The 72,089-nt window shown below is 36.7% G+C and overlaps 4 non-coding genes across 4 annotated transcripts; 3 read left to right on the plus strand and 1 right to left on the minus strand.

The window, feature by feature from the left end:
• Window positions 1–5,765: 5,765 nt before the first annotated feature.
• LOC148578102 (small nucleolar RNA R71) lies at window positions 5,766–5,873 on the plus strand. The gene has a single exon (XR_015904597.1). It is a non-coding gene; the product is annotated as a small nucleolar RNA R71 (small nucleolar RNA).
• Window positions 5,874–27,094: 21,221 nt separating this feature from the next.
• Window positions 27,095–27,202, plus strand: LOC148578103 (small nucleolar RNA R71). Its single transcript, XR_015904687.1, has one exon. It is a non-coding gene; the product is annotated as a small nucleolar RNA R71 (small nucleolar RNA).
• An 18,557-nt stretch (window positions 27,203–45,759) lies between these two features.
• LOC148578104 (small nucleolar RNA R71) lies at window positions 45,760–45,867 on the plus strand. The gene has a single exon (XR_015904193.1). It is a non-coding gene; the product is annotated as a small nucleolar RNA R71 (small nucleolar RNA).
• A 4,456-nt stretch (window positions 45,868–50,323) lies between these two features.
• LOC148578105 (small nucleolar RNA R71) lies at window positions 50,324–50,427 on the minus strand. Its single transcript, XR_015904213.1, has one exon. It is a non-coding gene; the product is annotated as a small nucleolar RNA R71 (small nucleolar RNA).
• Between the last annotated feature and the right edge of the window lie 21,662 nt (window positions 50,428–72,089).

A 72,089-nucleotide genomic window follows, 5' to 3' on the forward strand; every position in this document is an offset into this window, starting at 1 on the left:
TCATTTTACGTCTGTCACACGCCCCACAATCACGAGTTTGAAGCTCGTCACAGTCATCCCTTCCCAGATCCTACTCGGAATACCACAGACAAGGTTTAGACTTTCCGAATCTTAGGAATGGCCGCCAATAATTCTAGCCTATACCACGAAGGTTCCAATCTTAGATTAGAAACCCAAGAGATACACATTCAAGCCATTGCTAGTAGAACAGAGGTGGTTGTCAGGCACATGTTCATAGGTGAGAATGATGATGAGTGTCAAGGATCATCACATTCATCAAGTTGAAGAACGAATGAATATCTTGGAGAAGAAATGGACTTGAGTTGAATAGAAAAACAATAGTACTTGTATTAATTCATGAAGAACAGCAGAGCTCCACACCTTAATCTATGGTGTGTAGAAACTCCACCGTTAAAAATACATAAGAACAAAGTTTAGGCATGGCCGTGAGGCCAGCCCCAAACGTGAAAAGGTCTGTGTATATGATCTGTGTATGATCTGTGTGTCAAAATACAATAGCAAAAGGTCCTATTTATAGAAAACTAGTAGCCTAGGGTTACAGAAATCAGTAATTAATGCAGGAATCTTCCTCCGGGCCCACTTGGTGTGTGCTTGGTCTGAGCATTGAAGCTTCCATGTGTAGAGACTTTTCTTGGAGTTAAACGCCAGCTTTTGTGCCAGTTTGGGCGTTTAACTCCAGCTTTTGTGCCAGTTTTGGAGTTAAACGCCAGAATTCTTGAGCTGACATGGAACGCCTGTTTGGGCCATCAAATCTCAGGCAAAGTATGGACTATTATATATTTCTGGAAAGCCCAGGATGTCTACGTTCCAACGCAATTGAGAGCGCACCAATTGGGCTTCTGTAGCTCCAGAAAATCCACTTTGAGTGCAGGGAGGTCAGAATCCAACAACATCTGCAGTCCTTTTTCAGCCTCTGAATCAGATTTTTGCTCAGGTCCCTCAATTTCAGCCAGAAAATACCTGAAATTACAAAAAAAACACACAAACTCATAGTAAAGTCTAGAAAAGTGAATTTTAAATAAAAACTAATAAAAATATAATAAAAACTAATTAAAATATACTGAAAATATACTAAAAACAATGCCAAAAAGCGTATAAATTATCCGCTCATCACAACACCAAACTTAAATTGTTGCTTGTCCCCAAGCAACTGAAGATCAAATAGGATAAAAAGAAGAGAATATACAATGAATTCCAAAAATATCTATGAAGATTAGTATTAATTAGATGAGCGGGGCTTTTAGCTTTTTGCTTCTGAACAGTTTTGGCATCTCACTTTATCCCTTGAAGTTCAGAATGATTGGCATCTATAGGAACTCAGAATCCAGATAGTGTTATTAATTCTCCTAGTTAAGTATGTTGATTCTTGAATACAGCTACTTTATGAGTCTTGGCCATGGCCCTAAGCACTTTGTTTTCCAATATTACCACCGGATACATAAATGCCACAGACACATAACTGGGTGAACCTTTTCAGATTGTGACTCAGCTTTGCTAGAGTCCCCAATTAGAGGTGTCCAGGGTTCTTAAGCACACTCTTCTTTTTGCTTTGGACCTCGACTTTAACCGCTCAGTCTCAAGTTTTCACTTGACACCTTCACGCCACAAGCACATGGTTAGGGACAGCTTGGTTTAGCCGCTTAGGCCAAGATTTTATTCCTGTGGGCCCTCCTATCCACTGATGCTCAAAGCCTTGGATCCTTTTTATCACCCTTGCCTTTTGGTTTAAAGGGGTATTGGCTTTTTCTGCTTGCTTTTCTTTTTCTTTCTTTTTTCTTTTCTCTCTCTTTTTTTTTCTTTTTCGCATATATCCTTTTTTTCTGCAAGCTTTTCACTGCTTTTTCTTGCTTCAAGAATCAATTTTATGATTTTTCAGATCATCAGATAACATTTCTCCTTTTCCCATCATTCTTTCAAGAGCCAACAATTTTAACATTCATAAACAATCAAATTCAAAAATATGCACTGTTCAAGCATTCATTCAGAAAGACAATAGTATTGCCGCCACATCAAAATAATTAAACTGTTTTAAAATTTGAAATTCATGCACTTCTTTTTCTTTTTCAATTGAAAACATTTTTCATTTAAGAAAGGTGATGGATTCATTTTCATAGCTTTAAGGCATAGACACTAATGATCATGTAATAAATACACAAACATAGATAAACATAAAGCATAATTTTCAAAAAACAGGAAAATAAAGAACAAGGAAGTTAAAGAACGGGTCCACCTTAGTGATGGCGGCTTGTTCTTCCTCTTGAAGATCTTATGGAGTGCTTGAGCTCCTCAATGTCTCTTTCTTGCCTTTGTTGCTCCTCTCTCATGGTTCTTTGATCTTTTCTAATTTTATGGAGGAGGATGGAATGCTATTGGTGCTCCACCCTTAGTTGTCCCATGTTGGAACTTAATTCTCCCAGGGAGGTGTTGATTTGCTCCCAATAGTTTTGTGGAGGAAGATGCATCCCTTGAGGCATCTTAGGAATTTCATGATGAGGAATTTTCTCATGCTCTTGATGAGGTTCTCTTGTTTTCTCCATCCTTTTCTTAGTGATGGGTTTGTCCTCATCAATGAGAATGTCTCCCTCTATGTCAATTCTAACCAAATTGCAAAGGTGGCAAATGAGATGAGGGAAGGCTAACCTTGCCAAAGGAGAGGACTTGTCCGCCACCTTGTAGAGTTCTTGCGATATAACCTCATGAACTTCCACTTCCTCTCCAATCATGATGCTATGTATCATGATAGCCCGGTCTATAGTAGCTTCAGACCGGTTGCTAGTGGGAATGATTGAGCGTTGGATGAACTCCAACCATCCCCTAGCCACGGGCTTGAGGTCATGCCTTCTTAGTTGAACCGGCTTCCCTCTTAAATCTCTCTTCCATTGAGCGCCCTCTTCACAGATGTCCATGAGGACTTGGTCCAACCTTTGATCAAAGTTGACCCTTCTAGTGTATGGGTGTGCATCTCCTTGCATCATGGGCAAGTTGAATGCCAACCTTACATTTTTCGGACTAAAATCTAAGTATTTCCCTCGGACCACTGTAAGCCAATTCTTAGGGTCCGGGTTCACACTTTGATCATGGTTCTTGGTGATCCATGCATTGGCATAGAATTCTTGAACCATTAAGATTCTGACTTGTTGAATGGGGTTGGTGAGAACTTCCCAACCTCTTCTTCGGATCTCATGTTGGATCTCTGGATATTCGCCCTTTTTGAGCTTAAAAGGGACCTCGGGGATCACCTTCTTCTTGGCCACAACTTCATAGAAGTGGTCTTGATGCACCCTTGAGAGGAATCTCTCCATCTCCCATGACTCGGAGGTGGAAGCTTTTGCCTTCCCTTTCCTCTTTCTAGAGGTTTCTCTGGCCTTTGGTGCCATAAATGGTTATGGAAAAACAAAAAGCTTTAGCTTTTACCACACCAAACTTAGAAGGTTGCTCGTCCTCGAGCAAAAGGATGGTAGTGAGTGGTGAAGAGAATGGTGGGATTTGATAGGGGAGGGGTTTTTGGGGAAGAGGTATTGAGGTGATTGGTGAATGGGTGAAGAAGAGAGAAAGTGGTGGGGTAGGTGGGGATTCTGTGGGGTCCACAGATCCTGAGGTGTCAAGGATATCTCATCCCTGCACCAAGTGGCGTGCAAAACGCCCCTTTCTGCCAATCCTGGCATTAAACGCCAGGCTGCTGCCTATTTCTGGCGTTTAACGCCAGCTTCTTGCCCACTCCTGGCGTTAAACGCCAGTCTGGTGCCCTTTTCTGGCGTTAAACGCCCAGAATGGTGCCAGACTGGGCGTTTAATGCCCATTCTTCTACCTTTACTGGCGTTTAAACGCCAGTAACTATCTCCTCCAGGGTGTTCTGTTTTTCATTCTGTTTTTCACTTTCTTTTTGCTTTTTCAATTATTTTTGTGACTTCACATGATCATCAACCTACAGAAAACATAAAATAACAATAGAAAATAGAAATTTAACATAGATAAGTAAAAATTGGGTTGCCTCCCAACAAGCACTTCTTTAATGTCAATAGCTTGACAGTGGCTCTCATGGAGCCTCACAGATGTTCAGAGCAATGTTGGAACCTCCCAACACCAAACTTAGAGTTTGAATGTGGGGGTTCAACACCAAACTTAAAGTTTGGTTGTGGCCTCCCAATACCAAACTTAGAGTTTGACTGTGGGGCTCTGTTTGACTCTGTATTGAGATAAGCTCTTTGTGCTTCCTCTCCATGGTGACAGAGGGATATCCTTGAGCTTTAAACACAAAGGAGTCTCCATTCACTTGAATGATCAATTCTCCTCTGTCAACATCAATCACAGCTTTTGCTGTGGCTAGGAAGGGTCTGCCAAGGATGATGGATTCATCCATACATTTCCCAGTCTCTAGGACTATGAAATCAGCAGGGATGTAATGATCTTCAACCTTTACCAAGACATCCTCTACAAGTCCACAAGCTTGTTTCTTTGAATTGTCTGCCATCTCTAGTAAGATTCTTGCAGCTTGTACCTCAATGATCCCTAGCTTCTCCATTACAGAGAGAGGCATAAGGTTTATGCTTGACCCTAGGTCACACAGAGCCTTCTCAAAGGTCATGGTGCCTATGGTACAAGGGATTGAGAACTTTTCAGGGTCCTGTCTCTTTTGAGGTAATCTCTGCCTAGTCAAGTCATCCAGTTCTTTGATCAGCAATGGAGGTTCATTCTCCCAAGTCTCATTACCAAATAACTTGTCATTTAGCTTTATGATTGCTCCAAGGTACTTAGCAACTTGCTCTTCAGTGACATCTTCATCCTCTTCAGAGGAAGAATACTCATCAGAGCTTATGAAAGGCAGAAGTAAATTCAATGGAATCTCTATGGTCTCAGAATGAACCTCAGATTCTCATGGTTCCTCATTAGGGAACTCCATGAAGGTCAGTGGGCGTCCATTGAGGTCTTCCTCAGTGGGAATCACTGCCTCTTCCTCCTCTCCATGTTTGGCCATGTGAGATGTAGTTATGGCCTTGCACTCCCTTTTTGGATTCTCTTCTGTATTGCTTGGGAGAGTGCTAGGAGGGAGTTCAGTAATTTTCTTACTCAGCTGACCCAATTGTGCCTCCAAATTTCTAATGGAGGACTTTGTTTCAGTCATGAAACTTTGAGTGGTTTTGATTAGATCAGAGACAATGGTTGCTAAGTTAGAGTGGTCTTGCTTAGAATTCCCTGGCTGTTGCTGAGAAGGTGATGGAAAAGGCTTGCCATTGTTAAACTTGTTTCTTCCACCATTGTTGTTGTTGAAACCTTGTTGAGGTCTCTGTTGATCCTTCCATGAGAGACTTGGGTGATTTCTCCATGAAGGATTATAGGTTGTTTCCATAGGGTTCTCCCATGTAATTCACCTCTTCCATTGCAGGGTTCTCAGGATCATAAGCTTCTTCTTCAGAGGAAGCTTCCTTAATACTGCCTGTTGCTGCTTGCATTCCAGACAGACTCTGAGAAATCATATTGACTTGTTGGGTCAATATTTTATTCTGAGCCAATATGGCATTCAGAGTATCAATCTCAAAAACTCCCTTCTTCTGAGTTGTCCCATTATTCACAGGATTCCTTTCAGAAGTGTACATGAATTGGTTATTTGCAACCATTTCAATGAGTTCCTGAGCTTCTGCAGGCGTCTTTTTCAGATGAAGAGATCCTCCAGCAGAGCTATCCAATGACATCTTGGATAGTTCAGACAGACCATCATAGAAGATTCCTATGATGCTCCATTCTGAAAGCATGTCAGAAGGGCACCTTCTGATCAATTGCTTGTATCTCTCCCAAGCTTCATAGAGGGACTCACCATCCTTCTGTCTAAAGGTTTGGACTTCCACTCTAAGCTTACTCAATTTTTGAGGTGGAAAGAACTTTGCCAAGAAGGCATTGACTAGCTTTTCCCAAGAGTTCAGGCTTTCCTTAGGTTGTGAATCTAACCATGTTCTAGCTCTGTCTCTTACAGCAAAAGGAAAGAGCATAAGTCTGTAGACTTCAGGGTCAACCCCATTGGTCTTGACAGTGTCACAGATTTGCATGAACTCAGCTAAGAACTGATGAGGATCTTCCAATGAAAGTCCATGAAACTTGCAATTCTGTTGCATTAGAGAAACTAATTGAGGCTTAAGCTCAAAGTTGTTTGCTCCAATGGTAGGGATTGAGATGCTTCTCCCATAGAAGTCGGGAGTAGGTGCAGTAAAGTCACCAAGCACCTTCCTTCCATTGTTGGCATTGTTGTTGTTTTCGGCTGCCATGGTTTCTTCTTCTTTGAAGAGCTCTGTTAGGCCCTCTAGAGAGAGTTGTGTTTTGGTTTCTCTTAGCTTTCTCTTCAAGGTCCTTTCAGGTTCAGGATCAATTTCAACAAGAATGCTTTTATCTTTGCTCCTGCTCATATGAAAGAGAAGAGAACAAGAAAGTATGGAATCCTCTATGTCACAGTATAGAGATTCCTTGGAGTGTCAGAAGAAAAGAAGAATAGAAGGAGGAGGTGGAGAAGAGGGAATTCGAACTTATCAAGAGGGACAGAGTTCGAATTGCACCTTGATGAGGAGTCTTAATCCCTTAAATAGAAGGATGTGAAAAGAGGGGAAGAATTTTCGAAAATAAATTAAAAGGATTTTGAAATAATTAAAAAGAACTTTGAAAATTTGATTGAGATTTTCGAAAACTAAGATTGGGAAAGAAATCAAGTGATTTTTTTTTTGAAAAAGATTTTGAAATTAGAAATTAAAAAGATATGATTGAAAATTAATTTTGAAAAAGGGTGTGATTGAAAAGATATGATTGAGAAGATATGATTGAAAATCAAATTAAAAAGAGAAAGTTTTAAAACTAAAGTTGATTACTTGACTAACAAGAAATTAGAAGATATGATTCTAAAATTTAAAATTTGATCCTTTCTTAATAGGCAAGTAACAACTTGAAAATTTTTGAAGTAAACCTTGAATTGAAGCAATGATTTTTGAAAATACTAAAAATAAATATAAAATGGAAAGAAATTGATTTTGAAAGAGATATGATTGAAAAGATATGATTTGAAAAAGATTTGATTTTGAAAAATTATGAAAACTTGAAAAAAATGTGAATTAAAAACAAAATCTTCCCTCTAGTGTCATCCTACCGTTAAACGCCAAGAATGGTGCCCATTCTGGCGTTTAACGCCCAAATCTCTACCTTTTTGGGCGTTAAACGCCCAGCCAGGTACCCTGGCTGGCGTTTAAACGCCAGTTTTCCTTCTTCACTGGGCATTTTGAACGCCCAACTTTTTCTGTTTGATTCCTCTGCTGAATGTTCTGAATCTTCAATTCTCTGTATTATTGACTTGAAAAGACATAGTTTTAAAAAAATATTTTTGAATTTTTGATGATGGGAATCAATAAAAAATGCAACTAAGATCAAATAAACAATGCATGCAAGACACCAAACTTAAAAGTTTGTATACTAAGGACTATAACAATGTAAAAATGCATGTAAGAAATAACAAAGCATACAAAACAAGAGAATTTGAAGATCAAAGCAATGAAATCATCAAGAACAACTTGAAGATCAATGAAGAAAAATATGTATAAATTTTCGAAAATTAGAAGGATAAAGACATGCAATTGACACCAAACTTAAAATTAGACAATAGACTCAAACAAGAAACATAAAATATTTTTGGTTTTATGATTTTAAATTTTTTTTTTGTATTTTTTTCGAAAATTATATAGAAAAGAAAATAAAGAGAATCAAAACTTTTAATAAGAATTCCAGGAATCATGCAATGTTAGTCTAAAGCTTCAGTCTAAAAAGATTAGACATGTTTGGCCAAGCTTCAGCAGGACATTACATTCAATAGCTAAATTGATGAGAATCAATCAGCTTTTGTGATGATAAGAACATCACCTTGAAACTCTAGAATTCATTCTTAAAAATTCTGAAAAAAAAATACCTAATCTAAGCAACAAGATGAGCCGTCAGTTGTCCAAACTCGAACAATCCCCGGCAATGGTGCCAAAAACTTGGTGCACGAAATTGTGATCATCAACAATGGCGCCAAAGACTTGGAGCTCTCAAATGTGAATCACACTTTGTCACAATTCCGCACAACTAACCAGCAAGTGCACTGGGTCGTCCAAGTAATAAACCTTACGTGAGTAAGGGTCGATCCCACGGAGATTGTCGGCTTGAAGCAAGCTATGGTCATCTTGTAAATCTCAGTCAGGCGGATTCAAATGGTTATGGAGTTTAAGGTGATGAAAATAAACATAAAATAAAGATAGAGATAGAGATACTTATGTAATTCATTGGTGGATTTCAGATAAGCATATGAAGATGCTTTGTTCCCCTTGAACCTCTGCTTTCCTATTGCCTTCTTCCAATCATTCATACTCCTTTCCATGGCAAGCTTTATGTTGGGCATCACCGTTGTCAATGGCTACATCCCGTCCTCTCAGTGAAAATGGTCCTGATGCTCTGTCACAACATCGGCTAATCAGCTGTCGGTTCTCGATCATGTCGGAATAGGATCCATTGATCCTTTTGCGTCCGTCACACGCCCCACAATCACGAGTTTGAAGCTCGTCACAGTCATCCCTTCCCAGATCTTACTCGAAATATCACAGACAAGGTTTAGACTTTCCGGATCTCAGGAATGGCCGCCAATAATTCTAGCCTATACCACGAAGGTTCCAATCTTAGATTAGAAACCTAAGAGATACACATTCAAGCCATTGCTAGTAGAACAGAGGTGGTTGTCAGGCACATGTTCATAGGTGAGAATGATGATGAGTGTCAAGGATCATCACATTCATCAAGTTGAAGAATGAATGAATATCTTGGAGAAGAAATGGACTTGAGTTGAATAGAAAAATAATAGTACTTGTATTAATTCATGAAGAACAGCAGAGCTCCACACCTTAATCTATGGTGTGTAGAAACTCCACCGTTAAAAATACATAAGAACAAAGTTTAGGCATGGCCGTGAGGCCAGCCCCAAATGTGAAAAGGTCTGTGTATATGATCTGTGTATGATCTGTGTGTCAAAATACAATAGCAAAAGGTCCTATTTATAGAAAACTAGTAGCCTAGGGTTACAGAAATCAGTAATTAATGCAGGAATCTTCTTCCGGGCCCACTTGGTGTGTGCTTGGGCTGAGCATTGAAGCTTCCATGTGTAGAGACTTTTCTTGGAGTTAAACGCCAGCTTTTGTGCCAGTTTGGGCGTTTAACGCCAGCTTTTGTACCAGTTTTGGAGTTAAACGCCAGAATTCTTGACCTGACTTAGAACGCCTATTTGGGCCATCAAATCTCGAACAAAGTATGGACTATTATATATTGATGGAAAGCCCAGGATGTCTACTTTCCAACGCAATTAAGACCGCGCCAATTGGGCATCTGTAGCTCCAGAAAATCCACTTTGAGTGCAGGGAGGTCAGAATCCAACAGCATCTGCTGTCCTTTTTCAGCCTCTGAATCAGATTTTTGCTCAGGTCCCTCAATTTCAGCCAGAAAATACCTGAAATTACAAAAACCCACACAAACTCATAGTAAAGTCCAGAAAAGTAAATTTTAAATAAAAACTAATAAAAATATAATAAAAACTAATTAAAATATACTGAAAGCATACTAAAAACAATGCCAAAAAGTGTATAAATTATCCGCTCATCAACTGCCCAACACGAAACTTAGAGTTAGTGTCTGAGGGCTTTGTAAAGCTCTGCACTAAGAGAGAAAGATGAAACACAATGTGTTGCACCATGGTACCTCCTTTTATCAAAGGGAGATTGAGGGTTGGGTATCTTGAACAAGATATACTCCTCATGTATGTAGTCTCAAGACTAGCTCTCCTCTTTCAACATCAATAATGGCCTTAGTAGTGGCTAGGAAAGGCCTTCCAAGGATGATAGATTCATTTCTGTCCTCCCCAGTGTCTAGAATCACAAAGTCTACAGGGATGTAAAGGTCCTCAACCTTTACTAGGACATCCTCCACCATCCCATACGCCCTTTTTAGGGTCTTGTCAGCCATCTCCAATGAGATTATGGCACGCTGCACCTCTAGAATTCCTAGCCTCTTCATTACGGATAAAGGCATCAGATTGATGGTTGAGCCAAGGTCACATAGTGCCTTCTCAAACGTGATGGTCCCTATAGTACAGGGAATCAGGAAGCTTCCAGGATCCGACAGCTTCTGAGGAAGCTTCTTCTGAACCATGTCACTGTACTCCTTGTCCAGTATCATAGGCTCAACTTTCTCTTCTAACGCTTCTGCATGAGAAGAGTTAGCCTTCAGTTTCCTGAGGATAGCTAGGTACCGAGCAATTTGCTCTTCCTTAGACTCTTCATCCTCTTCTAAAGAAGTGTATTCCTTAAGTTCCCCTATCAGGAAAGGGGCGTGTAAGGTGACATTATCAGTCTCCTCATGAGCTCTAATTTCTTTGAGCTCCTCAATAGCAGGCTCCTCTTTGGGTTCGGTCACAACCTCCATAGTGAGGTCCTTGTACTCTTCTTTTGGATTCACTTATGTGTTGCTTGGAAGAGTGTTGGAGGGAATCTCTGGGATCCTCTTGCTCAGTTGACCAACCTGTATCTCCAAATTTTAAATGGAGGACCTAGTTTCAGCCATGAAACTATGGGTGGTCTTGGAGAGGTTAGACACTATAGCAGCCAAGTTAGAGGGGCTCTACCTGGGTGTCTCCATTTGTTGCTGAGAGAGTTCGAATGGTCTGTTATTGAACCGATTCTGGTTCATTCCACCCTGGTTATTATTGAAGCCTTATGGAGGCTTTTGTTGATCTTTTCACCCAAAATTAGGATGGTTCCTCCATCCCTGATTGAAAGTATGCGAATAGGGATTATTGTTGGAGGTTCTAGAGGCGTTTTCCATGTAGTTCACCTCCTCCATGGTGGTCCAGGCATTATCACCTGTGTCCACCTCATAGGCTGTCTCTAGACAGTAAGCCTCTGAGCTCTATGTCCCACTTAGGTGCTGAGTGATCATGTTGATCTGCTAGGACATGAGCTTGTTTTGAGCCAAGATGACGTCTAAGGTGCCTACTTCTAGGATGCCTCTCTTCTGAGTGGCCTCATTGTTCACAGGGTTCCTCTCAGAAGTGTACATGTACTAGTTGTTGGCAACCATGTCTATAAGCTCCTACGCCTCTTCAGGCGTCTTCTTCAAGTGGAGGGATCCACCTGCAGAGTGGTCCAATGCCATCTTGGACATCTCAGATAGGCTATCATAGAAAATATCCAACATGGTCCAATCTGAGATCATGTCAGGAGGATATCACCTGATTAGTTGCTTGTATCTTTCCCAAGCTTCATAGAGGGATTCACCCTCTTTCTGTCTGAAGGTTTGTACTTCCACTCTCAGCTTGCTTTGCTTCTGAGGTGGAAAGAACTTGGTCAAGAATCTATTGACCACCTTCTCCCATGTATCTAGGATTTCTTTAGGCTGAGAGTCCAGTCATAGCCTTACTCTGTCTCTTACTGCAAAGGAAAAGAGCATGAGTTTGTAGACTTCTGGATTTACTCTATTAGTCTTGACAGTGTCACATATCTGCAGAAAGTCAGATATGAACTTATTTGGATCTTCCTGTGAAAGTCCATGAAACTGGCAGTTCTGTTGTACCAGAGTGACCAATTGAGGTTTCAACTCAAAGTTGTTTGTCCCGATGGCAGGAATGGAGATGATGCGCCCATAGAAGTCAGAAATAGGTGCAGTGTAAGATCCTAGGACCTTTTTGCGTCTAGCTTCTGGATGAGCTGCCATTGTTGTATCTCCAGCTTCTTGTTCTAGAGCTCCTGTGAGATTCCTTATGACTCTGCTAGCTCGAACTTGTTGCAAACGCCTTTTTAGAGTCCTTCCAGGTTCAGTGTCTGGATCAAAGAGAAGTTTTTTATCCCTACTCCTGTTCATAAACAAGAAGAAAGAAACCAAGAAGAGAAGAGAAAGGAGTCTCTATGTCAGAGTATAGAAGTCCTTGTGAGAGAGTTAGAAGAAGAATAGAAAAGAAAAGAAAGATGTCTTTTAATTTAATTGAATTTTTGAAAATAGAGAGAGAAAGAAGAAGAAAGTTTTCGAAAAATAGAAGAGAGAGAGAAGAATGAGAAAGAATCAAACTTTAAAAATTAAAATAAAACAAACAAGTAACTAACTAAGAAAGATTTGAAAATAAAATAAAATAAAAAATTTGAAAAAGATTTGATTTTTTAAAATATTTAAAATTTAAAAAAAAGTGAGAAGTTGGAAAAGAATCTTTAAAATTTAAAGATTAAAAAGAGAAAGTTAAAAGAAAGAAACAAGATAAGATAAGATTTCAAAATTTAAGACAAAAGATTTGATTTTAAAAAGTTTTAAAATTAAAAGAAAGTCAAAGAAGGATTTTTTAAAAATTTCAAGATTTTAAAATTCAAAATTAAAAAAAATAAAAACAAACAAAATACTAAACTTTTAAAATTGAATTTAAAAGAAAGATAAGATAACAAAATTTTGAAAATCAAAGAAAGAAAAGATAAGATAAAGATTTGAAATAGAAGATAAACAAGAAATTTAAACAAAAACAAAAAGACAACTAACAAGACACCAAACTTAAAAATTTTGAAATTGAAAGACACAAGTTTTGAAAATTCAAAAGGAAAAACACTAAAAGACACCAAACTTGAAGATTTGAAAAATCAAAGACACTCATTTTCAAAAACCTTGAAAGAAAAATACCAAAGGACACTAAACATGAAAATTTTGAAATCAAACAAGAAAAATTGCAAGAACAGTTCGAACACTAAGGAAGAAAACAAGTACAATTTTCAAAAATTGATAAAAGAAATGAGAAGCAAATTTAAAAACTGACACAAGACTCAAACAAAAGAAAGAGATGACTAAAGATAAAATTTTTTTTGAAAGATATTCGAAAGAAAATAAGAAAAATTGAAAATTTTAATCAAGAAGCAAGAACAAAAGAAAAATGAGTAAAAATTACCTGATCTAAGGAGCAAGACAACCATTAGTTTGTCAATCACAAACAATCCCCGGCAACGGCGCCAAAAATTTGGTGCGCGAATTTGTGACTCGCACAACTGAACCGGCCAGTGCACCGGATCGTCCAAGTAATACCTCAGGTGAGTGAGAGTCAAATCCCACAAGGATCGCCGGATTGAGCAAGCTGTAGTTATCCTGTAGATCTTAGTCAGGCGACTGAAAAGATAGTTGTTGTTTGTTGTAGGCGCATAAACAAGCAATAACAAAGGCAATAAAGAGTTGATGTAAAGACAATAATGATAGATTAGTTAAGGCTTCGGAGATGCTTCTTCTTCTGGATTAATACGTCATGCTCACTACTCCAATGATGAACGATTCCTTCAATGGCAAGGCTGTAAGTGATTAAGCAATTGGTCGTGGTCATTAATCTCCTCAGGTCCAAACCAAACATCCAAACGGACTAGATCAATATGGGAGAGGATAAAGCGCACACAATTCAGTCTCTTGATGATCATACTCAAAATGCCACAGATAAGGTCGGATCTTCTGGATTAGAGAATGATGCTCTTATGATTCTAGCCCTTAGAGCCACAGGAACCTCAATTACCCCTGACTAACGAGGTTTTATGTCACATACCACAATTAGCCCAGATAACTTGTTGGAACCCGTGATGCATTCTCAAGCTGTAGCTCAATACTATCCGAGTCAGGACTCGTAAGGAACTCATGTAGAATCGAGATTCATAAGGATGAAGAACGACAATGCATCATAGAATAGAATCAAACATATATTGAAGTAGAAAAGTATTTGCATTAATCCATAGGAATTAGCAGAGCTCCTAACCTTAACCTAGGAGGTTTAGTTACTCATACTGTACAGAAAATAAAGTGTAATTTGAATGTGGTGGAGAAGATGAAGATCCTAAACAAGGGTGATCTTTCTTCTATATATACTAATTTAATAATTAGAAATTACAAAAGTGAAATAAACTAAGCAGAAAGGTGCAAAAATCCACTTCTGGGCCCACTTGGTGAGTATTTGGGCTGAGCTTGGCTTCTAACTTGAAGGAGTGGGCATTGGACACCTACTAGGGAGTGTCCATGCTGCTTCCTTGCTCCCCTTATGGCGTTGAACGCTGGATTTGGGCGTTCAACGCTGGCTTGACTACTCTTGGGGCGTTGAACACTAGAAAGGATGTAGTTTGGGCAGTGTAATCCAAAAAAGGTATAAACTATTATATATTGCTAGAAATTCCTGGAGGTTAGCTTTCCAAATCCATTGAGAACATGTCATTTGGACCTCTGTAGCTCTAGAAATGCTCGATTGAATGCACAGAGGTCAGAATTTGACAGCATCTGCTATGCTTTCCTTGCCTCAGAATCAGACTTTGCCTAAACTTGCCAAATTCATCCAAAATTCACCTAAAATCATAGGAAAAACACAAAAGCTCAATGTAGTATCCAAAAAGTGAATTTTGCAATAAAATCTACAAAACATAATAAAATTTAATAAAATATACTGAAAACACTTCGAAAATAACATCAAAAAGCATATAAAATATCCGCTCATCAATCTCCTTGGCTCATAATTAATTTATTAGTTATTTATTTAGAGTAAAGTATCGTTTTTGTCCCCAACGTTTGGGGTAAATCTCAAAGTTGTCCCTAACGTTTGAATCGTCCTATTTAAGCCCCTAATGTTTCAAAATTGACTCAATGTTGTCCTGTCGTTAGGAATCTGTTAATGGAATTGACAGCAGGACAAAATTGAGACGATTTTGAAACGTTAGGGACTTAAATAGGATGAACATGTTGGGGGACAAAAACGATACATAGAAATAAATTTTAATTTTATCCTTCAATACTATCATTTTTTACGGTACATAGTTATTCAATTATTTTTTAATCACATCTAAGTAAATTATACTTAATCACCTTAATTTTATTCTAAATAAATTTATTTTTTATAATTTTACTCTTAAAAATTTTTACTCATCATAAAATGTTTGTAGAATGACTAGTACATAAACTTGTAGGAAAAAAATGATACATATACAATAAAATAATGTGATTCTAGTCATTTGACAAACATTTCATGATGAGTAAAAAATCTTTAAGAGAAAATTTAAAAAAAAAATTATTTAGAATCAAAGCAATGTGATTAAGTGTAATTTACTTAAATGTGATTAAAAAATAATTGAATAACTATGTACAGTAAAAGATTGATATTAGTGAAGGATAAAATAAAAATTTATTTCTATGTATCATTTTTGTCCCCAATGTTTTCGTCCTATTTAAGTCCCTAACGTTTCAAAATCATCTCAATTTTGTCCCGCCGTCAATTCCGTTAACAAATTCTTAACGGCAGGACAATATTGAGTCAATTTTAAAATGTTGGGGACTTAAAGAGGACGATTTAAACATTAGGAATAACTTTGAGACTTACCCCAAACGTTCGGGACAAAAATGATACTTTACTCTATTTATTTATTAATTAACCAGGTTTTATAGACGTCACCGGACAGCACCTTTGCGATGGCCCTTTCTCATTGTGCTTCCCTCTTCTCGGCACGGTCCTTTCTCTCCCTTCCTTCCTCGTCATGCTTCCATCTCCACCTCACACACTAACCCTCTTCGACATCATAGGTTGAAGGTTGCTGAACCCAGCGTTGTCTCCTGCAATCGTCCTCCACTGCTCCGCCATATGTCTCAGTCCAGTCCTGGAGTGTCGTTTTCCATCTCAGTCCAGTACTATCGCTTCCCTAGTAGCTGCTGACCTACTGTGTCTCACCGTCCAGCGTCTCCATCTTCTTTTTTTGTAGGGTTTTTTTAATTCTGATGGTTCTAGATTTGAAATTGTGTTTATGATTCTGAAGTTTTATTTCTATTTTGATGATTCTATCATTCAAATTATGTTTAAGGTTTTGATGTTTTATTTTATTTTCAAAATCTGTTATAATTACGCAGTTATAGGACCTGGTGTTAAACCTATTTTATTGTTGATGTGTTGTTATTGATTATTGTTCACCCTATTGAGTATAAGTTGTTGATTTTTGAAATTGTTATTGAATATTTGTTAAACTTATTTTATTTTGTTGTGCTGCTGCTTCTGTTAATTTTTTAAATGATTTTGTGTTTACAATTCTGATTTTTAATGCATTTATCCTCCAACTCCAGCTCTATCTCTTGGTTTGACTGTAGCTCTAGCTCTCTTCGTATCTCAGATAATCATAAATGTCGTAATCGGTTGCATTTGTTGCACAAAAGTCCCTAAAATCCTTAAACCAATCAAACCAAATCGAACCAAACCGATTTTAATTGGTTTGGTTTGGTTCGTATGGTCTTAGCAAAAGACTGAACCAAACCGAACCACACTATTAATATAAAATTGGATCGGATTGTTTTTCTTTAAAAAATCGAATCAAAACGCACCGCGAACACCCCTACTACTAAGGCTTATAGGTCTAATCTGCTTCATATTTCTAGCATTTGGAACTTTAGGAATTAAGTAGATATTTGTATGATTAAAAGCCTTAAGTAGTTTATCTCCAGAAAGAAAACTTCTAATTGCTCTAATGACATGCTCCTTGATTATAACCCAATATACCTGAGAGATCTTAGCAATGAATCCATCATCCCCAGGTGCAGAGAAGAGGATGATAGAAAAAACTGCCGCTTTGATCTCCTTTTCTGTCACCGGTCTTACTAACCTCCTGTTAGTTACTACATCTATTTTCTTTGGAATTTTCTGAACCTCGTCAAATAGGTCCTTTGGGTTGCTTGAGGTAAAAAGGGTTTCAACATGTTTCTGGGGTATTTCTGCTATTCTTTCCATCTCTACCACTATATTCCCTTCTTCGTCCTCCAAATACTGTATTTTATTTCTTCTATTCCTTGCTTGGAACTTGGAATGAAAGAACTTAGTATTTCGGTCCCCTCAATTCAACCAATTAACTCTATATTTTTCTCGCCAATATTTCTCTTCTTGGTCCAGAGCTTCCTCCAATTTAGCCTCTAGATTTCAGACTACGGTACCATTGGCATGATCTCCCTTTTCTACCTCTTTAGCCAAATTCTCTTTGACATTAAGAATTCTAACCGTAGAGTTAGAGAAGGAAGACCTTTGTCAATCTACAAGTTTATGTCTGCAACTTTTTAGTTTAGTTGCAAGCTGAAACATTGGTGAACCCTCCGATTCTTCTTTTAGAACCTCCTTCACAATGGCAGTAACATCTCCTATCTCACACTATCTCTCTTGAAATCTGAATCTTCTTTTAAACCTTCATCCTTCCTTTTTTGCACTTAATAAAATTGGTCTATGATCTTCATGGCTCACCCAAAGGCTGTCAGAGATTGGATAAATGATCCAAACATCCCACAACTTCATCAATTCTTTTTGCACCACTTCTTTTATCAGAGGGTTGAGTCTTCTTTGTGCTTGCAACATTGATTTTGAGTCTTCTTCAAGTAAAATCTTGTGCATGCACATTGTTGGACTTATTCCTTTTAGGTCTTTAATGGTCTATCCTAGAGCTGTCTTGTGAGCTTGGAGCACTTTGATCAATTTCTCTTCCTCTAACTCACTCAATAAAGAGTTAATCACTGAAAAAGTGTCATTAGAACCAAGAAAGACATATTTGAGAGTTGGAGGGAGGGACTTTAATTCAAGTTTGGGTGGTGCTTCCAAGTTTTCTTTCCTTGGGGCTTGCATGCATGAGGTTGAAAGGGCTTGCATGGCTCCCTCCTTAGTTGTTAGAACGTGCATGCATGGAGTATGCATGGCTCCCATCTTTGTTTGCACTTCTTCTCTCTCTTCTATGCATGGAAATTGAGAGCCTTCCAACTTACTGGAGAGTGGTTCTCCTTCAAGAATTTCATGTACCAAAGGGTCAATTAAATCTTTCTTCATGCAATCTTCTGAGTCACTTAGGTGTTGCATGGCTTTGAAGACATTAAATATCATTAATTCATCATAGACTCTTAAGGTTAGTTCACCCTTTTTCACATCAATTAGTACTCTCCCAGTGGCTAAAAATGGTCTTTCCAATATTATTGAAACATTGGAGTCTTCTTCCATGGCCGAAATGACAAAGTCAGCAAGGAATATGAATTTTCGCACCTTCACCAACAAATTCTCAACCACTCCATAAGGGAATTTCAATGAATAATCATCTAGTTGGAGAGAAATTCTTGTTGGCTTCAACTCCTCTATTTGCATCTTTTTCATCAAGGAGAGTGGCATCAAATTGATGCTAGCCCCCAAGTCATAGAGGGCTTTTTCAATGGTGATCTCACTAATTGTGCATGGAATTAAGAAACTTTTAGGATCCTTTAACTTTTGAGGTAGGTCCTTCTGAATAGTTTCACTGTACTCTTTAGTAAGGACCATGATCTCATCTTCCCTCCAATTCCTCTTCTTAACCAATAATTCCTTCATGAACTTTGTATAGAGTGGCATTTGCTCCAAAGCCTCAGCAAAAAAATGTTGATTTGTTACTTTTTAAAGACTTTAAAAAACTTAGATAATTACTTGTCCTTGGTCTCTTTTTGTAGTCTTTGAGGATATAAAATTCTTGCTTTATATTCTTGCACTTTTAGCTTCCTTCCTGATTTGTCTTGTGGGATTTAAGTCAAAGGTAAAGGGACATGGTCTTCTTGATGAGGGGCTTCCTCCATGACTTCTTCAGATTGTGTATCTTTGCTTGGGGTTTCTTCACTTAACACCTTGCTACTCCTCAGGATGATGGCTTTGTATTCCTCTCTTAGGTTTGGGATAGTATCACTGAAAAAAGGCATTTGTAGGTTTCTCAGCAAATTATTTAGAAAGTTAGCCCACTTGCACTTTCAAATTCTTAATGGATACTTTTGGTTTTGGAAGTTAGCTCTGGTCTCTTGCATGAAGTTTATGCTTGATTGGACAAATGTGGTTGTGAGTTAGGAAGCTTTTCCAAGGCAATTTCAAATGGAGAAGGTTTTTGAGAATTTTGATGGGGTTGTGTTTGAGGTGGCTGGGGTAGTTGTTATGGATGAGGGTTGCTAAAGTTGTTGAAGTTGTTGTTGTTTCTCTGGCCTTGGTTATTCCATCCAAAATTGGGGTGATTCCTTTATCCAAGGTTGTAGGTTTTTGAGTAAGGGTCATTGTATGGTGGTCTAGGAGGGTTTCCCATATAGTTCACTTGCTCAACAGGGGGCTGGTTAAGATTGAATGGTTCACAACCTTCACTAAAAGAGGCTCCTCTACCCATTTTATAAGAAAGGCCTTGTGTTCCTAATGTAGAGACTTGCATATACCCAAGTTGCTTTGTGAGTGTACTAATTTATTGGGACATAGCATTGTTTTGTGCTAAGATAGTATCCAATATATCTAGCTCCATTACCTCTCTCTTCATACTTCTTTCTGAGGAGTACAAATATTGATTGTTAGTAACAATCTCTATCAACTCTAATGCTTCATCAGTAGTCTTCATGTGTAAAGATCCTCCAGCTAAATTGTCTAATGAATTCCTTGAATTAGGATTGATTCTATCATAGAAAATTTAAAGTTGAACCCAATATGCAAACATGTCAAGGGACATCTCCTAAGCACTTCTTTGTATCTCTCTCAAGTTTCATAAAGAGATTATTCTTGTTGTTATCTGAATGTTTGGACATCCGTTCTTAGCTTGATCAACCTTTGTGGTGAGAAGAATTTAGTTACGAACTTGCAAACCAAATCTTTCCAAATTGCTATGTTCTCCTTTAGCTGAGTTTCAAGTCACTATTTAGCTCGATCTCTCACAAAAAATGGAAACAATATCAACCGATAGGCTTCAACAGGCACTCCATTAGTTTTAATTGTGTCGCATATTTGGAGCAAGTTGGAGATCTACTTATTAGGATCCTCTTGAGGGCTTCCTCCAAATTGGCAATTCAGTTGCACTAATGAGATAAGTTGTGGCTTCAACTCAGAATTGTTAGCTTTCGCAGTGGCTGTTATAATGCTACTCTCACAATTCCTAAGATTTGGAGTAGTGTAGGATCCAAGTATCCTTCTAGCTTAATGACCATGGATAGCATTATTCCCATTGACATCATTGTTGTGATTGTCTACCATGTTGTTCTCTAATTCCTCTTCAATTTCTTCTACTACCCTCTTATTTCTAGCTTATTTTCTCAATCTCTAGAGGGTTTGTTCAATTTCAGGATAAAATTAAAGAGGTTCCTCCTCTTGATTTCCCTGCATAAACACAAAGACACCAAGAGAAAGAGAAATTGAAATTTCTTATGTCAAAGTGAAGGAAATTTCCAGTGAAGTAAGTAACAAAAATAAAAGAAAAAGTGTCTAATCTAGGTAATCAATTAATGTGGTAGTTGTTAATCACAATTAATCCTCAGCAATGGCGCCAAAAACTTGATGCGAAAAATTCACAAATTATCGGCAAGTGCACCGAATCGTATCAATTAATACCACGGTGAGTGGGTGGTGCACGAAATTGTGATCTCAGGCAACGGTGCCAGAGACTCTGTACGCATGTCTTAATAAATCGTTTTTCATTCACAACTTCGATACAACTAACCAGCAAGTGCACTGGGTCGTCCAAGTAATAAAACCTTACATGAGTAAGGGTCGATCCCACGGAGATTGTTGGTATGAAGCAAGCTATGGTCACCTTGTAAATCTCAGTCAGGCGGATAATAATTGATTATGGAGTTTTCGAATAATAATAATAAATAGACAGAAAATAGAGGTAGAAATACTTATGTATATCATTGGTGAGAATTTCAGATAAAGGTATAGAGATGCTTTCATCCCTCTGAACTTCTGCTTTCCTGCTGTCTTCATCCAATCAATCTCACTCCTTTCCATGGCTGGCTTTTTGTAAGGATATCACCGTTGTCAATGGATACTTTTTATCCTCTCTAGAAAATGGTCCGATGCGCTGTCACTGCATGGCTAATCGTCTGGAGGCATCACCCTTGTCAATGGCTGCATCCTATCCTCTTGTGAAAATGGTCCAAATACTCTGTCACAGCACGGCTAATCATCTGAGGTTCTCGATCATACTGGAATAGGATTCACCCTCCTTTTGCGTCTGTCACTACGCCCAGCACTCGTGAGTTTGAAGTTCGTCACAGTCATTCAATCCCAGAATCCTACTCGGAATACCACAGACAAAGTTTAGACTTTCCGGATTCTCATGAATGCCACCATCAATCTAGCTTATACCACGAAGATTCTAATTAAGAGATCCAAGAGATACTCATTCAATCTAAGGTAGAACGGAAGTGGTTGTCAGGCACGCGTTCATAGGGAATGATGATGATTGTCACGTTCATCACATTCAGGTTGAAGTGCGAATGAATATCTTAGAAGCGGAATAAGTTGAATTGAATAGAAAAACAGTAGTACTTTGCATTAATCTTTGAGGAACAGCAGAGCTCCACACCTTAATCTATGGAGTGCAGAAACTCTACCGTATGAAATTACATAAGTGAATAGAGGTTCTGGCATGGCCGAATGGCCAGCCCCCATGATCTAAGAACCAGACGTCCAAAGATGATCCAAAGATGTCTAATACAATAGTAAAAAGTCCTATTTATACTAAACTAGTTACTAGGGTTTACAGAAGTAAGTAATTGATGCATAAATCCACTTCTGGGGCCCACTTGGTGTGTGCTTCGGCTGAGCTTGAATGTTACACGTGCAGAGGTCATTCTTGGAGTTGAACGCCAGTTTGTAACGTATTTCTGGCGTTCAACTTTGGCTTGTAACTTGTTTCTGGCGTTTAACTCCAGACAGCAGCGTAGAACTGGCGTTCAACGCCCTTTTACGTCATTTAAACTTGGCCAAAGTATATACTATTATATATTTCTGGAAAGCCCTGGATGTCTACTTTCCAATGCAATTGGAAGCGCGCCATTTCGAGTTCTATAGCTCCAGAAAATCCACTTTGAGTGCAGGGAGGTCAGAATCCAACAGCATCAGTAGTCCTTCTTCAACCTCTGAATCTGATTTTTGCTCAAGTCCCTCAATTTCAGCCAGAAAATACCTAAAATCACAGAAAAATACACAAACTCATAGTAAAGTCCAGAAATGTGAATTTAACATAAAAACTAATGAAAACATCCCTAAAAGTAACTAGATTCTACTAAAAATATACTAAAAATAATGCCAAAAAGCGTATAAATTATCCGCTCATCACAACACCAAACTTAAATTGTTGCTTGTCCCCAAGCAACTGAAAATCAAATAGGATAAAAAGAAGAGAATATACTATAAATTTCAAACTATCAATGAAACATAGCTCCAATCATATGAGCGGGACTTGTAGCTTTTTGCCTCTTGAATAGTTTTGGCATCTCACTTTATCCATTGAGGTTCAGAATGATTGGAATCTATAGGAACTCAGAGTTCAGATAGTGTTATTGATTCTCCTAGTTCAGTATGATGATTCTTGAACACAGCTATTTTATGAGTCTTGGCCGTGGCCCTAAGCACTTTGTTTTCTAGTATTACCACCGGATACATAAATGCCACAGACACATAATTGGGTAAACCTTTTCAGATTGTGACTCAGCTTTGCTAAAGTCCCCAATTAGAGGTGTCCAGGGTTCTTAAGCACACTCTTCTTTTGCTTTGGACCTTGACTTTAACCGCTCAGTCTCAAGTTTTCACTTGACACCTTCACGCCACAAGCACATGGTTAGGGACAGCTTGATTTAGCCGCTTAGGCCAGGAGTTTATTCCTTTAGGCCCTCCTATCCACTGATGCTCAAAGCCTTGGGATCCTTTTTATTTACCCTTGCCTTTTGGTTTTAAGGGTTATTGGCTTTTTGCTCTTGCCTCTTGGTTTTAAGAGCTTTGGCTTTTTCTGCTTGCTTTTTCTTTTTCTTTCTATTTTTTTTCGCCGTTTTTTTTTCTCTTTTTTTTTCTGCAAGCTTTGTTCTTTGCTGCTTTTTCTTGCTTCAAGAATCATTTTTATGATTTTTCAGATTATCAAATAACATGTCTCCTTATCATCATTCTTTCAAGAGCCAACATATTTAACATTCTTAAACAACAACTTCAAAAGACATATGCACTGTTCAAGAATTCATTCAGAAAACAAGAAGCATTGTCACCACATCAATATAATTAAACTAAGTTCAAGGATAAATTCGAAACTCATGTACTTCTTGTTCTTTTGAATTAAAATATTTTTCATTTAAGAGAGGTGATGGATTCATAGGACATTTATAACTTTAAGACAAAGTTACTAAATACTAATGATCATGTAATGAAGACACAAACATGGATAAGCACTTAACATAGAGAAAACGAAAACAGAAAATAAGAACAAGGAATGAGTCCACCTTAGTGATGGTGGCATTTCCTTCTTGAGGAACCAATGATGTCCTTGAGCTCTTCTATGTCTCTTCCTTGTCTTTGTTGCTCCTCCCTCATTGCTTTTTGATCTTCTCTTATTTCATGAAGGATGATGGAGTGCTCTTGATGTTCCACCCTTAATTGTCCATGTTGGAACTTAATTCTCCTAGGGAGGTGTTGATTTGCTCCCAATAGTTTTGTGGAGGAAAATGCATTTGAGGCATCTCCAGGATCTCATGGTGATGAGCTTCATGCGTCTCTTGAGATCCATGAATGGGCTCTCTTGCTTGCTCCATCCTTTTCTTAGTGATGGGCTTCTCTTCCTCAATGGGAATGTCTCCTTCTATGAAAGCTCCAGCTGAGTAACATAGATGGCAAATAAGATGAGGAAAAGCTAGCCTTGCCCCAGGAGAGGGCTTTTCGGCTATTTTGTAGAGTTCAAGGGAGATGACTTCATGAACTTCTACTTCCTCTTCAGTCATGATGCTATGAATCATGATGGCCCGATCCACAGTAACTTCAGATCGGTTGCTAGTAGGGATGATGGAGCATTGTATGAACTCTAACCATCCTCTAGCCATAGGCTTGAGGTCCAGTCTTCTTAATTGAACCGGCTTGCCTTTGGAGTCAATCTTCCATTGAGCTCCTTCCACACATATGTCCATAAGGACTTAGTCCAAACTTTGATTAAAGTTGACCCTTCTAGTGTAGGGGCGTGCATCTCCTTGCATCATAGGCAAGTTAAACGCCAACCTCACAATTTCTGGACTAAAATCTAAGTATTTTCCCCGAACCATGGTGAGATAATTCTTTGGATTCGGGTTCTTACTTTGATCATGGTTCCTAGTGATCCATGCATTGGCATAGAACTCTTGAACCATTAGGATGCCGACTTGTTGGATGGGGTTTGTTAGAACTTCCCAACCTCTTCTTTGGATTTCATGTCGGATCTCCGGATACTCATTCTTCTTGAGCTTGAAAGGAACCTCGGGGATCACCTTCTTCTTGACCACAACATCATAGAAGTGGTCTTGATGAGCTTTGGAGATGAATCTTTCCATCTCCCATGACTCTGAGGTGGAAGCTTTTGTCTTCCCTTTCCCTTTTCTAGAGGATTCTCCGGTCTTAGGTGCCATCAATGGTAATGAAAAAATAAAAAGCTTATGCTTTTACCACACCAAACTTAGAATATTGCTCGTCCTCGAGCAAGAGAAGAAAGAATAGATGAAGAAGAAGAAGAAAATATGGAGGAGAAGAGGGAGTGGTGTATTCGGCCAAGAAAGGAATAGAGGGTTGTGTTGTGTGAAAATGAGGAAGAATGGAGGGCTATATATAGGGAAGGGAGGGGGGGTAAGGTTCGGCCATAAGGTGGGTTTTGGGTGGGAAATTGGTTTTGAATTTTGAAGGTAGGTGGAGTTTATGAGGTAGGTTTATGGGGAAGAGTGGATGGATGTGAGTGGTGAAGTGGTTATAAGGAAGAGAGATTGAGGTGATTGGTGAAGAGTTTTGGGGAAGAGTGTTTATGGGATTGTGTGAAAGAGGAGTGAGAAGAAGTGAGTGGAGGTAGGTGGGGATCCTGTGGGGTCCACAAATCCTGAGGTGATCCTGTGAGGTCCACAAATCCTGAAGTGTTCAAGGATTTACAACCTTGCACCAAATTAGGCATGCAAAATGCTCTTGCACACAACTCTGGGCGCTCAGCGCTAGATTGGTGCTTGTTTTGGGCATTGAACGCCCATTTGTTGCCCATTTCTAGCGTTGAACGCCAAAACCATGCTTGTTCTGGGCGTTCAGCGCCAGCTCTTCTCCAGGGTGCAATTCTGGCGTTCAAACGCCCAGATGCTGCCCATTTTGGGCGTTCAGCGCCAGAACCATGCTCTGTTCTGGCGTTGAACGCCAGCCAGATGCTTCTTACTGGCGTTTAAACGCCAGTAAGGTCTTCCTCCAGGGTGTGATTTTTCTTCTACTATTTTTGATTTCGTTTTCAATTTTTATATTTATTTTGTGACTCCACATGATCATGAACCTAATAAAACATGAAAAACAATGAAAATAAAAATTAGATAAATAAAAATTGGGTTGCCTCCCAACAAGCGCTTCTTTAATGTCAATAGCTTGACAGTGGGCTCTCATGGAGCCTCACAGATGTTCAGAGCATTGTTGAGACTCCCCAACACCAAACTTAAAGTTTGACTGTGGGGGCTCTGGTTGACTCTGTTTTGAGAGAAGCTTACTGTGCCTCTTTTCCATGTTTACAGAAGGGAAACCTTGAGTTGTAAACACAAGGGAGTCCTCATTCAATTGAAGGACTAATTCACCTCTGTCAACATCAATCACAGCTCTTGCTGTGGCTAGGAAAGGTCTTCCAAGGATGATGGATTCATCCTCATCCTTCCCAGTATCAAGGATTATGAAATCAGCAGGGATGTAAAGGCCTTCAACCTTTACTAACACGTCCTCTACTTGTCCATAAGCCTGTTTTCTTGAATTGTCTGCCATCTCTAATGAGATTTTAGTAGCTTGTACCCCAAAGATTCCCAGTTTCTCTATTACAGAGAGGAGCATGAGGTTTATCCCTGAACCAAGGTCACACAGAGCCTTTTCAAAGATCATGTTGCCTATGGTACACGGTATTATGAACTTTTCAGGATCCTGTTTCTTCTGAGGCAATGTCAGTTGATCCAGATCACTTAGTTCATTGGTGAACAAGGGAGGTTCATCTTTCCAAGTCTCAATACCAAATAATTTGGCATTCAGCTTCATGATTGTACCAAGGTACTTGGTAACTTGCTCTTCAATAACATCCTCATTCTCTTCAGAAGAGGAATACTCATCAGAGCTCATGAATGGCATAAGGATGTTTAATGGAATCTCTATGGTCTCTAGGTGAGCCTCAGATTCCTTTGGTTCCTCAGAGGGAAGCTCCTTATTGATCACTGGACGTCCCAGGAGGTCTTCCTTCTTGGGATTCACGTCCTCTCCTTCCTTTACAGGTTCGGCCATGGTGATCAATTCAATGGCCTTGCACTCTCCTTTTGGATTTTCTTCTGTATTGCTTGGGAGAGTACTAGGAGGGATTTCAGTGATCCTTTTACTCAGCTGGCCCACTTGTGCCTCCAAATTTCTAATGGAGGACCTTGTTTCATTCATGAAACTTACAGTGGCCTTAGATAGATCAGAGACTAAGTTTGCTAAATTAGAGGTATTTTGTTCAGAGTTCTCTGTCTGTTGCTGAGTGGATGATGGAAAAGGCTTGCTATTGTTAAACCTATTTCTTCCACCATTATTAAAGCCTTGTTGAGGTTTTAGTTGATCCTTCCATGAGAGATTTGGATGATTTCTCCATGATGGATTATAGGTGTTTCCATAAGATTCACCTAAGTAATTTACCTCTGCTATTGCAGGGTTCTCAGGATCATAAGCTTCTTCTTCAAAAGATGCCTCTTGAGTACTATTGGATGCAGCTTGCATTCCATTCAGACTCTGAGAAATCATATTGACTTGCTGAGTCAATATTTTATTCTGAGCCAATATGGCATTCAGAGTATCAATTTCAAGAACTCCCTTCTTCTGAGGCGTCCCATTACTCACAGGATTCCTCTCAGAAGTGTACATGAACTGTTTATTAGCAACCATGTCAATGAGTTCTTGAGCTTCTGCAGGCGTTTTCTTTAAGTGAATGGATCCACCTGCAGAGGTATCCAATGACATTTTAGCTAATTCAGACAGACCATCATAGAATATGTCCAGGATGGTCCATTCTGAAAGCATGTCAGAAGGACACTTTTTGGTCAGTTCTTTGTATCTCTCCCAAGCTTCATAGAGGGATTCACCTTCTTTCTGTCTGAAGGTCTGAACATCCACTCTAAGCTTACTCAGCTTTTGAGGAGGAAAGAACTTGGTTAAGAAAGCCTTGACCAGCTTATCCCAAGAGTTCAGGCTATCCTTAGGTTGAGAGTCCAACCATATTCTAGCTCTGTCTCTCACAGCAAAAGGGAAAAGCATGAGCCTGTAGACTTCAGGATCTACTCCATTAGTCTTAACAGTATCACATATCTGCAAGAATTCAGTTAAGAACTGAAAAGGATCTTCAGATGGAAGTCCATGAAACTTGCAGTTCTGCTGCATTAGAGAAACTAATTGAGGTTTCAGCTCAAAATTGTTTGCTCCAATGGCAGGAATGGAGATGCTTCTTCCATGTAAATTGGAATTAGGTACAGTAAAGTCACCAAGCATCCTCCTTGCATTATTATTATTTTTGGCTGCCATCTCCTCTTCTTGTTCGAAAATTTCTGAAAGGTGCTTACTGGATTGTTGTAATTTAGCTTCTCTTAGTTTCCTCTTCAGAGTCCTTTCAGGTTCTGGATCTGCTTCAACAAGAATGTTCTTGTCCTTGCTCCTGCTCATATGAAAAAGAGGGACAGAAAAATAATAATAATAGGGGTCCTTTTTACCACAAGTATAGAGGTTCCCCTGTGTGAGTAAATAAGTAGAAGGAGATGAGAGAGAAGGAGAATTTTCGAAAATTATTTTTGAAAAAGAGTTAGTGATTTTCGAAAATTGTTTTTGAAAAAGGTTAGTAATTTTCAAAAATTAAAATAAAAAATTAAAATAATTAGTTAATTAAAAAGTATTTTTGAAAAAGAGGGAGATATTTTCGAAAATTAGAGAGAGAGAGAGAGTTAGTTAGGTAGCTTTGAAAAAGATAAGAAACAAACAAAAAGTTAGTTAGTTAGTTGAAACAAATTTGAAAATCAATTTTGAAAAGATAAGAAGATAAGAAGCTAGAAAAGATATTTTAAAATCAAATTTTGAAAAAGATATGATAGAAAGATATTTTGAAAAGATATGATTGAAATTAGTTTTGAAAAAGATTTGATTTTTTTAAAAATCACAATTAATGACTTGATTCACAAGAAATCACAAAATATGATTCTATAACTTAAAGTTTGAATCTTTCTTAACAAGCAAGTAACAAACTTGAAATTTTTGAATCAAAATATTAATTGATGATGTTATTTTTGAAAATTAGGAGATAAAGATAAGAAAAAGATTTTTGTAAAATATTTTTAAAATTTTCAAAAATAAATAAGGAAAATGAAAAAGATTTGATTTTTGAAAAAGATTTTGAAAAAGATAAGATTTTTAAATTGAAAATTTGATTTGACTCATAAAAACAACTAGATTTTAAAAATTTTTGAAAAAGTCAAATCTAATTTTCGAAATTTTAAGAGAGAAAAAGGGGAAGATATTTTTTTGATTTTTTTGAATTTTTATGATGAGAGAGAAAAATTAAAACATCATTTTCATGTTTTTCTCTTTTCTTTTTGGATCAAAAAAAGGAATGCATGCAAGAACACTATGAATGTCAAGATGAACATCAAGAACACTTTGAAGATCAGGATGAACATCAAGAACATATTTTTGAAAATTTTCAATGCAAAGAAAACATGCAAGACACAAACTTAGAAATCTTTCATATTTAGACTCTATGGATGCAAAAATGCACATGAAAAACAAGAAAAGACACAAAACAAGAAAACATCAAGATCAAACAAGAAGACTTACCAAGAACAACTTGAAGATCATGAAGAACACTATGAATGCATGAATTTTTTCGAAAAATGCAAGATGAACATGCAATTGACACCAAACTTAAAAATTTACTCAAGACTCAAACAAGAAACACAAAATATTTTTTATTTTTATGATTTTCAAAATTTTTTTTTTTTTGGTATTTTTCGAAAATTAATTTGAAAAAGAAAAAAATAAGGATTCCAAAATTTTTAATATGAATTCCAGGAATCTTGCACTCTTATTCTAAAGCTCCAATCTGAGGGTTAGGCATGGCTTACTAGCCAGCCAAGCTTTAGAAGATATTGATACTTTCCATGTATAGAGCAACTAATGTGTGAGAATCAACAAGCTCTTGTGATGATAAGTTGAAACCCCAGTCCAAATGAATTTAGACATGGCTTTACAGCCAGCCAGGATTCAACAAATCATCAAGAAACACTAGAATTCATTCTTAAAAATTCTGAAGAAAAATATATTTTTGAAAACATTTATATTAATTTTTTTTCGAAAACATATGAGAAATTTTTGAAAGGTTTTTGAAAACTTTTTGAAAATAAAACAAAAAGAAAATTACCTAATCTGAGAAACAAGATGAACCGTCAGTTGTCCAAACTCGAACAATCCCCGGCAACGGCGCCAAAAACTTGGTGCACAAAACTGTGATCTCAGGAAACGGCGCCAGATACTCTGTACGCACGTCTTAATAAATCGTTTTTCATTCACAACTTCGATACAACTAACCAGCAAGTGCACTGGGTCGTCCAAGTAATAAAACCTTACGTGAGTAAGGGTCGATCCCACGGAGATTGTTGGTATGAAGCAAGCTATGGTCACCTTGTAAATCTTAGTCAGGCGAATAATAATTGATTATGGAGTTTTCGAATAATAATAATAAATAGACAGAAAATAGAGGTAGAAATACTTATGTATATCATTGGTGATAATTTCAGATAAAGGTATAGAGATGCTTTCGTCCCTCTGAACTTCTGCTTTCCTGCTGTCTTCATCCAATCAATCTCACTCCTTTCCATGGCTGGCTTTTTGTAAGGATATCACCGTTGTCAATGGCTACTTTTTATCCTCTCTGGAAAATGGTCCGATGCGCTGTCACTGCATGGCTAATCGTCTGGAGGCATCACCCTTGTCAATGGCTGCATCCCATCCTCTTGTGAAAATGGTCCAAATGCTCTGTCACAGCACGGCTAATCATCTGAGGTTCTCGATGATACTGGAATAGGATTCACCCTCCTTTTGCGTCTGTCACTACGCCCAGCACTCGCGAGTTTGAAGTTCGTCACAGTCATTCAATCTCAGAATCCTACTCGGAATACCACAGACAAGGTTTAGACTTTCCGGATTCTCATGAATGCCGCCATCAATCTAACTTATACAACGAAGATTCTGATTAAGAGATCCAAGAGATACTCATTCAATCTAAGGTAGAACGGAAGTAGTTGTCAGGCACGCGTTCATAGGGAATGATGATAATTGTCACGTTCATCACATTCAGGTTGAAGTGCGAATGAATATCTTAGAAGCGGAATAAGTTGAATTGAATAGAAAAATAGTAGTACTTTGCATTAATCTTTGAGGAACAGCAGAGCTCCACACCTTAATCTATGGAGTGCAGAAACTCTACCGTATGAAAATACATAAGTGAATAGAGGTTCAGGCATGGCCGAATGGCCAGCCCCCATGATCTAAGCACCAGGCGTCCAAAGATGATCCAAAGATGTCTAATACAATAGTAAAAAGTCCTATTTATACTAAACTAGTTACTAGGGTTTACAGAAGTAAGTAATTGATGTATAAATCCACTTCCGAGGCCCACTTGGTGTGTGCTTGGGCTGAGCTTGAATGTTACACGTGCAGAGGTCATTCTTGGAGTTGAACGCTAGTTTGTAACGTATTTCTGGCGTTTAACTCTGGCTTGTAACTTGTTTCTGGCGTTTAACTCCAGATAGCAGCATAGAACTGGCGTTCAACACCCTTTTACGTCATCTAAACTTGGCCAAAGTATGGACTATTATAAATTTCTGGAAAGCCCTGGATGTCTACTTTCCAATGCAATTGGAAGCGCGCCATTTCGAGTTCTGTAGCTCCAGAAAATCCACTTTGAGTGCCGGGAGGTCAGAATCCAACAGCATCAGCAGTCCTTCTTCAACCTCTGAATCTGATTTTTGCTCAAGTCCCTCAATTTCAGCCAGAAAATACCTCAAATCACAGAAAAACACACAAACTCATAGTAAAGTCCAGAAATGTGAATTTAACATAAAAACTAATGAAAACATCCCTAAAAGTAACTAGATTCTACTAAAAACATACTAAAAACAATGCCAAAAAGCGTATAAATTATCCGCTCATCAGTGGGTTATCGTTTTCATGAGGATTAACAGATTAAACAAGCAATGATTAATTGATTAATCTAGTCGGACAATTCAAAATGTGGTTAAAAATTGTTCAATTTTAAAATTTAAGATCTAAATGGAAGATTAGTGAATTAAAAACAAACAGAGATCTAATGAAATAATAATGACTGAATTGAAAGCAATCACAATTAAACAAGGAATTAAAAGCAACAACAGTGAATTGAATAGAAGCAATGAACTAATAGAAATGAAAGCAATTAAAGGAAAGTGATTTAATGGAAGCAATTAAAGGAAAACAATTAAACGGAAGCAATTAAAGGAATAGAAAGTAAGTTGATTAAAAACGTTAAAGGTGTAAAGATGCTAAATCCTCAGGATCAATGATTCTAACTTTCACCTCAATCATGAAAATATAAATCTCTAGAAAATCATAAGTAATTAAATCTCAATTTCTTGGTAATTCAACTTCTCTTAACTTAATCAATTGCTTATTTTTTGATCAATTGCCCATGAAAAGAGGTGAAACACATTCCCTAATTCAAAACCACACACCTCTTAAGATCAAATCTGGTTGAGTAAATATCACTTATCAAATTTAGATCTAAAACCATAAGAAGTATGAGAAAGAGGTTCAACATAATTCTAAAACCCATTCTTTCTAGATGAGCATAAAATGCAAATCAGAATTGAACTATTTTCCAATAGATTCAATTCCTTGAAATGAAGAACGAAAACTCTTTCTAAAGAACAATCAATGCATGAATCAGAGGTAGAAAAATAATTACATCAATCCATTAGAATTTAACAGAGCTCCTCCCTTAACGAAGGAGAATTTAGTGACTCATAATTGAGATAAAAACTCCAATTCAAAGAGAATGATCAAAATGTAAAAGATCTAAAAAGCCAAAAAAAAAACAAAAAAAAACCCCTAACAACGTGTTCTCCTTGGGCTTTTATACTCTAACCTAATTAAACTAAAATTCAAATTCAAATTAAATTCAAATGACATAAAATTCACTCTTCTTCCTAAGTCATGCACTCCCCGTGATTCTTCTCCTCAGTTGGATCCTTAGCGTTTGATGCCTCATGGGCTTGATTAGCTTTTGGGCTTTGAGATACACCTTGAAGGAATATTGACATGAGATTTAAGTAAGCCACGTTGCACATGTGTAATGAGAGAGTGTTGGGCATGTATGTAATATGAGCAATGTTTGCACGCCTTTAATGCTTCCAAAATTTGTAGCCCCTGGAGTTTAGCCAAATGTGGCCTTAGCATGAGAGTGGCGTGAAGCACGTCCTTAGGAAGAAGGAGGAAAGCTTAGGCGTGGCTAGGGCGTGCTAAACATGGGGCGTGTGATGCTTACATGCATGGAACTCCACGGGTGTGAAGCTAGCATTACTGTGGAGAGACTCCTTCGATCTTTGCATGAAGAGGGCTCTAAGGGCGTGGGTGTGGTGTGAGGGAAGTGTGGATTTGAGACACGCCTGCGATTCATGCAAGAAGGGAGTGTCAAGGATGTGATGCTGGCGTGAGAGGGAGAACATGCCTGCGACAAGGAGACTTGGAGGCTTGAGCTGGCATGAGGTGGTCGTTGAGATGACACACCTTCAATGAAGTAAATGCTGGAGATGTGTGGACATGAGGTTGGCGTGTGTGTGGTGACATGCCTGCAATGCATGCAAGAAGGAGGATGAACTGGCGTCCCTGGGAGAATGCACAGGCATGAGGGATGTGAGAGGGGCTGGCACACCAGCGATCCTGGCTTGAACAGGTGTGTCTTGGAGTGCATGCCTGTGATCTTCACTTGCCTTTAGATGAACTAGCGTGAGGGAGGTTGGCACGCCTTCAATGCATGCATCCTTTGGAATGAATTGGCGTGTTAAGGACGTTGGTGCACGTCCTTGGGAGCAAACCATGCATGATGGGCATGAGGCCAACGTGGGCAATGTGCGACACCCTTAATGAATCCTTATTCACCACCCTCTGGAACTAGGCCCAGCATGGCTCTGGCGTGAAGGAGATTGCACATCCATGAAGAGCCTTGCTCCACTACTTCCCTATTCTTCACCCTTTAAGTGGCTCATTTCTCCTTGTTTCTCAATAATTTTCTATAAACATGCACACAAGATCTTTGGAGTGATTTGGCTCAAAATACAATAGATTTAACAGCAATTATTCACTTTATTAAGCTATTTAGCTAGAAAAATAACTATAAGATGCTTATTCATCACCCCCGCACCTGTGAATTATTATTCTTGATAGATAGGTTGGCAAAACCTTTGATTAGACACACGGGTGTTAGTTTGTTTTATCTTTTTCTCTCTCTCCCTTCTCCAGACTTGTTCCTCTATTTCGGTGTTGATTTTATTTTTGGTTTCTAATCCTCCTTTCAAATTGTTTAGCTTGTGGCCAAGGTCCTGATGCCAAGGTATCTTAGGCTAGTTTCACTAGCCTTTTTCTTTTGTTTTTATTAGGTTTTATGCACTTTCTTGAGCATTAAGTAAGTGTTTGGATTAAAAGTTCATACATGCCTTGATTCATTCAAACATGATTAATTTGATATATTTTCATAAGATTTATGCCATAATTACTTGGGTGTTAAGAATGATGCAATTTCTTGTGAATTTAGCAAAGCTTTGATGCATGTATTGATTGATGATAGGTGAAGAAAGGCATGGAAAGAAGTTGAAGAATGGCCATGGAAGGGAGAAGAGGAAGCAACGTTGGTGGCCAAAGTTGGCCCACCAACGTTGCCTCAAACGTTAAAGGAAGGGCAATGCTACACTCTACAAATTCTAGTGCCAACGTTGGAGGGAACGTTGGTGAGCCAACGTTACCTCCAACGTTTTTCAATACAGTTTGCTTTCTGGAAATTTGAAATATTAGCTGTCACACGCACACGTGGGTGACGCGCGCGCATGGGTAGGCCAACGTTGGAGGGAACATTGCCAAGCCAAAGCTAAGTCCAACGTTCGCGACAGAAGCTTCAGTTCTAGAGTTTGAGAAAATAGTAACGACGCGCACGCTTGGGTAGGCCAACGTTGGAGGGAATGTTGCCAGTCCAATGCTGAGGCCAACATGCGCGAAAAGCTTTCAAAAATTGGAATTTGGAAATTTGCATGGACGCGTACGCGTCGATGACGCGTACGCGTGGACGTGCATTCCTTCCCAACCACGCGTATGCATAGGTGACGCGCACACGTGGAATGGCAAAAATGGCCATCCACGCGCACACGTGGCCCATGCGTACGCGTGACCAGGCAAACGTTGATGCCCCAACATTGAGTCAAACGTTGCTCAAAACACCCAGAACCCAATTTTCCTTAAGAGAACGTTTGACTCATCGTTTGCTCACAAACATTGACTCCAACGTTGATACCAGAACTCTGCAATTGAGCACCTCTCTCCTCAACAGCATTGGGAGCTAATTCAATCCACTTCAACAAAGGCCAAAAGCCCAATCCAGAGACTTGAAGACCAATTGAAGAAAGTGTATAAATAGCTTAGAGTTTAAGTTAGTAAAGAGTTTTTTAGGCAGTCAGGAACCCAATTTGGGGAACTCTCTGCACAATTCACTTTCTCTGCAATTCTTAGTTTCATTCTGTAATGTACTTCTCAATTTCAATTTCCATTCCCAGAGCTATGAACAACTAAACCCCTCTTCATTGGACTACGGAGCTCTGTTGTAATTCAATGGATCAATAACAGTTTTCATTCTTTTTCTTCTATCTTTTCTCTTGATTTTTCTAGAAAGCTTTCGATCTTAATTCAATTGAATAGTTGTCTCGACAGAGAAGCTATTCATAATTGGATTTCCTCTGATACTTAAGAGAGGAATGAGGAAATCATGCTAGAAATGCTTTCTCACATTGGATTAGATTGGGGGTTGGATGGATATCGTGACATGTAATCCTAGCAATAATATGATCTATGAATTTGTGTGGTATAATCAGTGACCAAACTTCATCTCTTTCCATGAGCAATTAAATCAAGACATTGGGCAATTGTTCAAGCTTAGAGAGAGTGATGAGCCAAGACATTGGGATCCAATCACCTAAGATTGCCAAGCAATGTCAATGAATGCATTGATTGAGGAAGAGGTGAAAATAATTTGATCCAGAGAATGCAATATCTCCTAAGCCCAATGAATCCCCCATTCTGATCTTACCCATTCTTTTACATTCTACTGTTTAATTTGATGCTCAATCCCCATTCCTATTTAATTTCTTGCAATTTAAGATTCTGTACTTCAATCACTTGCAATTTACTTTCTGTCATTTAGTTTCTGTTATTTACATTCTACGCATTTATATTTCTTGCTCTTTAAGTTTTTCACCAATTTACATTCTGCAATCCTCCATTCAATTCTGATTTAGTTCAACTAGAACACTCCTTCAATTAAAATTGCTCAACCAATCAATTCCTGTGGGATTCGACCTCACTCTATTGTGAGTTTTTACTTAACGACAATCTGGTGCACTTGCCGGTGAAAATTTGTTGAGAGACAAGTTTTTGTGTATCAGATCCCCATTTTCCTCCCATTGACTTCCATTCACCAAGTCCTCCAAATATTGACCGCAAGCTCTGATTTCAAGCCTCAAACAACCACAATAGTGGAAAAAGTTTCCAATTGTCTCATACCTTTATGACTTTGTTGTTTTTACTTGAAATTTTAAAAATCCTTCTCAAAGGTTTAGTTATGTCCAGCAGTATTTGAATTTTGAGAATTGATTCTTCTTTCCCCCTCATAATGAATACATCAGTATCTATGACATTTCCTATCACCTCTTCCACCTTTCTCCCTAAACCTGCTGTCTTGTATTGCTTAGGTAGTCCCCACATCTGCACCCATATGGGAACTAAAGTAAATTCCTTCTCATTGACCTCAAACTCTACGAACTACCTCGATAGGTTTAGAATGTAATTTTTAAACAGTCACGGTGCTCCCTTCTTTACTCGAACTAGGTCAATTTCCTTTTTAAAGAAAAATTGGAATAGATTTTCCTTATGGTCCATCACCTTAAAGTCCTCTGGTTGTCTCCATATAGCATATAACGCCGCATCAAGGGTTTCAGCACTGAATTGTCTGTATGCCAAGAGTCTGTCCACTAGGCTCTTTATGCATTTTTTCGTTCCTTTTATAATATCTTCATCCTCAAAGTGAAAAAACTGATCCTCCTCATTATCATGCACAAACTTATTGTGATCTTGATTAGAAGCCGAAGCTGCCATGGTTACCTTTAGGCACTCTACGAGCAAAACTTGTAAAATTAGGATTTCTCTACAAACCCTAGCAAAACAAGAAAATAACGCTAGCAGCAGGGCAAAATTTTTTTAGTAATTATACATATTAAAATATAAAATACCTAGTACACTGATGAGCGGATAATTTATACGCTCTTTGGCACTGTTTTTAGGTAGTTTTTAGTATGATTTAGCTACTTTTTAGTATATAATTATTAGTTTTTAAATAAAAATTACATTTCTAGACTTTACTATGAGATTGTGTATTTTTCTGTGATTTCAGGTATTTTCTAGCTGAAATTGAGGGACCTGAGCAAAAATCTTATTCAGAGGCTGAAAAAGGACTGCACATGCTGTTGGATTCTGACCTACCTGCACTCGAAGTAGCTTTTCTGGAGCTACAGAAGCCTAATTGGGGCGCTCTCAATTGCGTTAGAACGTAGACATCCTGGGCTTTCCAGCAATATATAAGTCCATGCTTTGTTCGAGTTTTGATAATGCAAACTGGCGTTTAAACGCCAACCTTCTATCCTATTCTGGCGTTAAACGCCAGAACTGGCATAAAAGCTGGAGTTAAACGCCCAAACTGGCACCAGAGCTGGCATTCAACTCCAAGAAAAATCTCTACATGTGAAAGCTTCAATGATCAGCCCAAACACAAACCAAGTGGGCCCGGAAGTAGATTTCTGCATCATTTACTTATTTCTGTAAACCCTAGGTTACTAGTTCATTATAAATAGGACCTCTTGCTATTGTATTTTTGATCTCTAGTTCATTTTTGAGACTATCTTTGTATCACTTTTGATCTCTTGATCACGTTTAGGGGGCTGGCCATTCGGCCATGCTTGAACCTTGTTCTTATGTATTTTCAACGGTGGAGTTTCTACACCCCATAGATTAAGGTGTGGAGCTCTGCTGTTTCTCATGGATTAATGCAAAGTACTATTGTTTTTCTATTGAATTCAAGCTTATTCTTATTCTAAGATATTCACTCGCACTTCAACCTGATGAATATGATGATCCGTGACACTCATCATCATTCTCACCTATGAACGCGTACCTGACAACCACTTCTGTTCTATCTGCATTAGCTTGAGCGTGTATCTCTTAGCCTCCTGGTTCATGACTCATGGTTGCCTCTCCTGACAATAGAGCCCTCCATTCCGTGAGATCAGAGTCTTCGTGGTATAAGCTAGAATCAACTGGCAGCATTCTTGAGATCCAAAAAGTCTAAACCTTGTCTGTGGTATTCCGAGTAGGATCTGGGATGGGATGACTGTGACGAGCTTCAAACTCGCGAGTGTTGGACATAGTGACAAACACAAAAGGATCAATGGATCCTATTCCAACATAAGTGAGAACCGACAGATGATTAGCCCTACGTAACCCATAGCTGGACCATTTTCACTGAGAGGACGGACGGTACCCATTGACAACGGTGATCCCCCAACATACAGCTTACCATAGAAAGGAGTATGAATGATTGGATGAAGGCAATAGGAAAGCAGATATTCAGAAGGAACAAAGCATCTTCATACGCTTATCTGAAACTCCTACCAATGAATTACATAAGTACCTCTATCTTTATTTTATGTTTCCTTTATCTTTTAATTATAAAAACTCATAATCATTTGAATTCGCCTGACTGATATTTACAAGGATGACCATAGCTTGCTTCAAGCCGACAATCTCCGTGGGATCAACCCTTACTCACGTAAGGTATTACTTGGACGACCCAATGCACTTGCTGGTTAGTTGCATCTGAGTTGTGAAAAGTCTGAATCACAATTCCGTGCACCAAGTTTTTGGAGCCATTGCTGGGGATTGTTCGAGTTTGGACAACTGACAGTTCATCTTGTTGCTCAGATTAGGTAATTTTATTTTATTTTTAAGACTTCTTATTTTCGAAAAATTTTCAAAAAAAAAAATTTGTTCTTCAGAGTTTTTAAGAACGAATTCTAGAGTTTCATGAGATATGTTGAATCCTGGCTGGCTGTTAAGCCATGTCTAATCTTTTGGACTGAGGTTTCACTTATCCTTAGAAGAGCTTCTTTGTGTTTCTCATCAATTTAGCTGTTGTATGTAATGTTCTGCTAAAGCTTGGCTGGCCATTGGCCATGTCTAGTGTTTTGGACCGAAGCTTTCGCTGAAAGCTTGGCTGGCTAGTGAGCCATGTCTAATTCCTGGACCGGAGTTTTAGACTGACATTGCATGATTCCTATAATTCTTATTAAAAATTTTGAATTTCTTTATTTTCCTTTTCCAATTTAGTTTTCGAAAAATTACAAAAAAAAAATTAATAATATCATAAAAATAAAAAATAATGTGTGTTTCTTGTTTGAGTCTAGTATCTATTTTTAAGTTTGGTGTCTTGCATATTTTTAATTTTCTTGCATTTTTCGAATATATGCATTATGTTCTTCATTGGTCTTCAAGTTAATTCTTGATGATTTTCTTGTGTCTGATCTTTAAATTCTCTTGTTTTGTGTCTTTTGTTATTTCTCATGTGCATTCTCAGTTTGTTAGTATCTCTAATCTGAAAATTTCTAAGTTTGGTGTCTTGCATGCATTGTTTATTTGATATTGGTTTTTCATGATTAGTTTTATTTTGTTGTTGTTCTCTCTCATCATTAAAAATTTTAAAAATTTTCAAAATCATGTCTTTTCAAGTCAATAATACAGAGAATTGAAGATTCAGAACATACAGCAGAGGAATCACAGAGAAAAAGCTGGGCGTTCAAAACGCCCAGTGAGGAAGGAAAACTGGCATTTAAACGCCAGCCAGGGTACCTGGCTGGGCGTTAAACGCCCAAAAGGGTAGTATTTTGGGCGTTAAACGCCAGGACAACACAAGGGAGGTAAGTTAGTTTTTAATTCAAATCTTTTTCAAATCTTCATAATTTTTCAAAATTAATGCTAATATTTAATGTGATTGATTCAAAATTTTCAAGTTGTTACTTGCCTATTAAGAAAGGTTCAATCTTTAAATTTTAAAATCATATCTTTTAGTTTCTTGTTAGTCAAGTAATCAACTTTAATTTTCAAATTCAAATCTCTTTTATTTCCTTCTCAAATCTTTTTCAAAATAAATTTCAATTATATCTTTTTCAAAATATTTTCTAACTTCTTATCTTTTCAAATTTGATTTTCAAATCTTTTCAAATTAACTACTTGACTTTTTGTTTGATTTTAAAAGTTTTCTATTTCAATCATATCTTTTTCAAACCCACCTAACTACTTTTCTCTCTCTAATTTTCAAAATCACTTAACCACTTTCTCACTTTTAATTTTCGAAAACCATCATCCACTTTTTCAAAATTCTTTTTAATTATTTTAAAATTTTTTATTTTATTTTGTTTTTGAAAATCCCCCCCCCCCTTCTCACTTCCTTCTATTTAAGGACTAACACTTCTCCTCTAGTAGCAATTCGGACTCTCTCCTTCTTTATATGTTCGAATTCTTCTCTATCTACCCCATCCTTCTATTCCTGTTTTCCTCTGACACCTCAAGGAATCTCTATACTGTGACATAGAGGATTCCATACTTTCTTGTTCTCTTCTCTTTCATATGAGCAGGAACAAACACAAAGGTATTCTTGTTGAAGCTGATCCTGAACCTGAAAGGACCTTGAAGAGGAAGCTAAGAGAAGCTAAAGCACAACTCTCTGGAGAGGACCTAACAGAAAATTTCGAAAAAGAAAAAGACATGGCAACTGAAAATAACAACAATGCCAACAATGCGAGGAAGATGCTTGGTGACTTTATTGCACCTTCTTCTGACTTCTGTGGAAGAAGCATCTCAATTCCTACAATTGAAGCAAACAACTTTGAGCTTAAGCCTTGGTGCACGAAATTGTGATCACATTAATGTAGTACTCTTTGTTATTGTATGGAATCATTATTATGGCTCTTTACTATGTGTGGACACAACTCCGTTCAACTAACCAGCAAGTGCACTGGGTCGTCCAAGTAATACCTTACGTGAGTAAGGGTCGAATCCCACGGAGATTGTTGGTATGAAGCAAGCTATGGTCACCTTGCAAATCTCAGTCAGGCGGATATCAAGTGGTTATAGAGTTTTCGAAATTAATAAAATAAAATAGGGATAGAGATACTTATGTAAATCATTGGTAGGAATTTCAGATAAGCGGATGGAGATACTTTTCGTTCCTCTGAACCTCTGCTTTCCTGCTATCTTCATCCAATCAGTCTCATTCCTTTCCATGGTTGGCTTTATGTGATACATCACCACTGTCAATGGCTACTTTCGGTCATCTCACGGGAAAATGATCCAATGCCCTGTCATGGCACGGCTAATCGTCTGGAGGCATCACCCTTGTCAATGGCTTCATCTTATCCTCTCAGTGAATAATCTGCTCACGCACCCTGTCACGGCACGGCTATTCATCTGTCGGTTCTCGATCCTGCTGGAATAGGATTTACTATCCTTTTGCGTCTGTCACTAACGCCCTGCAATCGCGAGTTAGGAGCTCGTCACAGTCATTCAATCATTCAATCCTACTCGGAATACCACAGACAAGGTTTAGACCTTCCGGATTCTCTTGAATGCCGCCATCATTCTAGCTTACGCCACGGAGATTCTGATTAAAGAATCTAAGAGACACTCATTCAATCGGATATAGAACGGAGGTGGTTGTCAGGCACACGTTCGTGGGTTGAGGAAGGTGATGAATGTCACAGATCATCACCTTCATCACAGTTAAGCGCGAATGAACATCTTAGAAGAGAAATAAGAAGAATTGAATAGAAAACCGTAGTACTTTGCATTAATCTTTGAGGAACAGCAGAGCTCCACACCTTAATCTATGGAGTGTAGAAACTCTACCGTTAAAAATACATAAGTAAAGGTCCAGGCATGGCCGAGATGGCCAGCCCCCTATGATCTAAGAACCAGCGTTCAAAGATGATCCTAAGATCCTAAGATGATCAAAAGATGCCTAATACAATAGTAAAAGGTCCTATTTATAATAAACTAGCTACTAGGGTTTACATGAGTAAGTAATTGATGCATAAATCCACTTCCGGGGCCCACTTGGTGTGTGCTTGGGCTTGGGCTTGAGTGTTACACGTGCAGAGGCCATTTGTGGAGTTGAACACCAGTTTCTGTGCCAGTTTGGGCGTTCAACTCTGGTTTTGGATCCTTTTCTGGCGCTGGACGCCAGATTTGGGCAGAAGGCTGGCGTTGAACGCCAGTTTACGTCGTCAATTCTTGGCCAAAGTATGGACTATTATATATTGCTGGAAAGCCCTGGATGTCTACTTTCCAACGCAATTGGAAGCGCGCCATTTCGAGTTCTGTAGCTCCAGAAAATCCACTTTGAGTGCAGGGAGGTCAGAATCCAACAGCATCAGCAGTCCTTTTTCAACCTCTGAATCTGATTTTTGCTCAAGTCCCTCAATTTCAGCCAGAAAATACCTGAAATCACAGAAAAACACACAAACTCATAGTAAATTCTAGAAATGTGAATTTAACATAAAAACTAATGAAAACATCCCTAAAAATAACTAGATCCTACTAAAAACATACTAAAAACAATGTCAAAAAGCGTATAAATTATCCGCTCATCACAACACCAAACTTAAATTGTTGCTTGTCCCCAAGCAACTGAAAATCAAAATAGGATAAAAAGAATAGAATATACTATAAATTCCAAACTATCAATGAAACATAGCTCCAATCATATGAGCGGGACTTATAGCTTTTTGCCTCTTGAATAGTTTTGGCATCTCACTTTATCCATTGAGGTTCAGAATGATTGGCATCTATAGGAACTCAGAGTTCAGATAGTGTTATTGATTCTCCTAGTTCAGTATGATGATTCTTGAACACAGCTTCTTTATGAGTCTTGGCCGTGGCCCTAAGCACTTTGTTTTCCAGTATTACCACCGGATACATAAATGCCACAGACACATAATTGGGTGAACCTTTTCAGATTGTGACTCAGCTTTGCTAGAGTCCCCAATTAGAGGTGTCCAGGGTTCTTAAGCACACTCTTTGTTTTTGCTTTGGACCTTGACTTTAACCGCTCAGTCTCAAGTTTTCACTTGACACCTACACGCCACAAGCACATAGTTAGGGACAGCTTGGTTTAGCCGCTTAGACCAGGATTTTATTCCTTTAGGCCCTCCTATCCACTGATGCTCAAAGCCTTGGGATCCTTTTTATTTGCCCTTGCCTTTTGGTTTTAAGGGTTATTGGCTTTTTCTGCTTGCTTTTTCTTTTTCTTTCTATTTTTTTTTCGCCTATTTTTTTCTTTTTTTTTTCTCTTTTTTTTTCTGCAAGCTTTGTTCTTTGCTGCTTTTTCTTGCTTCAAGAATCATTTTTATGATTTTTCAGATTATCAAATAACATGTCTCCTAGTCATCATTCTTTCAAGAGCCAACATATTTAACATTCTTAAACAACAACTTCAAAAGACATATGCACTGTTCAAGCATACATTCAGAAAACAAGAAGCATTGTCACCACATCAATATAATTAAACTAAGTTCAAGGATAAATTCGAAACTCATGTACTTCTTGTTCTTTTGAATTAAAACATTTTCTATTTAAGAGAGGTGATGGATTCATAGGACATTCATAACTTTAAGACAAAGTTACTAACTACTAATGATCATGTAATGAAGACACAAACATAGATAAGCACATAACATAGAAAACGAAAAACAGAGAAAGTAAGAACAAGGAATGAGTCCACCTTAGTGATGTCCTTGAGCTCTTCTATGTCTCTTCCTTGTCTTTGCTGCTCCTCCTTCATTGCTTTTAGATCTTCTCTGATTTCATGAAGGATGATGGAGTGCTCTTGATATTCCACCCTTAGTTGCTTCCAATAATTGTGTGGAAGAAAATGTATCCCCTGAGGTATCTCAGGGATCTCTTGATTTGAAATCAAATGTTCTACCACAGAGCTATAGATCCTTTACATAATTGTTTTACCACACCAAACTTAGAATGTTGCTCGCCCTCGAGCAAAAGAAGAAGGAATAGATGAAGAAGAAGATGTGGAAATAAAAACTAGGATTATGAGGAGGTAAAGTGGGGATCCTGTGGGGTCCACAGATCCTGAGATGATCCTGTGGTGTCCACAGATCCTGAGGTGTCAAGGCATTTACATCCCTGCACCAATTTAGGCATGTAAAATGCCCTTGCACACAACTCTGGGCGTTCAGCGCCAGGTTGGTGCCCATTTTGGGCGTTCAACGCCCATTTGCTGCCATTTCTGGCGTTGAACGCCAGAACCATGCTTGTTCTGGGCGTTCAGCGCCAGGATGCTCCCATTCTGGGCGTTCAGCGCCAGAACTATGCTCTGTTCTGGCGTTTGAATGCCAGATAGATGCTCCTCCAGGGTGTGATTTTTCTTCTGCTGTTTTTGATTCCGTTTTCAATTTTTATATTTATTTTGTGACTCCACATGATCATGAACCTAAGAAAACATGAAAAATAATAAAAATAAGAATTAGATAAACATTGGGTTGCCTCCCAACAAGCGCTTCTTTAATGTCAATAGCTTGACAGTGGGCTCTCATGGAGCCTCACAGATGTGCAGAGCTTTGTTGAGACTCTCCAACACCAAACTTAGAGTTTGGATATGGGAGTTCAACACCAAACTTAGAGTTTGGTTGTGGCCTCCCAACACCAAACTTAGAGTTTGACTGTGGGGGCTCTGGTTGACTCTGCTTGGAGAGAAGCTTTTCCTGCTTCCTCTCTATGGTTGCAGAGGGAGATCCTTGAGTTTTGAATACAAGGGAGTTCTCATTCCATTGAAGGACTATTTCACCTCTGTCAACATCAATCACAGCTCTTGCTGTGGCCAGGAAAGGTCTTCCTAGGATGATGGGTTCATCCTCTTCCTTTCCAGTATCCAGGACTATGAAATCAGTAGGTATGTAAAGGCCCTCAACCTTTACTAATACATCTTCTACTTGTCCATAAGCCTGTTTTCTTGAGCTGTCTGCCATCTCTAGTGAGATTTTAGCAGCTTGCACCCCATAGATTCCCAGTTTCTCTATCACCGAGAGGGGCATGAGGTTTATTCCTGAACCAAGGTCACATAGAGCCTTAAAGATCATGGTGCCTATGGTACAGGGTATTATGAACTTTCCAGGATCCTGTCTCTTCTGAGGCAATGTCAGTTGATCCAGATCAATTAGTTCATTGATGAACAAGGGAGGTTCAACTTCCCAAGTATCAATGCCAAACAATTTGGCATTCAGCTTCATGATTGCACCAAGAAACTTGGCAGTTTGCTCTTCAGTGACATCCTCATTCTCTTCAGAAGAGGAATACTTATTAGAGCTCATGAAGGGCATAAGGAGGTTCAATGGGATCTCTATAGTCTCTAGATGAGCCTCAGAGTCCTTTGATTCCCCAGAGGGAAGCTCCTTATTGATCACTGGACGTCCCAGGAGGTCTTCCTCCTTGGGATTCACGTCCTCTCCTTTCCTCACAGGTTCGGCCATGGCACTTATGTCAATGGCCTTGCACTCTCCTTTTGGGTTCTCTTCTGTATTGCTTGGGAGAGTACTAGGAGGGATTTCAGTGATCCTTTTACTCAACTGGCCCACTTGTGCTTCCAGATTTCTAATGGAAGACCTTGTTTCATTCATGAAACTTACAGTGGCCTTAGATAGATCAGAGACTAGATTTGCTAAATTAGAAGCGTTTTGTTCAGAGTTCTCTGTCTGTTGCTGAGTTGATGATGGAAAAGGTTTGCTATTGCTAAACCTGTTTCTTCCACCATTGTTAAAGCCTTGTTGAGGCTTTTGATCCTTCCATGAGAAATTTGGATGATTTCTCCATGTTGAGTTATAGGTGTTTCCATAAGGTTCACCTAAGTAATTTACCTCTGCTATTGCAGGGTTCTCAAGATCATAGGCTTCTTCTTCAGAAGATGCCTCTTGAGTACTGTTGGATGCAGCTTGCATTCCATGCAGACTCTGAGAAATCATATTGACTTGCTGAGTCAATATTTTGTTCTGAGCCAATATGGCATTCAGAGTATCAACTTCAAGAACTCCCTTCTTCATAGGCGTCCCATTACTCACAGGATTCCTTTCAGAAGTGTACATGAACTGGTTATTAGCAACCATGTCAATGAGTTCTTGAGCTTCTGCAGGCGTTTTCTTTAGGTGAATGGATCCACCTGCAGAAGTGTCCAATGACATCTTAGATAACTCAGACAGACCATCATAGAATATATCTAGGACGGTCCATTCTGAAAGCATGTCAGAAGGACACTTTTTGGTCAACTGTTTGTATCTTTCCCAAGCTTCATAGAGAGATTCACCTTCTTTCTGTCTGAAGGTTTGAACATCAGCTCTAAGCTTGCTCAGCTTTTGAGGAGGAAAGTACTTGGCTAAGAAAGCCGTGACCAGCTTATCCCAAGAGTTCAGGCTGTCTTTGGGTTGAGAATCCAACCATAATCTAGCTCTGTCTCTTACAGCAAAAGGGAAAAGCATGAGCCTGTAGACTTCAGGATCTACTCCATTAGTCTTAACAGTATCACATATCTGCAAGAATTCAGTTAAGAACTGAAAAGGATCTTCAGATGGAAGTCCATGAAACTTGCAGTTCTGCTGCATTAGAGAAACTAATTGAGGTTTAAGCTCAAAATTGTTTGCTCCAATGGCAGGAATGGAGATGCTTCTTCCATGTAAATTGGAATTAGGTGCAGTAAAGTCACCAAGCATTCTCCTTGCATTGTTGTTGGGTTCGGCTGCCATCTCCTTTACTTGTTCGAAATTTTCAATCAAGTTGTCTCTGGATTGTTGTAATTTAGCTTCTCTTAATTTTCTCTTCAGAGTCCTTTCAGGTTCTGGATCAGCTTCAACAAGGATGCCTTTTTCTCTGTCCCTGCTCATAAGAAAGAGGAGAACAAAAGAAAAGAAGAGGAATCCTCTATGTCACAGTAAAGAGGATCCTTATTGTTAGTAGAAGAAAAGAAGAAGAAATTCGAACACAGATAGAGTAGGGGGTTCGAATTTGGTGATGATGTGAGGAAGTAATGTTAGTTAATGAATGAATAAATAGAATAGGATGAGAGAGAGGGGGGAATTTTCGAAAATTATTTTTGAAAAGGAGTTAGTGATTTTTGAAAATTGGTTTTTGAAAGTTGTTAGTATTTTTTTTTTTCGAAATTTTTGAAATTAAAAATAAAAAATAAAAATAATTAGTTAATTAAAAAGAAATTTTTGAAAAAGGGGAAGATATTTTCGAAAATTAGAGAGAGAGAGTTAGTTAGGTGGTTTTGAAAAAGTTAAGAAAACAAACAAAGAGTTAGTTAGTTAGTTGAAACAAATTTTGAAAAGATAAGAAGTTAGGAAGTTAGAAAAGATATTTTGAAAAGATATTTTTGAAAAAGATAAGATAAGAAGATATTTTTGAAAAGATATGATAGAAATTAGTTTTGAAAAAGATTTGATTTTTTAAAATCACAATTAATGACTTGATTCACAAGAAATCACAAGATATGATTCTAGAACTTAAAGTTTGAATCTTTCTTAACAAGTAAGTAACAAACTTGAAATTTTTGAATCAAAACATTAATTGTTATTGTTATTTTCGAAAATTATGATATAAAATAAGAAAAAGATTTTTGAAAAATATTTTTGGAATTTTCGAAAATAACTAAGAATTTTGAAAAAGATTTGATTTTTGAAAAAGATTTTGAAAAAGATAAGATTTTCAAATTTGAAAATTTTATTTGACTCATTGGCAACAACTTGATTTTTAAAATTTTTTTTGAAAAAGTCAATCCAAATTTTCGAATTTGATGAGAGAGAAAGGGAAAGATATTTTTTTGATTTTTGAAATTTTTATGAAAAACATGAAAATTATGCAATGCATGAAATTTTTAGATCAAAACATGTGATGCATGCAAGAATGCTATGAATGTCAAGATGAACACCAAGAACACTATGAATGTCATGATGAACATCAAGAACATATTTTTGAAAAATTTTAATGCAAAGAAAACATGCAAGACACCAAACTTAGAATTCTTTCATGTTTAGACTCTAAGAAACGAAAAATACATATGAAAAACAATAAAAGACACAAAACAAAAAATCATCAAGATCAAACAAGAAGACTTACCAAGAACAACTTGAAGGTCATGAAGAACACTATGAATGCATGATATTTTCGAAAAAATGCAAGATGCATATGCAATTGACACCAAACTTATGATATGACTCAAGACTCAAACAAGAAACATGAAATATTTTTTATTTTTATGATTTTCTAATTTTTTTGGATTTTTATTTTATATTTTTCGAAAAATTCTTTTGAAAAAGAAAAAAAAGGATTCCAAAATTTTTAATATGAATTCCAGGAATCTTATGCTCTAAAGCTCCAATCAAAGGGTCAGGCATGGCTTAATAGCTAGCCAAGCTTTAGTATGTAACTCAGACATGACACGCCTGACATTCCTTACATTCAATAGCCAATTGGCTAAGAAAGATAAAGAAGCTCTTCTCTTGGGTCTAAGGATTGAGACATGGCTTTACAGCCAGCCAGGCTTCAACATGCTTCATGAAACACTAGAATTCATTCTTAAAAATTTTAAAGCCATAGAATAATTTATTTTTGAAAACATTATTTTTAGTAAATTTTTTTTTTTTCGAAAACAAGTGAGGAATTTTTGAAAGGTTTTTGAAAATTTTTGAAAACAAAACAAAAAGAAAATTACCTAATCTGAGCAACAAGATGAACCGTCAGTTGTCCAAACTCAAACAATCCCCGGCAACGGCGCCAAAAACTTGGTGCACGAAATTGTGATCACATTAATGTAGTACTCTTTGTTATTGTATGGAATCATTATTATGGCTCTTTACTATGTGTGGACACAACTCCGTTCAACTAACCAGCAAGTGCACTGGGTCGTCCAAGTAATACCTTACGTGAGTAAGGGTCGAATCCCACGGAGATTGTTGGTATGAAGCAAGCTATGGTCACCTTGCAAATCTCAGTCAGGCGGATATCAAGTGGTTATAGAGTTTTCGAAATTAATAAAATAAAATAGGGATAGAGATACTTATGTAAATCATTGGTAGGAATTTCAGATAAGCGGATGGAGATACTTTTCGTTCCTCTGAACCTCTGCTTTCCTGCTATCTTCATCCAATCAGTCTCATTCCTTTCCATGGCTGGCTTTATGTGATACATCACCACTGTCAATGGCTACTTTCGGTCATCTCACGGGAAAATGATCCAATGCCCTGTCACGGCACGGCTAATCGTCTGGAGGCATCACCCTTGTCAATGGCTTCATCTTATCCTCTCAGTGAATAATCTGCTCACGCACCCTGTCACGGCACGGCTATTCATCTGTCGGTTCTCGATCCTGCTGGAATAGGATTTACTATCCTTTTGCGTCTGTCACTAACGCCCTGCAATCGCGAGTTAGGAGCTCGTCACAGTCATTCAATCATTCAATCCTACTCGGAATACCACAGACAAGGTTTAGACCTTCCGGATTCTCTTGAATGCCGCCATCATTCTAGCTTACGCCACGGAGATTTTGATTAAAGAATCTAAGAGACACTCATTCAATCGGATATAGAACGGAGGTGGTTGTCAGGCACACGTTCGTGGGTTGAGGAAGGTGATGAATGTCACAGATCATCACCTTCATCACAGTTAAGCACGAATGAACATCTTAGAAGAGAAATAAGAAGAATTGAATAGAAAACCGTAGTACTTTGCATTAATCTTTGAGGAACAGCAGAGCTCCACACCTTAATCTATGGAGTGTAGAAACTCTACCGTTAAAAATACATAAGTAAAGGTCCAGGCATGGCCGAGATGGCCAGCCCCCTATGATCTAAGAACCAGCGTTCAAAGATGATCCTAAGATCCTAAGATGATCAAAAGATGCCTAATACAATAGTAAAAGGTCCTATTTATAATAAACTAGCTACTAGGGTTTACATGAGTAAGTAATTGATGCATAAATCCACTTCCGGGGCCCACTTGGTGTGTGCTTGGGCTTGGGCTTGAGTGTTACACGTGCAGAGGCCATTTGTGGAGTTGAACGCCAGTTTCTGTGCCAGTTTGGGCGTTCAACTCTGGTTTTGGATCCTTTTCTGGCGCTGGACGCCAGATTTGGGCAGAAGGCTGGCGTTGAACGCCAGTTTACGTCGTCAATTCTTGGTCAAAGTATGGACTATTATATATTGCTGGAACTCCCTGGATGTCTACTTTCCAACGCAATTGGAAGCGTGCCATTTCGAGTTCTGTAGCTCCAGAAAATCCACTTTGAGTGCAGGGAGGTCAGAATCCAACAGCATCAGCAGTCCTTTTTCAACCTCTGAATCTGATTTTTGCTCAAGTCCCTCAATTTCAGCCAGAAAATATCTGAAATCACAGAAAAACACACAAACTCATAGTAAATTCTAGAAATGTGAATTTAACATAAAAACTAATGAAAACATCCCTAAAAATAACTAGATCCTACTAAAAACATACTAAAAACAATGTCAAAAAGCGTATAAATTATCCGCTCATCAAGCCTCAATTAGTTTCTCTGATGCAACAAATTGCAAGTATCATGGACTTCCATTGGAAGATCCTCATCATTTTTTAGCTGAATTCTTGCAAATCTGTGACACTGTTAAGACCCATGGAGTTAACCCTGAGGTTTACAAACTTATGCTTTTCCCTTTTGCTGTAAGAGACAGAGCTAGGACATGGTTAGACTCACAACCTAAAGAAAACCTGAACTCTTGGGAAAAGCTGGTCAATGCCTTCTTGGCAAAGTTCTTTCCACCTCAAAAGCTGAGTAAGCTTAGAGTGGAAGTCTAGACCTTCAGACAGAAGGAAGGCGAATCCCTCTATGAAGCTTGAGAAAGATACAAACAATTGATCAGAAGGTGTCCTTCTGGCATGCTTTCAGAATGGAGCATCATATGCATATTCTATGATGGTCTATCTGAATTGTCCAAGATGTCATTGGACAACTCTGCTGGTGGATCTCTTCATCTGAAGAAGATGCCTGAAGAAGCCCAGGAACTCATTGAAATGGTTTCAAATAACCAATTCATGTACACTTCTGAAAGGAATCCTGTGAACAATGGGACAACTCAGAAGAAAGGAGTCCTTGAGATTGATACTCTGAATGTCATATTAGCTCAGAACAAAATATTGACTCAGCAAGTCAATATGATTTCTCAGAGTCTGTCTGGAATTCAAGCTGCAACAGGCAGTACTAAAGAAGCATCTTCTGAAGAAAAAGCTTATGATCCTGAGAACCCTGCAATGGAAGAAGTGAATTACATGGGAGAACCCTATGGAAACACCTTTAATCCTTCATGGAGAAATCATCCAAATCTCTCATGGAAGGACCAACAAAAGCCTCAACAAGGCTTCAACAACAATAATGGTGGAAAAGAAATAGGTTTAGCAATAGCAAACCTTTTCCATCATCTTCTTAGCAACAAATAGAGAACTCTGAGCAAAGTCGTTCTGGCCTAGCAACCATAGTCTCTGATCTATCTAAGACCACACTAAGTTTCATGAATGAAACAAGATCCTCCATTAGAAATTTGGAGGTACAAGTGAGTCAGCTGAGTAAGAGAATTACTGAAACTCCTCTTATCACTCTCCCAAGTAATACAGATGAAAATCCCAAGAGAGAGTGCAAGGCCATAACCATGACCAACATGGCCAAACCTGGAGAGAGTAAGAAGGACGTGAGTCCCAGTGAGAAAAATCTCATGGGACGTCCTCTGGACAAAAGGGAGTTCCCCTTTGAGGAACCAAAGGAATCTGAGGCTCATACAGAGACCATAGAGGTTCCATTAAACTTCCTTCTGCCATTCATGAGCTCTGATGAGTATTCTTCTTCTGAAGAGGATGAAGATATTGCTGAAGAGCAAGTTACTAAGTACCTTGGAGCAATCATGAAGCTAAATGCCAAGTTATTTGGTAATGAGACTTGGGAGGATGAACCTCCATTGCTCATCAATGAACTGAATGATCCTGGAAAGTTCTCAATACCTTGTACCATAGGCACCATGACCTTTGAGAAGGCTCTGTGTGACCTAGGATCAAGTATAAACCTTATGCCCCTCTCTGTAATGGAGAAACTAGGGATCCTTGAGGTGCAAGCTGCAAGAATTTCACTAGAGATGGCAAACAATTCAAGGAAACAGGCTTATAGACTTGTAAAGGATGTCTTGGTGAAGGTTGAAGGCATTTACATCCCTGCTGACTTCATAATCCTAGAAACTGGGAAGAATATAGATAAATCCATCATCCTTGGCAGACCCTTCCTAGCCACAGCAAAAGATGTGATTGATGTTGACAGAGGAGAGTTGGTCCTTCAAGTGAATGAGGACTACCTTGTGTTTAAGGCTCAAGGATCTCCCTCTATAACCATGGAGAGGAAGCATGAAAAGCTTCTCTCAATGTAGAGTCAAACAGAGCCCCCACATTCATACTCTAAATTTGGTGTTGGGAGGACATCATCATGCTCTAAATATCTGTGAGGCTCCATGAGAGCCCACTGTCAAGCTATTGACATTAAAAAAGTACTTGTTGGGAGGCAACCCAATATTTACTTATCTATGTTAAATTTCTATTTTCTATTATTATTATTTTATATTTTCTTTAGGTTGATGATCATGTGAAGTCACAAAAACAACTGAAAATTCAAAAACATAATGAAAAACAGCATGAAAAATAGCACACCCTGGAGGATGATCTTACTGGCGTTTAAACGCCAGTAAGGGTAGCAGAATGGGTATTAAATGCCCAGTCTGGCACCATTCTGGGCGTTTAACGCCAGAAAATGGCACAAAGTTGGCGTTTAACACCAGAAAGGGAAGTAAAGCTGGCGTTAAACGCCAGAAATGGGCAGAAACCTGGCGTTTAACGCCAGGATTGGCACTCAAAGGGGCGTTTACACGCCAACATGGTGCAGGGATGAGAAATCCTTAACATCTCAGGATCTGTGGACCCACAGGATCCCCACCTACCTCAACTCTCTATCTCTCTTTTTCACACCTACCCATAACACCCTTCCCCAAATACTCCTCACCAATCACCTCCATTTCTCTTCCCCATCACACGCACCTCACAATTCAAATTCAAATCATTTCCCTCCCAAACCCAACCCCTAATACACGAACCCTACCCCTCTCCACTCCTACATAAACCCCTCATCCCTCCTTCATTTTCACACATCATAAACACTTATTCCCCCCGTTTGGCCGAACCTTCTCTTCACCTCCATCCCCTTCATTTTCTTCTTCCTCTACTCCCTTCTTTCTTCTTTTGCTCAAGGACGAGAAAACCTTCTAAGTTTGGTGTGGTAAAAGCATTACTTTTTTTGTTTTTTCATAACCACTAATGGCACCAAAGGCCGGAGAAACCTCTAGAAAGAGGAAAGGGAAGACAATTGCTTCCACATCCGAGTCATGGGAGATGGAGAGATTCATCTCATAAGCCCATCACTAAGAAAAGGATGGAGCAAACAAGAGAGCCCACTCATGGACCTCAACAAGAGCATGAGAAAATTCCTCATCATGAAATCCCTGAGATGCCTCATGCACTTTCCTCCACAAAACTATTGGGAGCAAATTAACACCTCCCTAGGAGAATTAAGTTCCAACATGGGACAACTAAGGGTGGAGCCAGAGCATTCCATCCTCCTCCATGAAATTAGAGAAGACCAAAGATCCATGAGGGAGGAGCAACAAAGGCAAGGAAGAGACATTGAGGAGCTCAAGCACTCCATAAGATCTTCAAGAGGAAGAACAAGCCGCCATCACTAAGGTGGACCCGTTCTTTAATTTCTTTGTTCTTATTTTTCTGTTTTTCGAAATTATGCTTTATGTTTTATTTATGCTTGTGTCTTATTACATGATCACTAGTGTCTAAGTGTCTATGCCTTAAAGCTATGAATGTCCTATGAATCCATCACCTTTCTTAAATAAAAATTTTGTTTTCTGAAAAAGAACATAAGGTACATGAATTTTGAATTTTAAAATAGTTTAATTATTTTGATGTGGTGGCAATACTTTTTGTTTTCTGAATGAATGCTTGAACAGAGCATATTTTTGATAGTGAAGTTTATGAATGTTAAATTTGTTGGCTCTTGAAAGAATAATGAAAAAGGAGAAATGTTATTGATAATCTGAAAAATCATAAAATTGATTCTTGAAGCAAGAAAAAGCAGTGAATACAAAGCTTGCGAAAAAAAATGGCGAAAAATAAAAGAAAAAAAAAAGAAAAAAAAAGCAAGCAGAAAAAGTCAGTAACCCTTTAAACCAAAAGGCAAGGGTAAAAAGGATCCAAGGCTTTGAGCATTAATGGATAGGAGGGCCTAAAGGAATAAAATCCTGGCCTAAGCGGCTAAACTAAGTTGTCCCTAACCATGTGCTTGTGGCGTGAAGGTGTCAAGTGAAAAGCTTGAGACTGAGCGGTTAAAGTCGTGGTCCAAAGCAAAAAGAGTGTGCTTAAGAGCCCTGGACACCTCTAATTGGGGACTCTAACAAAGCTGAGTGAAAATCTGAAAAGGTTCACCCAGTTATGTGTCTGTGGCATTTATGTATCCGGTGGAAATACTGGAAGACAAAATGCTTAGGGTCACGGCCAAGACTCATAAAGTAACTGTGTTCAAGAATCAACATACTGAACTAGGAGAATCAATAACACTGTCTGAATTCTGAGTTCCTATAGATGTCAATCATTCTGAACTTCAAAGAATAAAGTGAGATGCCAAAACTGTTCAGAAGCAAAAAGCTAAGAGCGCCGCTCATCTAATTAAGACTGATCTTCATAGATGTTTTCGGAATTCATTGTATATTCTCTTCTTTTTATCCTACTTTGTTTTTAGTTGCTTGGGGACAAGCAACAATTTAAGTTTGGTGTTGTGATGAGCGGATAATTTATACGCTCTTTGGCACTGTTTTTAGGTAGTTTTTAGTATGATTTAGCTACTTTTTAGTATATAATTATTAGTTTTTAAATAAAAATCACATTTCTGGACTTTACTATGAGTTTGTGTGTTTTTCTGTGAGTTCAGGTATTTTCTGGCTAAAATTGAGGGACCTGAGCAAAAATCTGATTCAGAGGCTGAAAAAGGACTGCAGATACTGTTGGATTCTGACCTCCCTGCACTCGAAGTGGATTTTCTGGAGCTACAGAAGACCAATTGGCGCGCTCTCAATTGTGTTGGAACGTAGATATCCTGGGCTTTCCAACAATATATAATAGTCCATACTTTGCCCGAGTTTTGATAACGCAAACTGGCGTTTAAACGCCAACCTTCTACCCTATTCTGGCGTTAAACGCCAGAACTGGCATAAAAGCTGGAGTTAAACGCCCAAACTGGCACCAGAGCTGGCGTTTAACTCCAAGAAAAGTCTCTACATTTGAAAGCTTCAATGATCAGCCCAAGCACACACCAAGTGGGCCCGGAAGTGGATTTCTGCATCATTTACTTATTTTTGTAAACCCTTGGTTACTAGTTCATTATAAATAGGACCTCTTGCTATTGTAATTTTTATCTCTAGATCATTTTTGAGACTATCTTTGTATCACTTTTGATCTCTTGATCACGTTTAGGAGGCTGGCCATTCGGCCATGCCTGAACCGTGTTCTTATGTATTTTCAACGGTGGAGTTTCTACGCCCCATAGATTTAGGTGTGGAGCTCTGCTGTTCCTCATGGATTAATGCAAAGTACTATTATTTTTCTATTCAATTCAAGCTTATTCTTATTCTAAGATATTCACTCGTACTTCAACCTGATGAATGTGATGATCCGTGACACTCATCATCATTCTCACCTATGAACGCGTGCCTGACAACCACTTCTGTTCTATCTGCATTAGCTTGGGCGTGTATCTCTTAGCCTCCTGGTTCACGACGCATGGTTGCCTCTCCTGACAATAGAGCCCTCCATTTCGTGAGATCAGAGTCTTCGTGGTATAAGCTAGAATCAATTGGCAGCATTCTTGAGATCCGAAAAGTCTAAACCTTGTCTGTGGTATTCCGAGTAGGATCTGGGATGGGATGACTGTGACGAGCTTCAAACTCGCGAGTGTTGGGCGTAGTGACAGACGCAAAAGGATCAATGGATCCTATTCCAACATGAGTGAGAACCGACAGATGATTAGCCCTACGTAACCCGTAGCTGGACCATTTTCACTGAGAGGACGAATAGTAGCCATTAACAACGGTGATCCCCCAAAATACAGCTTGCCATAAAAAGGAGTATGAATGATTGGATGAAGACAATAGGAAAGCAGATATTCAGAAGGAACAAAGCATCTTCATACGCTTATCTGAAACTCCTACCAATGAATTACATAAGTACCTCTATCTTTATTTTATGTTTCCTTTATCTTTTAATTATAAAAACTCATAATCATTTGAATTCGCCTGACTGAGATTTACAAGGATGACCATAGCTTGCTTCAAGCCGATAATCTCCGTGGGATCGACCCTTACTCACGTAAGGTATTACTTGGACGACCCAGTGCAATTGCTGGTTAGTTGCATCGGAGTTGTGAAAAGTGTGAATCACAATTTCGTGCACCATACACTATCGACGATGTTTTGTGCTACTATCATAACTGTATAAAATATCAAAATAGTCAAACATTCTCATATTTCACATTAAAATCGTCCATAATTATAAAAAAATTAAACATTAAACTCCATTCATATATTATTTTTCCTTTTAATGTGACCCACTTCATTATGCAGCCTCAGCCTCATATATTTGCTAAATGTTTAAGTCCAATAGCAACTTAAGAGACATAAAAGCCTAAACATTTTCATCAAGCTCATAGAGTCATGGTAAATCTCATCCGAACTTCCCAACAAAGTAGGATGTGGCGAAATCTTCTGGGGTAGTTCCAGACAATGAATTGCAAGATTCATGCACAACATAGAAGATTATACTGCGGCTTTTTTATTTAAATAAATTAAGAGAAGAACTAAATTACTCGATTCCCCTAAATGGATTTTAAAAACGTGATTCTCCTAAATCATATAATATATAAATCGTGCTAGACTTTTGTGTTTTAAATAATATATGAATCATGTTACTCCGGGACGATTTATGCATGAAATGCAATGTTCAAAAATACATAAATCGTCCTAGGCCACCATGAGTTATATTTTTTTATCCTAAAACTCATTGCTCTAGCACGATTTATGTGTAACTAGTCACCCCTCAAGACCCTAGCACGATTTATGTATTACTATGGTAAGGCACATTAGGCTTGGACGATTTACATTCAAAAACACAAAGCTCATAACTATGGAATAATTTATGTGCTAAAAGAGGTTATAAATAAAGGAGAACCATGAAATATCGATCCATAGTTAAAGTCGAGAGTTTTAGGAAGATAGCTGAGAATGTGTTTTTGTAGTTCATTACCAGAGAAAAATTAATGAAAAAGTAAAGGTGTAACGTTCAATAGTAAAAAGTAGGTTTTTTTTTTATACCAAAGATAAGAGACTCGAACCCGCAACCTCTTAATTGAGTATGGAGAGACTATGCCATTTGAGCTATTACTCATTGGCGTAAAAAGTAGGTTAGAATGTTCATAAATAGTATATTACAGAAGTAAATAAAATTACGATAAAAAATAAATAAAATTCATATGAATAAAACTAAATAAAAAAATAAAAGATTTTATATATAAATATAGTACAATAAAAGATAAAAAAAGAATTTATATAAACAAAAAAAATAAAAATATCATAAAAATAAGAATTTATACAACAATATTTGTCATATGAATAAAAAATACAATAAAAATAAATAAAAATCATATGAATAAAATCAAATAAAAATAAAATTCATAAAAAATATACATATAAAAAATAGTTTAGTAAATGATAAAAAAAATCATATAAACTAAGAAGTAGCACGTACTCTAAAATATAAGATCAGCACACTAAAAAATAATATAAAAAATATTTATTATGTACATAAAAGTACAATATGATCTTATATTTTTTATATTATTTTTTTAGTATTCTGATATTATATTTTTAGAGTACATACTATTTTTTTTAATTATTTATTATACTATTTTTTATATGTATATTTTTTATGAATTTTTTTTATTTTATTTGATTTTGTTCATATAATTTTTTATTTATTTTTATTGTATTTTTTTATTTATATGACAAATATTTTTATATAAATTCTTATTTTTATTAATTTTAATGATATTTTTATTTTTTTGTGTATATTTTATTGTACTATATTTATATTATATTTATGTTGTGTATAAATTTTTTTTTTATTTAATTTTATTCATATGAATTTTGTTTACTTTTTATTGTAATTTTATTTACTTCTAATAATATACTATTTCGTAAATCCTCTACATTCGTTGAAGGATTTACGAACACTCTGACCTACTTTTTACTATTAAACCTTACACCCTTACTTTTTTTTATCAATTTTTTTTTCTGGTAATGAACTACAAAAACACATTCTCAGCCATCTTCCTAAAACTCTCAACTTCACTATGGATTGATATTCATGGTTCTCCTTTATTTATAACCTCTTTTAGCACATAAATTATTCCATAGTCATGAGATTTGTGTTTTTGAATGTAAATCATCCCAGTCTAATGTGCCTTACCATAGTAATACATAAATCGTGCTAGGGCAATGAGTTTTAGGATAAAAAAATGTAACTCATGGTGGCCTAGGACGATTTATATACATTTTGTAAAACACAAAGGCCTGAGACGATTTATGTGTTTTTGAGCATTGCATTTTATGCATAAATCGTCCCAGGGTAACATGATTCATATATTATTTAAAACACAAAAGTCTAGGACGATTTATATATTATATGATTTAGGGGAATCATGTTTTTAAAATCCATTTAGGAGAATCGAGTAATTTGGTTCTTCTATTAATTTATTTAAATAAAAAAGCCTTATACTGCCTTGCAAACTGAGTTGTGGGACATCTATTATGTGTTAAAGATAGCATGGAATTTAGACTTTAGAAGAGTAGAAATGAAAACAATCTCTATGGCTGTAGAGAGCATCCCTAACAAAAGAAAAGGAGAAGATCATCCAAATATGTTAATTAGAAAAATAGATTTTCGAATAACAAAAAAGTGGCAAGTTATTATAAAGCATACCTATAGAAAAAGCAACAGAGTAGCAGACTAGTTAGCAGAAAAAAGTACAAATAGAAGAGTTAGCTTTCACACATCTTAGATACTCTACCATAAAAGCTCAAGAATACCATTTTTGATGGATTTAAAGGGGTAATTTTTCTTGTTTGATTCCAAAGTATAATATTTTTTTAAGACTTTAAGCCCCAATATTCAACGCAAAAAAAAAAAAAAATAGTGAATCTCATAATCAACTCACCAAAGTATTGTTTGCATAAACTTTTAAATTGATTTTTAATAAAGAATCTATTTTATAAATTAGTCTTTCTAAAAAATAAAATTGTTAAATTCGTCTTTAATAATATTTTCACAAAAAAATTATTTTTATTTTTATGTTCAAATAAAAGTCTTATTGGCCATTGTATGCGTAGGTAATTTCATTATATTCTTACCTTCAGATACTTGTTAAGTAGGTAATTTCATTATATTCTTACCTTCAGATACTTGTTAAGTCGTTAATATTAATTGATAGTTATTGTTATTTCTAAATCACATAAGTATTAAAGAAGAAAAGGAAATATATATTATTATCACTTGAATTTAATAAAATATTGTAGTAGATGCACTTTGTATTGAAAGAAATATTTTTTAAATTAAGGGTGATATTTATATTTTTAATGCCAAAATAAAAAGAGTAAATAATTATTTTTAACTATGAAAAATTTTTTCACTAACAAAATTGACCACAAAAGATTTAAATAAATTTAGTAACAATTAAAGATATTCCATCTGACAAAACTAATAAAATATTAACTCTACTAATATAATTCTCTACAAATCTCTCTTCTTACTTTTTCACGTTCCTTCCATAAATTTATTTACTTTTATCATTGTTATTGTAGTTGCTACTGCTATTCAAAAAATACTAAATTATAATCTCAATACTACTGTTCAGTTTTCTTCTTTTCTAAAAAAAAGAGAGATGAAAAAACTGAGGAAAGAAAGAGTCAGACAAAGATTACTTTCCTGAATTGCTTCCGGACTTCAATTGCTTCTCTCTCACATTGTTAATTAGAGAAGAGCAATACAAATTCAGGAATTAGTTCACACATTATGTCGAACACTTAAAGAATTTGGAACAACTGCTCCGGTGAGACACTGTAACTCACGACGACATTGGCAAACCTCACCAAATGCAAGTTGGCTGCTCCGCCTTTGGAGAACACGTTATCGCACAGACGACACTCGCTTGTGAAGAGGATTTACATGAGATATTGAAGGTGTTGATCTACCACCTAATGTCGACAACTTGAGAAGCTTTGTTCTAGGAACTCCTCCGACAACTGTATGTAAAATCCGGTAAATTAATAAATAATTAATTAATAAATTAATTAAGAGTTAAAGAAATTAAAAAATTAAACTTTATAATTTAAAGAAGTAAAATTAATGAAAATACGAATTAAAACACTAATTCTAAAGGTTTTGGCCCAAAATTGGACCAATGAACTAAACCGGTAGAACTGGGTCCAACTTAGGCCCAAACCTAACCCATATAACCACTAATTAGCCAAGATTCAACACTTCAACCCCTTCCATTTTTCAGTTTTGCGGTGAGAATGAAGAGGAAGAGAACCCTCATGTAACACTATTTACTCCTCACTTGTTTGACTTATAACTTTCAATCCGGAACTCCGATCGTCGCACCGTTTGGAGTCATGCATTTGTCTCAGAGCCCTCTTCAATTTTACTCAAATAAAGTGATAATTCTCTCTAAATTTTGTGCCCATTTCTCTGTTCCTCTCTTTTTCATGAATTTAGTTTGGATTTTGAGTGATGATGATTTTGGTGGTTTAGGTTCAATCTAACATTAGATAATTATTGAATTTTACTCTAATCATCAATAGATAAGGTAAAAAAACTCTAAATCCTTGTGGTTTATCTAATTTGGTGTGCGCTAGTACTAATTTGAGTGAATTGTCTGAACTAGCTTGAGTTTATGATTAATTGGAGTTGAATTGGCAAATTGGAGCTCTTGGGACAAAGCTTTGTTGACTGTAATTTTGTTTGAGTTAATTTGGAATATTGGAAGCTTTGATTTTGGCATTTTATGCTTAAGGAGGAATCATCCAAGGTATGGTTTTGGTTTCTCGTAGTTAATATGTAATGTCACGTGAAAACTTAGGCTAGTTGACCTTAGGATAAGTTGAATATTGTGATTGGTGCATGCTTAGTTGATAAAGTTAATGGATATTGAATAGATATGAATTTTAGTTGAAATGAGTAAGTGGTATTGAAGAATTATATCTTGAATTAATGTGATATAGTTTGAGTTGATGAAATTATTATGTATATGCATGAATATGGTAAATAAGATATTGAGTTATAATGAAGTGCTAGTATTTTGGGTAATTAAATGATTGATGAGTAATGAGTTGGTGTTTAATGAGTTATGACAATGTTTGAGATGATTTTGTTTAGGACTGAGTTGAATTTTGGTTTGGAAAACTTGAGTTTTGAAGTTTTGGTAAAAACAAATTTTTAACCAAGTTCGGCGGACTATAACTTGAGTCTCGGATTTTGGATTTGAATAGATTTTATTTCAAATTAAAAATAATTTTAAGAGTTTTGAAACGGTTTAAAGATTATGGAAATCAGAGTTTTGTAGAAGAAGTTATGAACGTCGGAAGTTAGATACAGAAAACTGAATTTGGCTAAGTTGCAGAAAACCAATATTATTAGTGTGTGTGCGTACGCACGCTATCGTGTGTACGCACAGACCAGAGCGTATGGTTGAGCTCGTGTGTACGCACGAGGGGGTGTGCATGAGGATTTGCAAGTTGTCCTTATGCAGACTATGATGCGTACGCACAGGCATGGGAAGATTGTCTGGTGCATGTGTACGCACATTATGATAGGTACACACACATTAAGAAATTTGGGTGATGTGTGCGCACGCACGCATGATGCGTACGTACGATGCCCTGCCTTACATTAAAACTCTATTTTTACTGTTTGACCTTCTTAGCAAGCCTGTAAACTTCCGAAACTACTATTTTGATGAAAATTCACAATTTTTGAACTATGAATCATTATTCTATTTTTTAAACCTCTGAAAATTCTATTTAAGGTCCAATAGCTAGTGTTTAGGTATTTTGGGATGAGTGAAAGTGTACTGGTAAAATAAAAGAGATAGTTTCTATTTTGTATTTAGAGCCGAAGACTTAAGGTTACAGAGTACTGTGGGTAGGTTAACTAAAGTGATTTAGTGAAGTGTTTTGAATTAATTAAAGAGAAGATATCAGAGTGTAGAAAAGATAGGATTACATAAATATATTTTTAATATTATAAAACTGATTTTTAAAGGAATAATTGTTTCATCTGAGAACTCTTTCTTGAAAGTGCAACCCCAGGAGTTGGTGGAAGGTGAGGATCCCTTCTTTGTTCCTCCTGATTTTGTAAAATCGCCTCCAGCGAGATGGTGGGAAGGTTAGGATCCCCTCTTTTGTTCCTTCTGGACATATGAGAATGTACCTCTTGGGTAGATGTAAGGGTTGTGGTTTCGCCCCCACTTGCTTCAGGTTGGTTAGTATTGAGGCTCCCCGGGTAGATGCAAGGGTGTGGTTCGCCCCACTTGCTCCGGGTTATGATGATTTGAGCTTCCTGAGTAGTAGCAAGGATTGCGGTTTACCCCACTTGCTCCAGGATGGAAATTTCAAATTATTTGTATCTCATTCCTTTGACCCTGCGTCGTAAGTGTGGCCGGACACTTATACCTTTCCGGATGGGCTCTCTCCCATGGATATATATATTGAATGATTATGAGTTTTTGAGCTTGAGAATGCGCGCACGCATGGACTGTCTAAGGTTAGCTACCGAACATATTGAGTTCGGCTGGATAATCGACAGATGAGACTAATCGGTCATAGGGTAGACATGCATCATGTGCATTTGTATGTTTTGCTTAAGTGTGCATCACTTTGGTTTGCCTAATTGATTAGCCATGCTTATCTGCTATTTGTCCTACTTGCTGTAATTGTATCCTATCTGTGTTTTTTTTTGCCTGTCCTGTGTGTCTTTGCAACTGAGAGATCCCTCATGCTGGCGGAAGTAACGTTGAGGGTAGTTTCACCGGTGAATAGGAGATTTGGTGAGACAGAAGGTGCAGAGTTAGATTAGAATTAGAATTTTCTTAGATAGATTACCAATATTACTAGTTTAGAATAAGATTTAAGTTTGAATCTGACTGTCGAAGTTCTAGGAATGCTTCTGGCTTTCTCGAGACCTTATATATTATCTATGTGGACACATTTACCATACTGAGAACTTCCGATTCTCATTCCATACATGTTGTTATTTTTCAGATGCAGGACGTGAAGCACCTCGCTAAACGTGCTAGATGACTCTTTCGGAAGCGAAGATCTACTTTTGTGGGGTTTTTATATTATGCACTTAGTTTTTATATATATGTGTATATTCTCTACTGTTGTATAAAACTTGTATTTGTCCCTCCTAGAGGTTGACTTGGAGAATTAGGACTTGTATCCATTTTTTGGGTTCTATATACATATATTCTGGCCAGCCTTTGTTTCGCAGGTCGAGTTTAGAACTTGATTATACTTATCAGTTGGAATTATATAGATATATATCTGTCTTTTGGTTTTCTATATAAGCTTTCTGCCTTATCATTTTTCGTGAACGATGCATCTTCAGTTTTTTTTTGGATCGTATCCCCTTTCTTTTGAGGTTTCTAGATATATTATTATTGTAATTATACATATGTATTTTATTTTTAGAGGTTGTAGCACCTCGCCACCTTTGTTTACGTCCTAGGCGAAAAGCTTTGTGTGGTAAGGTGTTATACCGTACATACGTGCACACAAGTTGCCAAACCTCACCTCTGCTTCTCTTGGGGATCGATCACCATACCCGCATCAATCACCACTTCGTTGCCGAAAACTTGTTCTGCTGCTAGAATCTGGTGATCCTTAACACCCTTATCGTAACTATCATCTCCTCCTTTGAAATCGCCTCCATTATTGGAGTCAAACAACGAGTTTCTAGTTGACTCATCCATGAGGAAGTGGAATTAGTCTTCTGTCTGCCTCTTTCTTTTGGAGTTAGAGTATAGAGTTGGAATTATAATTTAGGATTATGATTTTTTTTGTTTAAATTTAATTTTAAGGTTCTTTAAATAACACCGATGGTTATAATAATGGTGATAAAAGTTAAAATTTTTTTATGAAAGGAAGAAGAAAAAAAAAAAGAAAAAAAAGAAAGGGATATTTGTGAAATTATTATGATATAGTTAATGTTTTGTTAGTTTTGTTAGTAATAAACTTTGATGGTTATCAAATTTATTTAAATATTTTGTGATCGATTTTATTAGTACCTAAATTTTTTATGGTTAAAAATTAATATTTATTTAAATAAAAAAAATCCAGTCAAAATTTTTTTTTTCTAGCTACTTTTCTTAATATTGGATTGTCACGTGAGATTTATTAATATGGGATAGTTGCTGAAAAAAAGAACTCGTTAATAACGATTTCAATTTTTAAAAATTTAGAAATTGATTGCCAGTAACAATTTCAATTAGTTGAAAAGTAAAAATCTTTTTTAAAAAGAAAACAATTAAGTAACGATTTCAATTTCAAGTGAGAAAAGGTAAACATCACTCACGATTACTAATGATATCTCATACTAATGTATTACATCATTGTAACCCAATAAAATAACACATTACGCCAACATATCTCTCGTATTAAAATTAATTTGCAAATTTTTCCATGTGAAAATCGTACACATAAGCTTTGATAAGATTGTGTCACAAAACGGTAAGACTTCAATTATAATTTGAATTTCAATAATATCTTAAGAATGAACCAAAATATACTTGTCTAATAATTCCCTCTAAACAAATGATAGAATCTGTTTTTTTTTTTTTTTTATTTGGTTCATAAATGATAGAATCTAGTTTAACGCATTATTTGATTCAAAGGAATATAAAAAAAAAAGATAGAAAAAAATAAATAAAAAATTAAATTTTTTATTGTTTGGATAACCATAAAAAATTAAGAGAAAAAAAAATGTGGTGTGACACTTATTCAAAACTTTTTTCTTCCATCATGAGATGAAAATTCATGAAAAAAGAGCAAATAATAGTACAATTATAAATATTACCCATTGTTATATTATTATTAATAATTATTCATATAAATTTAGTTTTAATAATTTTAATATGTTATTATAATAGAAATTTATAGTTAAACATTATATGTATTAATAAATAATTTAAATTAAATATATAAAATTATAATATTTTATAAAATACAATAAAACATAAATAAATAAAAATATTTATATTTTATTTTATTATAAGAGTATTAATATAATAAATTTATAATATTATAATTTTTTTTTCTTATATCCAAATAAAGTGTAAAAATCAGATGAGATTGCCTAATTTAAGAAATTTTTATAATATAATCACCACTTAAAACAGAGAAGACTTTCTTTTTTAATATTAGTTGTTTAAGTTGCTTCGTGAAGGGAGCACGAAAAGGTGGAGAACAAGAAGGATACGGTGGGAACGAAAACTCCAAAGCAAATCCAGCAACATACAAAGACCCGTAACTAGCGAATCCCATTATAGAGACAATCACCAATTGAAACTAACCAATCATCCATTATCTCCTCTTGATTTTATGATTCGTTTTTTTTTTTTTTGTTTAAATGAGGCCTTTTAAATACTATTGGTTGGATTTGATTCTCATGGTTGATGTGAAGATCATTTTAGAGTTTCAAAAACCTGGTAATATGTTTTAACTATAACAATAAGATAATTGATGTTAAACTTATTTATTTTTTTAATATAAAATAATATTCTATAAAATTGATTTTGAAGCGAGAATCAGAATAAGAAAAAACATTTAAATAAAAATGCTAATATTCGTTCTTTTAAGATATACTATTTTAATTTAAATTTAATTTTAATAAATTGATAGTATAAAATATTTTATATAATTAATTATGTAATTACAATTTTTTAAATTATTATTTATACAATTAATATAAAAAATAGTTATTTTTATTAATATAATATTAAATAATTGTATATATGTACAAAATTATCTTATACTAACAATAACTATGAATCTCCTTTCCATAACGTTAAAACATGTTAAAGGAATATTTTAAAGTTGTACTAACATAGTCAGTATTAGTGTTAATAAAATATTAGAAAAACTCAGAAACAATCAAACAAACGAGAAGAAAGTATTTATTTATTGATTAAATTATAGTATATAGTTGAGATGTGAGGTGAGGGGAAAGGGTGGAGAAACTCAGGAACAATCAAACAAATGAAGCGTCTCATCCTAACATAATAAGATATGATCCTGTACGGCCAATAAACCCACCACCCCCTTTCCAGCAAACTCAAAACGGCGCTGAATCCCAACATCGATTGATCAAACACAAAACAATACAACTACAACACTCAACCTCAAAAGAAGGTGTCTTTTTTTGACGAACTTTTCTTTTTCTCCGTGCTCTTTTAGCTGAATTTCTCATGTAATACTGGTGTCACATTGCTTCTAGATTTAAGATAAAGGGAAAATAAAAAGGATTCAAATCAGGTCAAAAAGAAATTTAAAGTTTAATTGATATGATATGAACTTTAGCTAGTATATAAAAGAGGCTAAATTTTTTTAATATTGAACTGCAATTAGTGTTATCTCCTATTATGATGTAGACTTGTTTTTTACTCCAATATTGAAATGCAACAGAAATTGTTACAGAAAATATTCTTTTAAAAGAAGAAGATGGTGGAAGCGACTTAAGATGGTGGGGGGCGACTCCATGTATGTTGGAGGCGATTTGTTTAGCCAAAAAAAAATTGAACGTAACCGCTACAAATAAGAGCTCAACCAAGGCTTTGGGTTCATCTTGTTGTTTCTCTTTCTACTCTATCTTTTTTTGTTTTTATATTTTTGGTGAATTTGTTACCATTGGTTATAATTTAGAAAAATATTGAAAAAAATGAGTGATAGAATTAGTTTGAAAGTATATTATAATGGTCAAACTTTATCTCAAACATCTGAAGGTATAAGATTTATGTGCCAGAATTCATGTGATATTGTTCCTTTTATTATATTATTTGAAAAATTAAAAAGTCTAATTTGTGAAATGATAGATCTTCAGATATTGAAAAGAGTAACTAGTGTTCTTTACAAATATCCTATAATAGTATTTGGAGGATTCATACAATTCGAGATGAAGTATGTCACTTGTGAAGTAACGATGCAAGAAATGTTTTCAATATATCAAGAAAGACGATCACAAGACTTTGCCATCGAGTTATACGTTGAGTTCGAACACTTGACTTATGGTGTTGAAGAAGCCGATGGGGACATGGACTGGGAAGGCTACAATAGTGAAAGTGAAGATGAATTTGAAGGCAACTATGAAATAGATGATCCAAATGTAGATGGAGACGATGTTGATTGCGCTAATGAGCCAGACATAGAAGAAGTGACAAATGTCCTAGCAAGCCAACATCTGTTTGGAGAACCGTCTTTTATGCGCGATTTGCATCTTGCGGCCTTGAATGCACCGGAGTTTTCTAAGTATGCGAATGCTAGTATGTGAATATGATATTAATAGATTATTTCTATATTTTCTGTACTATGAGATGATGATTCTACTTGAGATGATGATTCTACTTTGGTTGCTAATTGTAATGTATAATTACTTTTTTCTAGTATTATTGTAGACCCACCAATTGTTGCAGACGGTGAATTTGTTATTGCGATGGAATTTAGTTCTAGATAGATTGTAATTGCAGCCATCAAAGACTATACAATTCGTATAGGACTTGACTATCGGGTATACGAGTCTGAACCAACAACATTTTATGCCAAATGTGTACAATATGAAAATTATTGTGATTGGCTTGTTAGGGCAAGTTTGATCCGAAAGAAATATTGTTGGAAAATAAGACGTTATAACGCTAGCCGCACCTGCACCAGATCTACCATTTTTCAGGACCATTGCAAGCTGGACTTAGATACAATTGTAGAAGTTATAAAGTCATTAGTGGAAGCTGACACATCTCTAAAAGTGTGATGTGTTATTATAGATGTCTAGGCAAAGTTCAATTACATGGTGAGCTATTGCAAAACATGGTTGGCAAAACAAAAAGCAGTGGAGAAGATTTTTGGTGGTTAGGAGGCCTCATATGAGGCTCTGCCAACATGGTTTGAAATTGTGTAAAAAAGAACCATTAGCAGCTGTGCAGTTTGAAACGGTGCCTCTTTATCGAGGGGATGAGTTGGCTCAGGATATCCGGGTATTACATCGAGTATTTTGGAATTTTCACCCTTGTATTAGAGCATTTAGACATTACAAACCGATTGGTCAGGTTGATGGGACACACTTATATGAAAAATACAAAGGATTTTTATGGTTGCAGTATCACAAGATGGCAATGGAAAGATTGAGCCTATTGTCTTTGCCATTGTCGAAGGGGAGACTGCTGATGCGTGGTACTTTTTCATTTCTAATTTGAGAAGACATGTCGTGACTCGGGATGGTGTGGGTCTTATTGCTGATTGTCATGAGTCTATTACTTCAGCCATAGCCTGTAGCATTGGAGAATGAGATCTTTCCGAGAGCTATTCATATGCATTGTATTAGGAACATAGCAGCAAAATTTTTGAGAAAGTTCAAGACACTGTACTTACAAAAATTTATCGTCAACATAGATAAATAAATGTGTAACATTATAGAAGCTTGAATCTTCTTCGTAGTGTGTAAATGCCTGACGGTTATATTTTGAAACAGGCTATTCCAGGACAGTCCATGAATTTAATATGCAATACCAACGACTATGTGACCGTGACGAGGTATATACTCGGTGGTGGATAGGATCTCTTGTCATTAGTATGCTTTGGTATTTGATGGTGGACATAGATGGGGACATATGACCACCAATCTGGTTGAATGTATCCACCGCGTCTTGAAAGTGTATGTATCTAGATGTCTTCTTTTAACTAAGACTGTCAACATTGTCGAGTATCTTTGTACTCTTCTAATACGAGATATGTGTTCAAATCCAGTCTCGTTTAAAAGTTCAATAGCAATTAGATCACATGGTTTTAACATGTTCAGATGTCTGAGTTCCAATAATCTTAAACTCTGATCAACAAATAAAAAAATTATGATAAGAATTAAATTTAATGTATATATCTTTAATTTTTTTTCATAATTGGAATAAAAATATAACTTAAAACAAACGAGTTATAACTCTTTCTTTTGGACTTTGAATAATTTGTATTCGTTAACATTTAAATACAGTAGTTATATGTGTAAAAAATACTATTCCTAGACAAATTTAATTATTCATGTAATTAAACTTATTAAAAAACTAACCCTAAAACAAATTTTCTATTTTAATTATCCTTTTTTTTGGCTAAATAACAATTTGTTTCCTTTTCGAAAAGGCAGTAGTGTTCCTACACAAATATATTAACGTATTAAAATATCGGGCGCGCTACACATCCATGTAATCATGTAACTAAGTTGGCCCAAACTCAAATACAGTCACGAACATTAATGACGAGTGAAAACACGTGCCCAAAAACTCTTCGTTACTTCGCGCTCATTATGAAAAAAATGTTACTTATTTCTCAACACGAAACTGCTCATTCTCTTCAAATCTCTCTCAAAATCACTCAAATTTTAGTCACGATCTCTGTAAAAACCACTACTGGAGAAGAAACGCGAGAAGATTTGGCAAGAAACAACTAGAAATGAACGAAAACAGCAACAGAGATTCGCCTTCCTCCTCCTCCTCATTCTCCTCCTTCTTTTTCGCGTTCCTTCTTCTTCACGTGTTTTCTCCTTATCTTCATTCTTTTGTTGTTATTGCTGCTATATTTTTTTTGTCTTTTAATCTTTCTCTCCCTGGTGAAGAAGCAGTAGAAGGTGAGGAGGAAGAGTTTTGAATTGTGCAGAATAGAAATGAACCGAAATGGCCAACTCCACTGAACCCAACATCATTCATGTACTGAATAAAACATCATAAATATTTAATCATCAAGAAAAATATATCTACATGCACAAGGACTCAATTGAACACACTAACAATCAAGTAAATCAAAATGAGCAACTCCACTGACCCGAGCAATATTCATGTGCTGAATAAAACGTCATAAACATTCAATCATCAAGAATAGCATTTTTCCATGCAAAAGAAGTCAACTGAACACATAATAATCAGGTGAACCGAAATGGTCAACACCACTGAACCGAATACCAATAATGTGCTGAATAAAACATGATAAGCATTCAATCAGTAAGAAAAATATTTCTGCATGCACAAGGACTCAACTGAACACATTAACAATCAAGTGAATCAAAATGAGCAACTCCACTTAACCGAGCAAAATGTTGGTGTTGTTGGTGATGATTATAACAAAAGAAGAAGAAGAATCTGCGTGCGCGAAGAAGAAGAAGCAAAAGAAGAACCTATATGCGCAAATTTGAAAGAAGAAGGAGGAGGAGGAAGAGGAGGAGAAATACTATCCTTGTTGATTGAAAGTTGATCACCATTTATTCACCACATGAACATTGTTCAGTTCGGTGGCCTTTGTGATTTTGATTCACCAAATGAATGTTGTTCAGTTCGGTGGCCTCCTTTTACTTTGTTCAGAGTTTAAGATTATTGTGATAGCATGCAGCAATCATTTCCTAGTTGTCTCGACGTAATAACCTCATTCAACTGATTTGAAGTTGAATCATTCATTGTTTCTGTTCAGAAGTATAGATCAAAGAAGAAAACGAAGAAGAAGAGGAAGAACGACGGAGCTTATTACGTTGAATTCAATGCAAATCAATAATAAAGAATGCGAGTAGAGAAGAAAAACTTGAACAGAGGAGAACGACGAATTTTATTAGGTTGAAGAAGAAGAAGAAGAACGAAAATGCAAGAAGAGAACAAGGTTTACGTTGAGAAAGATTTATCACGCAGCAGAAGGTTTACGCTATATACGTTATATGAGGCACGTGTATAACAAACGCGTAAGAGGGTTGGGGAGGCGCGTCTGATTGAAGTTACTTGAATAATTTGGATAAAAAAATTATATGAATATAGAGTTTTTTCGTTAAAATATATTAAGATAATAAAAAAACATTCATGCTTCTTGTTAAAATTTAACAAGGCAACATAGCAATAAAAAACATACCATCTATCTTCTAGTATTGTTATCATTTATAACAGAATTATAACTTTTAATAAACATATTTTAACGAATATTAGTAAACATACTAGCTAGTAAACGTTTTTAAACTTATTTTTCAAAAATATTAATAATAACTTTTAATATTTTCATTCTACACATATTATTACCGTTATTAGTAATCGTTTTTTTTTAAAAAAAAATATTAACTACAACTTTTATATTCCACTCTTATTAATCACGTATTATTTCTATTATACCTAAATATATTACAAAATAAATTTAAGTACAAAATCTAAAATTTTAACTAATTATATCAATTTTATATTAATTCAAAATATTTTTTTAAAAATTTACTCTATATATTCTAACATTTAAAAATTAGAACATTGATTATTTTACTAACATCTTAACTAAACTAAATTTTTAAACTACACTAACAAATTCTAATACATTAACAATCTCTAAATAATATTAATTAATACAGTCAACATTAACACTAATTAAAATTAATATTAAATAAATTAATTTATATTTATAGGATGATCTAAAAATTAAATAGTGTGTTCTTTAGATTTAGTGAGATCACGAAATACTATTATTATTTTACTCTTCTAAATTTAAAATTTTATTCTACTCCAGAGAAGCTTTTCTTAAAACCATCCATGAAATTCTTCACCCTCTCTGTAAAATTTTTCTAGTAACTAAAGAAATGAAAATGACTTTACTACTTAGCCATCCAATTTCTAATTACTTTGTTGGGTGAACCTACAAAAAAAGAGACAAAACAATCTGTCCAATCAGTCATGCCTCCCTCCTTCCACTTGGCTAGCTGTATTGTGGATATTTGTCCTCTCCCATCAATTCGCCTCCCAAACTACCCACACACTCCTCCCGGACTACCCACACACTCCCTCTATTTTCTATTCAAGTTCTGAAAATGCCTCTAAAATTGGGTCTCTATGTCCAAAGTTGCACTCGAATTTTTTGGAAACAGTCGTAATTTACCCCCTTCATTTGGGTTTGATGACTGGAGCCGGCGATTTTGGTCCTTCTATTTTTATTTTCAGTAAAATCGAATTACATATTACATGGGTCATTTCCAGCAAATACACCAAAACTGACCCAATATTAAAAAAATCGTATAAAAGACGGGTAATCATATCTTTCTGGAATATATTTATGAGCCCAATACTAAAAATTGGGTT

The sequence above is a fragment of the Arachis ipaensis genome, chromosome B1, assembly GCF_059453495.1.
Source record: "Arachis ipaensis isolate K30076 ecotype BB chromosome B1, ASM5945349v1, whole genome shotgun sequence".
Taxonomy (NCBI): domain Eukaryota; kingdom Viridiplantae; phylum Streptophyta; class Magnoliopsida; order Fabales; family Fabaceae; genus Arachis; species Arachis ipaensis.